The sequence below is a fragment of the Agelaius tricolor genome, unplaced genomic scaffold (genome assembly GCF_023055355.1).
Source record: "Agelaius tricolor isolate 1412-34295 unplaced genomic scaffold, bAgeTri1.0.p SCAF_1, whole genome shotgun sequence".
Lineage (NCBI taxonomy): Eukaryota > Metazoa > Chordata > Aves > Passeriformes > Icteridae > Agelaius > Agelaius tricolor.
Genome location: NW_027269261.1, coordinates 91,361,082 through 91,433,170, shown reverse-complemented (window position 1 = coordinate 91,433,170; position 72,089 = coordinate 91,361,082). Strand labels below are relative to the sequence as shown.

General features: G+C 41.6%; 2 long non-coding RNA genes across 6 annotated transcripts; one reads left to right on the top strand and one right to left on the bottom strand.

Annotated features, from left to right (window-relative positions):
* Window positions 1-35,710: 35,710 nt before the first annotated feature.
* LOC139597785 (uncharacterized) lies at window positions 35,711-51,284 on the top strand. Of its 5 annotated transcripts, XR_011681697.1 has the most exons (5): window positions 35,711-36,201; window positions 38,137-38,245; window positions 40,625-40,672; window positions 42,884-42,943; window positions 45,731-51,284. It is a non-coding gene; the product is annotated as an uncharacterized lncRNA (long non-coding RNA). The 5 variants fall into 5 exon arrangements; XR_011681694.1 differs by having other exon boundaries at window positions 42,884-51,284; XR_011681696.1 differs by having other exon boundaries at window positions 40,625-45,959; window positions 47,315-51,284.
* On the bottom strand, window positions 37,653-50,658 carry LOC139597798 (uncharacterized). Its single transcript, XR_011681698.1, has 2 exons — window positions 50,483-50,658; window positions 37,653-38,551 (listed from the first exon to the last, which is right to left on the bottom strand). It is a non-coding gene; the product is annotated as an uncharacterized lncRNA (long non-coding RNA).
* Window positions 51,285-72,089: the final 20,805 nt, after the last annotated feature.

The following is a 72,089-nucleotide window of genomic DNA, read 5'->3' as shown; positions in this document are numbered from 1 at the left end:
AATTTCTTGCTGTTGTCCTATTTTTGCAGTGCTGCTATTGCCTTGATTGTTGTGGCTGACCATAATTCTTCTGCTGCCTTGCACATCAGCTGCCCCTCACCAGTCAGAAATGTGGGAAGTCACAGACAGCTGCAGTGATGGGAACCCCTGCTCCAAACATGGGTCATTTGGAAAGCCAGAAGAGGGTGTGAGGATCTGTTTCAGGACTAGATGTGGCAGCAGCAATGTGAAAGGGGGATGCACAGGCCCTGTCATCCCTGGACTGCTCTGGGAGGGGTCTGTGCTGCCTTTGCCTTCTCCTCCTGCTCCAGTAAACCACCCCCTACAACACAAAAATTCACTTTGTACCTCTAACTGAAGAAAAAGGTATTGGGAGCTGTCAGGTTTGCAGGAATAGGGGGCATCTATGTCTGTTCTTTATAATTCAACAGTATTGCAGCAAGTACATGCCTCCCCAGGGCCTCCTTGCAAAGGAGACCCTCTAAGTCCAAAATGCTGACTGAACCCTCAGGCTGTCCTCGGCCATCATCTGGCTACCAAAGGTGATTATAAGGGTGACATCTTTCTTTATTTCGTATATACACACAGATCTGCCTTTCTCTTGTGTGTTTCTACTTGTTTTTATCTCCTTAGTCTGGCCTTGCAGTCCCTTTTAAAATGTCTATGAAAAAAGTCTGTGATTAGTTCAGTAACATTCTTCAGAGAATTTCAATCTAGCATGACAATTTTCTTAATATACATAGCCAACAGATATGTTCATTTATATACAGAGCCTGGATTCAGCAGCCTGAATACAGAGCCTGATCTTTATGTGGGAAACCTTTTCTGGCCATCACTTTTCAGTATCTCTAGTATCTGCAGTTGCTGTTTGTGTCACAGTTGACTTTTCAGAAATATTTCTGTGTGAAAATTTTGTCTGTATGCAAGGAGGATCAAGCCAGTTGTCTGAGCCATTTTCCTTCAAACTGTTGTGTTGGCATGACTGAAACCTTCTGATCCTGGGCCAAATTACTGCTGCCTGTGAGCAGATGCAGGAGGAGCTGGATCCACTTGGCAGGTGGAATGCAGAGCCACTGGACCCACAGGCTGCACTCTTTGGGCTCACAACAAGTGATTTTCAGATAGCACAGTATTGCATTTTCATTTGGGATTTCAAAGTTCTTCTTAGCTGTCACATTTGGGAACATAACCCCAAATGAGAGCAGGAATGATCCATTACTGAAAAAGTTGGCTTAAGCTGATATGCAGGCAATTCCACTGGCCTTGACCTTTTCTAAAATGCATGGCAAAACTTTTATTTCCCTCCCACCAGCTGTATCTGGCTGTTTTTGTTTATTTGCCTTTGTAGACTAGGAACTATCTGGGGCAATGTCTGCACTGTGTTTGGTCCTTGCCTGTCAAGACACACAAATTGTTGTGAGTCAAATGATGTCTTAATTTGCATTCACACTTTGCTGTGCTCTCAGCAGCTTTGCTGGGTGGAAATGGAAGTAGGATTTAACTCCAGAGACTACAGATCTCTGTGAATGTTTGAATATTCTGTAAGTTTGTCCAGTAATAAGTGCCTTGAGCAAACAAAGTTAGAAAAGAAATTAAAGACTGTAGTAATTTATAGAGGGTAGCACTGATCCAAGTAGACACTGAATGTTTGGCACTTAAACCCCTCTGTGGCTTTGGATGTTGTGTGGCCTACATCCATTTCCCCAAAGGAGATTGGGTCAAGTGTCAGTGTTTTTATGGGAAATTAATAACAAGTGGAGTTTTCTAAGGTCCTCAATGGAACAAGTTGGATGAGTCCTATCAAACTAGGATGAAGATGGGATGGTAATAAAGGCACTTTCATAAGAAAAATGCCTGCAAAATGTGAAACTCAATAGGAGCAACTCCAGAGAGATGAACTTACTGTAACTGCTCACAGAGAGTCTGGGTTGTGCCTTGCAGCAACCAGCACATCTCCTCTTCTGTTTGCTGCCTTCTGCACTTGACAGACAAGCAGCTGAGGAAAACATCTCTCATCCAAGTGCAGGGTCATTTGTCCCCCTGGTTCTGTGAAATTCAAATTCCTCTGACAGAAATCTCTTTGTGCTGTAAATGACAGGGAGCCCAGGTTACAGTGGCAGTTCAAGGGAGGAATATCTCACATACCATAAGGGGAAACACAGACATATTTCCATGCTGTGGGGTAGCTTCCTCTGTGCCTGGTCTTGCTCAGTTTACTTCCTTGCTTTATTCATAAAATGTGGGTTATTTCAGACACCTCTGATCTGGCCTGAATTCATGCCCATCCAGGCTGTAAAACTTCAGAAGCCTTGCCTATTCTTTTCCCTGTTTTGACACCTTGTTTAGTAAATATACTGTTTGTTCCCAGAAAATTTGTTTTTTCTTCTACATTGGTATGTAGGCATTTCCCTTATCAGTTTCATCTTTTTGCTTCAAATCTTAATTTACTGCAGGCTGAGATTCCTTAGATCATACAGATTTGCAGTGACCATTCTGGAGGTGTGGCAGCACTGGAGCAACAAATGGAGGTGAAGGATACCTGCAGCCTCCCTACGCTGCACTTTGGCAGCCCCCCTTGAAATGACACAGGGTGCAGACACTTCTGGTCAGCATCATTGCTGCCAGCACTTCTGGCCCTATGCAGAGCATGGAAGAGTTCCCACTGACAGCAGTGAGTGCTGTGTAAAGCCTTTTTTTGTGTGAACTTGTCTGACGTGGCATCCTGGGATGAAATCCCACAACATCCTCTCTACCTGCTACTGCTTGGCCAGTCACTTTCTACCTTTGTTGGCAAGTGGGGTGCACAGAGGAAGAGAGTTAACAAAGTGAAGTGTTTCCAGCCTCCTGGCAGCTCACATTTTCAGGAGAGAGGAATGTGGCTGCCTTTTAGTGCATCCCAGCCATTTGCAGTCTGTGCATCAGCCACTTGGAGTAGCTCTCATTGTGCTGTGATGGGGAGGAGGTGAGAAGCAGAGGAAAAATGTGGCTACTCAGTCCTGAAAGACAGGCTCAGCTAAACCAAGCAGTTTCAGAAGCCAGTCAGGTGGGAGGCACTCACAAGGCATGGAAGAGGGTATGCTGGCATCTGCCTGTGCCTGAGCAAAGGCGTGCTGAGGTGCCACAGGGGCTGCAGGAATATGCAGGTCTTCACCCTTGGGGGAAGAAGATCCTTCTGCACTGAACACAGGATGTTACAAATGGCTGGACTGCAGATGAACACTTGCCATGGATACAACAGTAGGAATAAATTCCAGCTGTCTTGTCTCTGATGGGACTTGAGACAGTGTGGGATACCCTGACCAGGGCACCCTGAAGCTGATGGGTGACAGGAATACTGCCCTTGAACCACCTTTCTGGCATGGAAAATAAGGAGTGATCTCCCTTCAGAAGGAAGGTAGTGGGAGCCTTGCAACATGCACGGAAAAATTTGATTGGTTTCATTGTTCCCAAAACAGGCATTCCTTTGAAAGTTTCCTGTACATTCACAACATGGCAAAGCTGCAAGTGAAGTAAGTGCTAAATCAAATTCATGACTTTTCTCACACAGCCATGAGAAAATGCACAGTTATACTGGAAAAAGCAACACCGTCAGCCCCTGTAGATGTGAAAGGCTGATTTACACCCCCTCTCACACTTACGTGGCCTCAGCAACAGCACTGGAGATGCATAAGCAGCATTTGGCCACTATTTGGGAGTTTCTTAGTTATGGATATAATTAGTAGTAATACTTTGACAATTTATCAAAAGAATTATGGTAAGAAAGACAAGAATAGGAGTCACGGTGTATTGAAAAAGAAAAACTTGTGCTACTGGCTTTTCTAATAAGTTAGTGGGAAAATTGTCTTTGTCTATGGAGACTTTGCATTTACCAGATATTTGATATTTGAGACTCCTACAGGTGGCTTTTAAAGAGGTGAATTAGACACGATAAGTTTCAGAGTAAATAATTTCTGTTATTTACTTGAAACACGATCTGGTATTTGCAGAATAGTTAATGATGTTGTGACTCTAGCACAGTGGCTTTAAAGAGTCTTCAACAATGTCCATCACTCAAATAGGTTAGGAAAGATAATCTAATCTATCCCAATGAAACAAATGCTTCAGCTGTGCTTTTCATCATCCATTCATAAACTCTCTCAGATTTGGAATATCTTTGCAAGAAATCTGCCAGGGTGAAGCTGAAAATAACCACTTCTAGAAATGGGAATTTGAAACCTTTCAACAGATCTAAGACAATCTTATTTTACTATCCATTGCAGGTGAACAAACACCCTATCAACGCCTCTTACCTGAAGTGTGAAATTCACAGTAATAAATCTCAGATTCTGTCCAACAGCAATGCAATATTTCCATGAGGCTGCTCTATCCATAGTAAATAGGTAACTATGGAGACTGATGAACATTTGGCTGTAATCAGGGAAGAAAGAGTTGGGAAATCAAAGTTTTCTTTTCTCATTTGCAGGCTTAGGGTATGCTTATATGTGCTGATTTTTAACAGCTGTCTGCATCAGTTGAAGTGTGCACCCAAGCCAGGTCTAAAATCTGCAAATCCCACCTCAGGGAATTTTCAGGGAAAGAAATTAAAGTCACTGTAATGCTAAAAACTCCACTAACCTGTTCCAGAGAGACACCTTAGAAGGAAGAAACTCTTCTTGAATACATATATATTTCATGCTCATTATTTTCCAGTCTATATGGGCTAGGAAAAATACATGGTTTGTGAGCTTAACACCTGCTGCAGCACTGCAGAGCAAAATGCAGAGGCTGAGGAGAACAGCACGAGGGGGGCTTTCATCACCTGCTGCTGCTGGGCCTCCTTGCTCAAAGGCCTGAGCTGGGGAGATTGTTGGGGACTATATTTACTTTTGTACTCCCGAGATGTTTCACATTCAGTGGGAGCTCTGGACATGTGCAGTATCCATAGAGCCCCACTGCTGTCAGTGGGGTAAATGTACAGAAATCAGCCTCACTGACATCATCTCTTTTGTGCTGCTGTCATTAGCTGAGAACAAAAGCTCAAACAGAGAGATCCTAGGCTGTTGAGTGTGATCACGGCAGCTAAACACTAAACAGGTGACTTTTGCAGCATCTAAAAAGTCACCTGCTGAGCCACAGGGAGGCACAGATTTCCAGCAGGCTGCTGTGAGTTGTGTGAAGTGGGAAGTATGGCATGATCACCCCATGGGCTCATGCTGGGGCTGCTGCAGTGATGTTGCTATAGAACACGAAGTAACACAACGGGGACACGCAGCTTTCTTAAGGTAAAAGGAGAACTCTTAATTCACTTAACTTTTAATTTAACTCCAACATTTATAGATTTCTAAAAGTGACAGTGGATTGTAGGGTGAAAGTGCCACTTCTCCAATGACACTGGACAAACTACCAGTCCATCAAATTTTTCTTCCATAAAAGAAGGCAAAACAATAAGTTATTTACATAAAGTGTGTGAGACAGTTTGTTACAAGAATGTAAACATCAGAAGGCTTAGAAAAACTTAAAAAATCAGGGCAACACAGTGAGGTCTCTGTGTACTTCTGGGAATAAATAACTAGCCATGCTGAGCCATGAGAATTAACCTGAAAGGGATTCAAAGGGAAAAGAGCTTGAAAATAATCCTGAAAGAGGGCAGAGATCAAGTGGTGGGATCCTACAAGCCAGTGGGATGCATGCATATGCCTAATTTTATATCTGCAGCTGACTATAACCTCTTCCTTCAGCTTTGACCCCTTGCACCTTCAGGTGAACACAAATATGAAAACAGCATGTGACTGATATGGACCACCTCAATCCAGGTAGGCATTTTTCCTGCAGAAATTGTGCCTCTGACACACTGTGTCTTATTTTACATCTCAGTGAGCTCCATACTTGCAGCAGGTTAGTGGAAGGTGTTTCACTGGAAATTACTCATTCTGTTAAGACTCAAGTGTTCTTAACAGATATTTTTCTGAAAGCTCTCCTCTCTAGACACACAAGTCTGAGCTGGTATTCCTGCTCTGGTTTTGCCCCTCCTTTGTAACTGATGGGGGGAAACTGGAGCATAGATGGATGACTCAGTGCTCTATGGAACACATTGACCTGGGACAAACCAATTTCCATCTCTCACTGCTGACATTTCAGTCAGCAGATGCAAGAATTTCATCTTGAAGTTGCAGGCATGAGGATTGACTCTGTCAGAAGACTCCCCCTTTGGACCTGTTCAGGTCCAAATGTAATTTCTAAGGCTGTGTTTAACCTGTCCGCAGCCTCAGGCTGTTTCTGTGTTCATTTACACAGTAGGAGAAGACAACAAGGTAAGTCACAAGGTAAATTCTATAGTTTTCTACCTGAAATTCTCCTCATTATCAGGATCTGTTCCTCAGCCAGAAAAATTGTTAACCAAGTCCTTTCTACTTGCATAATTCAACACTCAAATTCTCACTCCAGAGTTTTTGCAGCGGGTGCTTCTCATTAATAACACATATACAGCCTCAGCATCATTAGGATGGCATCTAGCTAGAGGTCATCCCAAATTCTTTCTTTCATGAAACAGTTCTCCTTGGTGGAAGCTCATTCTGCCTACCTGTGTACCTCTGGTATTAAATTTTTAATGGCTTCAACCATTCTTTCTTAAGTAATTCAGACACAAGGATTAGTCTTGGATCCTCACTTCCATAATTTCTTGTATATGTACTTCAATAGCTAAGTGTTATTTTTATATGTATACATACATGCACTAGCTACACATGCATATTAAAATTTCAGTATGTATATGCAAATATAAGATTCATCTAAATATTCACAAGTCCAATGATGAGATTCATCCCAGACACTGAAAGACTTAATGAATGTCATGTCAGTACTGCTGACTTGAAGTTGGCCAGTGTTATTCCAATTCACAGGAAAAGACCTAGGCAACTACAGACCTACTAGTCTAACTTCAGTTCCAGGAAAAAATATGGAGAAGATCATATTGGGTGCTACTGAAAGGCACTGAAAGAACAATGCAATGATCAGGCACAGTCAGCGTGGTTTGGGAAAAGCTTTCAAGGGAAAGCTGTTTTGCTGATTTGACAACTGCAATAAGGAAGCCCACCTAGCAGATGAAGGGAAGGCAGTGGGTGCAGTTTTTCTGGACTTTTAGTAAGGCTTTTGATAGTGTCCCTCACAGCATCCTTTTGGTGAAGTTGCCCAGCTGTGGGATGAGTGGATTCACAATGTGCTGGGTGGATTCTAGGGCTCAAACAATTGTAGTGAATGGGGCTTCATCTGACTGGTGACACTCAGTAGTGCTGTTCCTCAGCATTCAGCTCCAGGACTAGTCCTGTTCAATGTATTTATCAATGAGCTGGATGCAGGAGTTGAATGCACCATTGGCAATTTTATTGATGATACCAAACTGGGAGGTGTTACTTACTCTCTTGGGGGGAAAGAGCTCAAATCTTCATCAGGGATGCTCAAACTTGACATTAGGAAGCATTTCTTTACCAAGAGTGTGGTCAAACACTGCAACAGGTATCTTGTTGTGGTGGCTGATGCCCCAAGCCTGTCAGTGGTTTAAGATGAATTTGGATAATGCCCTTAAGAACGTGCTTTAACTTTTGGTCAGCCCTGAAGTGGCCAGGCAGTTGGATTAGAGAATGGATTTTTGCAGATTCCTTTTACTGACCTATTCTATTCTATTCCAATTTTAGAGGGGTTATAATGTTTGGAAAACCTCTGCCCTACAAAGCATGATAACAAACACACATAAGTTTGACCTGAGGCATGACTACAATTTGTTTTATTTACCTGCTTTTCCAGACAGCAAAGATTTTATGAACAGAGCATTTTGTCATGCAGCTACCTCTCCAGTGTCTGCTGGGGTGTGAAGCCTGGTGGAGAAAGTAGCTGTGCTTCCTCTGGAGGGACATCTGCTGGGTGACTGCTCTGATGTCTTTATTTCTCCATTGAGATTTGTATTGCTGAGGTTTATCCCTTATTTTTATAAATCACTGGTGTGTTTCTCTGCTCTCAAAATTGAGGTCTCCACACAAGCCAAGTGAAATACCATCAAGCCCATCACCACTTGTAGTGATGAGTGATTTGCTTGTAGAGGGTTTGAAGAGCAGCCTGGTTGCATGCTGCCCTGGCAGCCACTCCTGCAACACTAAAGGATACCCTGGGTTGCTGGAAACAGCTCACACCACCCCCCTTTCTGTGGCTAATTTATCTAATGGATCCAAGGTCAGGTCTGAAGTCTTAAGGACCATTAACTTCTTCACACTGTTTCCAGCTCCTCACCCTCTGATGTGTTTGCACATGCCAGCATTTATATCCAGACCCACCAGTTTCCTGAGGATGCAGCTGTGCCAGCTCTGTTCGCCTTTAATTTACTGCTATAGGGAAGACATTAAGATGTGAATAAGAGCATAAAATTCCTTCAAAAGGTTACTGGTCTGTCCAAAACAGCAGAGGCAAATTAAACTGATTTTCAAAAAGATTTCTTTAATCTGTGGTCCCCAGGTTGAGGAGAGTTCAAGCTAACCTCCTAGAAAAGGACTTTGCTGCACTGGGCTTAGTGGGGAACCATCTACATCAGTGAAAGAGCAAATTAAATAGGGTGCAGATGAAGGAATTTCATTTTGTAGCTACGCCCTCCTCAAACTTTTCCAGTGGATGGATAACTTTTCTCTCATAACTGTGGACTGTAATGAGGATCTCATTACAGACTCAATGCAGACATACTGTCTGCATTTGAGACTGCCTTTCTTATTTCTTAACATAATTTGTGTTTCTTCTGTCCTCTCTTTTTTTCCAGGCTGGCACTGCATTGATGGTTCTAAGAGATGCAGCACACTCTCTTCCTTTCCTCTTCTTTATTTTTCAGACTTTATTTTGATGCCTTGTCTCTTAATATTTCTCTTCCCAACTTACAAGTTGGAAAAACTTCTCTCACCTTTACACATTTTCTCTTCACAAACTGTTTAAATCAGGAAAAAATCCATGGGATCCCTTGTTGTTTGCTGTCATGTATGTCTGTTATAGCTGGAAAAAGGTAAATGTTATTAATTAGTCTTGTAAGTTCTTTGATAATTTTTTTTTAACTACCTGAATTTATGTCCTAGTAAACAACATAATCTTTTGGTTTTCTTCTAGTCTTTTACCTTAGACTTGTAAGTTGAATGCATCACACTCAAAATTCTATCTAGACTTCATTGCAGGGAAAAGTCATTGCAAAAAGTAATTTTTACAGACAGCTTGTTCCAAGAATGTGTTTCACACTCCTCTCTTGTGGGTAGTTAAAAAAAGCCACAGAAAAACTGTAGTATTGCTTTGTAGTGAAAACTTTGGGGCCCTCAGGTTAGTTAGTTTAGAGGTTAGTTTAGAGGAATTAAAGGCAGATATGTGAACTGATACCTCTCTGACCTGCAGTTTCAGGAGCTGCAGTATGAAATGTGGGGGATTTCAGTCTGCAGACCTGGGAGCACAAACAGCTGTGTGGGAAGAAGATTTCAAGCTCACCCCTCTGTGGTGCTATTGGAGGGCAGTGTATTTAGGGCCTCCAGATGGGGCAGTAGTTAGCTGGTGGCCATAATGACACAGCCAGGAGCAGCCCAAGCACCCAGTGCCTCATGGCTCAGCTCCTGCAGGAGAGGACACTCACGATGCTGCTCTGGGAAGGGGAGGAAACTGGCGAGTTAAGGCCAAAGGCAGCTTTTACAAAAACAAGCTATAACACAGACCCTTTCCCTGCCATGCCCCAGCTCCTGAGACATTTGCAAAATACCCAACCACCCCTGGTTGGGCTGCTAAGGAGCACAGGGCACATGGGGACAGGCAGCTGCCAGGCACCCCATGGGTGCTGCAAGAGCTTATTCCCCTCCTGGGTGGGCAACCATAACCTGGTGCAGGCACAGCTCTGTGGGGTCATTCTTGTGGAGCTCTGGAGCTTTGAGCTGAGTAAAAAGATGTTCCCAGGACTGCTGTAACTTGAATTATGTGGAAAAAGGAAACTTCTCTGGGATGTCATAATGATGAATTTGGCAAGTTCTGCATCATCTCTGCAGCCTGGACAAATAGCCTGTCAGTATCAAGTGCAAGAGCAGCTGGGGTGAGGGAGTGGGAGAAGTGCAATATTTCCCTTCAACACTGCATCAAGCTGAGGTCCCATGCACAGGCTCTGCTCTACCCAGTGCTGTGCTTAGTTAAAAGCTGCTCCAAAGATGCTGGGGAGGAGAGGATCTGCCAAGGACCTTTCACTCTGCACCAGCTCTCAGTGATCAGCTTGGGTAACTGCTACTCCTTGATCTCTGCCCCTGCTGAGCTCTCTCCAGCTCCCATGACCTCTCCTCTCTGCTACATACACCCTTTGCCTTGAGCTGTAGCCAGAGGAGACCTCAGTCCAATGACTAAATTTGAGAGGCAAATGCCCTTTTGCACATTTTGTGCTGGTGAAGGAGTTGTTTTCCCAGTGGAGATTTTAGTGTTTAGAGGAAAAACAAAAGCTCTCCTGGCAAACTGCCATGAAGAAGATTTCTGTGTCTCTCCAAGGCCATCTCCTGGCATGGCTCTGTCAGCTGAATGAACAATTTCTCTAATCCTCAGGCTGACATAATTCTGAGCGCAAAACCCCTTAAATGTTTATTCAAGGTGTCTTTGAGCCACCGTGCTCGGTCTGCGTATCACAAACTCTTATCTGCTACTCATGTGGCAAAAAGAGTTGGAAAAAACAGACTTGTGGAGGACATAACTCTGCAAATGAAGCCTGAGTTGGGGCCAACAAAGAACCAGGATCACAAGAAATAAGTTATTCTGTGGCCAACTCTGAGGCTGCTAAGATGTATGGATCAGAGGAGGCAGAAATGCAATGGCAGCAGTGAGAGGAACAAGGCCAAGGTGTCTGGGGATGTGTGCTTGTTTATGATTAGCCCATGGATTATGGAGTTTTGTGTCTAAAACCAGCAATTACCGACTGGCTCACCGCAGAGCAAAGAGCTTAAAAATGTTGCAAATTTGGGATTTTAAACTAGGGCATAACTTAGTTGGAAGATTTGCTAAGCTTTATATCATATCAGAGCAAGTTTTAACCCTTTGCAGCCATAGAATTAATTGAAAGAACATCCTTTATTTGTCTTCACCAAGGGCTTTCACATTTTCACAATTTTTTCATCAGTTTGCTAAATATCCTGTGCACACAAGGGCATTTTGATGTTTGTTTCCTCTTCTAGCCACTGACTTTTAAATGTGATACCTACACTTCTGATCTTCCCATATGCCTACAATTTTGTGTTCTGGATTCCCTCTCCCACATAATAGTGCTAAGCTGTTCCAAAGAGTTCCACAATTCAGTTAAATATTGCATTAAAAAGCACTTCCATTTGTTTGTTTAAAACCTACTGCCCAGTAATCATGTTAGATCTTCACAGTCCTTGTATTGTGTAGAAAATCAATTGTTTTTCCCTATTACTTTTCCCTATCATTGTAGCACTCGTTCTTGTCTGTGCAGAGTCCCCTGTCTAATCTCTTCTCTGCATGCTGGAGAATCTAAAACTATATTTTTCTGCTCTCGAAAGTTTTCCATATACCTTATCTCTGTAGTTTTCAAATTTATTGTATTTTTAAGCTGGGATGACTGACACTGCAAGCAATATTGGAGATGCATTTATATGCTTTTATAAGGTAGGGTAATCATGTTTCCCATTTCCTTCTCTCTCCCTGAGATGCAGAAAAGGCTGAACACTGCATCCTCAACACTCATCTACTGCTTCTACCTCCACTACCTAGACTGATAAAATATATTAAATCCAAATACACCAACATGCTGTACTCTGCTGCAGCAGTCATACTGCTGACCACGTCCCACTGTTTACTTTGTCTTTCTCTGAGCACTGAGTGACATTTCCAGACAACAAGTCACATTGATATCAAGAGCTCTTCTCTGGCTTATAAGGGGTAATTCAGAGGCTGTGGATGGGGATGGTGCAGTAAAGATAATTTGCTCCTTGAGCTTGACTATGCTTTTATTTGCACTCAATTTCACCTGCAAGCTCATTGCCCACTTATTTAGTGTTCTGGTGACAATTCCTGCAGACAGTTTTAGACTAGACTATCATGATTTATTTTGTATTATCTTCAGGCTGTGTAGCACATATTGCTACTCCTTTTCCATCAGCACTTTGAACTGTGTCACACCCATACAAAAATGGCTGGTGCAGGTATGTACAGCATGCATTGAATGGTCCCAGTATAGAATCTCATGCACCCTGCCAGAAACCTGGTTTTTAACTGTTAATCTCTGGCTTCTTGCAATTAATCATGTATTAGCCTGACTAAGAACTTCCCTTCTACTCCTGGCAGCCCAATTTCTTTTAGAATTGATGGTAGGAAATTTTGTGCTGAATCCCAACTGGACCACATTTCACAATGTGTGCCTGCCACTACTCACACACTTGAAATGTGAGTTTTGAAAATGTTCCCTGTAACCCCCTCCTGTGAGACAGGAAGGTTGAATGTGGGAGGAGCAGTTACCCTCTCCAGGATGGGCCTGGGAAATGAGGATGATTGAGGCAGCTGCCACCACATCAGAGCCTTTTGCGTTGTGGGCTGCAAGGCATTTGCACTGCAAGGCAGTGGCAGGTTGGCTCAAATGATGGGAAGGTTCAGCACAGCCAGACTAATGATGGGTGGTGAAAATTCAGATGGCTGAAGATAATTACTGAATTTTAGATAGGCTTTGAGAAATCAAATGAGTTCTATGGCTGTTCTACCATCCAGAAATCAATACATTAGTGGATGCACTGGAAGTAATGTTTGAGAGTCTAAAAATAGGCTGCATATACCACTCCTTTTGCTTCCCTGGGAGTGCCGAGAACATTCAGTACTTATTAAACAAGGCATTCAAAAAGGTTGGGGTTTACATATTCTTTTTTATTAATTCTTCTTTGAAAAATACCAGAGTAGCCATTTATAGCTGTTCTACTTGTGAGAAGTCATTTGACCAGACAAAATTAAAAGGAGGGGATATACCACTCACTGGGCCACAAAACTTACTGCTGTGGTGGAGTCTGGGGGTTCCTTTTCTGCACGAAACCTCATCCTCAGCTTGACTGCTTCTCAGAAGCTTTCCTTCCTGCAAACCTTTGAAGCAATGACTTGCAGGAGAGAAACAGGAGAAATCCTGTTTTCCAGGCAAAAGGCCAAAAGGACAATAATTACAGGGTGATATTTCTTTAAGTGACAAGAAAGTAAGTCGCAAGGACTTCTTTCTTAATTTTGTTACAGGGGACTGTAACACCTCCTGCACCAGCCAGACCAGAGATTTTGGTCACCCAAAAGCCTATTGTCATTACTGTGAATCAAAATGTCCTTGGGGGCATTTTTTCCCCAAAATTTGTCCAAGAAAATTCACCTGTGAAATCTGTTTCACAAAAGCATGTAAACAATATCAACTGCACCTACATGTTATCTAAAGCCTTGGGGCTTGTGTTTACTTGGTGTATTCCCACACCCAGTGTGGTGTCATGTGGAGAGAACCCAAGAACTCACATTAGATTTCCCACAGAGTTTAGCACAGACAAGAAGAGCAGAGAAATTTTTTCTTTCAAGCCCTGGAAAATGTATCTGAATTTAAGAGCAAGAGCTTGCAGTCTAAGTTTTGATGGATTTATATTTGTGGAAGTGACTGCTATTTTTACTCTGGAGACATTTTTCTGCACCTTGGACTTCACGCACACTCCTTGCTCCATGGCCTCTCTGGAGCTCTATGGAGCATTTTGGGCTAGAAGGAATGCACCATGTCTCCTCAAGGTGCTGCTGCTGGGGCTGTTAATGGAGCTGGCCTGGCTGTGTCATGTGTGCCACTGCAGGCCAGATGATGAAACCATAGAAAGTTCATGACCATAACTATTTCTTTACATATAAAGCCACTGCTCTACTTCAAAGTTTGACAGTGGATGTAAGGGAAATGTAATTCACCAAATAGGAGAAAGACTGATCAAAACCAAATTACCAACAAATTGTATTAGTTTTGGGAGCACCAAAGTGTGGCATTTTGTATCCTGAAATACTTCTATTTTTATATTCAAGGATAGCATAAAATGAATTTGATGAGAAGTCCTGTGTTCCCCACTGAGTGTCCTTGCCTACATGCTCATGACTCCCACAGCTCTTTTCCAAGAGATCCAGCCTCTTGTGCTGAAGGCATTTTCTTGGTAGGTGGAAATGGTTATTTGAACAACTGCTGTCTAAATCTGATCTCATTCCCAGGTAAGGTGCCAGGACATTTCTGTTATTCTCCTTTAACCATGTTCCATAAGAAGACTGAGCAGCCTTGTACTTACTCAAGTCAGACAACCAAAATAAAAGGAGGGATTTAAGACTCCTTTGAGAATGAAGCAATGAAATTTAAGTCTGTGCCTCTGAAGCTCTTCACCAGAGCTAGATATTAACAGATAATTTCTTTTATTTCAAAAGGAAAATGTTTTCAAATTTCCTACAGCCTCTACTTTCACAGTATTTAAAAATTAAATCAATAACTAAACAGAAAGAGAGGAAGAAAATATGAAAGGTCCTGTGTTTAGTAAAACTGTGCAGTTTTAAGTAGATTAGCAGCATTTCCCTTCAGAGCATCTATTTACTTTATTCTACATGAAATTCTGAACAACATAAAAATTCCCCTGATCTTGAGAAATCTTTTGGCATTTGCAAAGGACTTTCAGGCAAGCTGTTAAACAATGATATTTTCCTTTGGTAATTGGTATTAAAAAATTCTCTCCCTCTGCTTGTGTATCAGAGGCAGACAGAAAAGAAAATTTCTAGATCCAAAATTACAGGGAGCCTGGCAGTATAGATTAAAACCCTAGTGCTGACATAGCAGTGTCACATTTGGAACTGATGGCAACTTCAGTACCACAACTCTTCAAAGACTGAATCTTCTGAGTACAAGGTGAAAGGGATTGCTAAAACTGGAGGAAAACTTTCCATCCCTTCCTTACTTGCACTTACTCTACTGTGTCTAATAGCTGTGCTGGTACTCTCTTAGCAGCTACTAGTAAATATCATAGGTTAAAGATCAATTTATCTCTGATATGATGAATATTTACTTACTTTAACTTCCAATTTTTGGCATAAAAACTTCTCTTGGTGTCAAAAGTCACTTAATGTTGTGATGGCTCCCTTAAGGGCTGTTACTGCCTATCTTGTATAACCCAAATACATGTGCCTGATGGAAAGATTTGTAAGGTGTATCCATAAAATGAAGTGTTATTTATTTTCCGAAAGGTTTCGAGGCTGCAGAAAAAACCTATTTATGCTACAAATTACATCAGTGGTTTCTAAAGTAGTTGAGTCTGTGGACTGCTGCCAGCCCATAATGTCTCTCCCAGATGACCACACAAAGTCCTCACTGCTCACATTGAAAGCACCACTGATGTCATTCCCAGCTCTCTCTGTGAGCTACTCACTGCATCTATGGAAATCACTGGTGAAAACCAGGCCCATAACACTGGTGGTCATTAAGCTGTCCTGAAATCTTGAAAATCACAGATCCTGTCCCTCATTTGGCTCCCAGTCTCATAAGAAATCCAAGCAGTACAGATACTTAGAATGCAAAAGTTAAGAGCATCCCACTGCAGTTTGTCAGACTACAAGCATAGGAATTTCTTTTTTCCTTTTTGAGTTGTTGAAGTACACAGCTGACTCTGAATTATGCATGCCTACAGTAATTCTTGCATTGAATTAAATCACTAATCCTGGTGTTAGTGCTCCCTCTGAATTAATTTTTTAATTCATTTTTTCCCCTCCGTGTCTTTCTGTTTGGTTGATTATGGTCTTAAAATTGGGCTGAGCACACAACACAGGGAAAATCATTTTACCCATGTGTCATATTGCCTAATGCCATGCTATCAGTGTAAATCCTTAATACACAGAAACAGCTGAACACTTTCTCTTTGGCAATTCAGAATTACCAGATTATTTCAGCTACCCCAAATCCCAACAGCAAACATGCAGATACAGTCCCTGTTGCAGGAGACATCAGCTGCAGGGAGTAACAGCAGTAGGGTGACCACTCCAAACCCACATCATGCCTTGGGATGAGCTGTGTGCTACCTGAGCTGAAGTGAAGCAAACAGCATGGCCCTACTAAAGCACTGTACACATCCTTCACCCAGCTATTAACCCTGGTAGGATGCTGCAGCCCCCAGGAAAAGGGCAGGCTGGCCAATGTCAGCAGCTGCTAAGGTGTTGTTGTTCTATTTCTAGAGTCCCATACTGTTGTTATCAGATTTCCAAAGCCCATACCGCCTCAGTGCGTTCTTACAGCCGCAGATCTTCACAGCACAGACTGCTTCTTCTGCATCTTGTTCTCTCTCAGTTCAGGGCTCCTCCAAGGCTCTCCCTGACTGGCTAACCCACCCCCTTTTATCCCAGTTATCTTCATTGGTCACAGCTGCAGCCCAATTAAGGACATCACAGCTGCAGCCCATCAAGGACAACCAGGACCTCCCAGGGCAAAGCCTATGTACAGATATTCAAGTACAATACATTTCCTCTACTATATTTCCCCCTTTTCTTTTACTTACAGAACCAGGTTTTACATACAATACTTCAAGTACAATACATTTCCTCTTCTATACTAAGGCAGGAGGATGAGCCTGCCCATGGACAACATGCTGTATCTGCATCCCAAACTTGTCCTCAAGGAGACACACATAATTTCCTTCAAATCTGGGGTCTTCCTCAGTGCTGGTGCTTCATCCTTCATCTCCTGCTTGGCTCTCTTGTCCCACAGAGGTTGTGGTACCACTGTCACTGCTGTGACTGGCCCCATACCACGGTGTCCACAGAGGCCCCACAGGGCTGTACCCTGTCCCTGCCTGCAGCTGCGGGGAGGGAGGCTGGAGAAGCTGTCACTTGTACCACAATGCTGCCAGCCCCAAGGGCAGCACCCAGAGTGGGATCAGGGGTGCATGAGGCACAGGGACTGCAAGTACTGCCCTGCCAACACCTAGGAAAAGGAGGAGCAGACTCCCTCTTACATCTGTGTGTTTGCTGTCTGCACGTGATTCCCATCACTGCCACATTCAGGGGACTCTGGAGCAGGGTTGTGTGAATGTTAATTAAACTGATCCCAGCTTTTATGTGTCCAGCTGAAGAGGCAGGCTGGCAGTGCTCTAAATTTAGACTTGTTGGGAGCTGTTTGAGAAGACAAACACAAACAGAGCCGTACTGAAGTATCCTGTGGCAGCACCTCCAGTCACAAAATGGCATCAGTCTGTGGCAAATGGGCCGAATGAGCAGTGCAGGACAGCCCTGCTAATGGCAGCAGTGTGGTTTTATTTCAATAGTATCAACTGGTCAAGCCTTGATCAATTACACTCCCATGGTGGATTGTGTGGATTATGTTAAAAAACAGAAGATGCAGGAAATGGCACTATTTGAACTGGGTAAATGATGTAAAAGAAGACAAGTCACCCTAAATGAACAAACAAACAAACAAACAAACACTCATCAATTGAAAATTTTGACTCTTGCATGAGATTAAACTTTTACTGCTTTTCCTGCCTGGGGTTAGGGTTAGGGTTACGCCTAGGGTTAGCGTCTCCAAAACCACAGAGCCCAGAGCTCCAGGCACACTGCAGCTGCCAAAGGCATCCCCAGGGGAAGGCAAAACTGCCACAACCTGGCTGCCTCCACGACTTTTGCCTCCGGACCAGCCTTAGGCCAAGGCTGCTTTGACTGCCTAGGGTTAGGGTTAGGGTTACACTGAGATTTATTTTGACTTTTTCCCTGATCAGTTGTGTCAATAATTTAAAATATTACCTGGAAGGTGGGTGGGTGGTTATATCTTTTTTTTTCCTCAGAAAGGGTCTCTGATGACGTATGCCCACCATTGTGCTTCCATCAGTTTTGTGGAGCACCTCAGGCTGTGTGCCATGGTTGGTTTCTGCATACTGAATTTACTGCATGTGCTTCACATTCTCCCCCAGCTTCTACCCAGTCTGTGGTCCTTGGAGAGGCTGTCTGCAGAAGAGCAATGCAGAAATACAAGTTAATGAGACAAAGAAAGGGCAGTAGGAAGACTGAAAAAAAATGAAAGTTGTGACAGTCTTCAACTTGCAGAAAGCTTGTGCAAATTCCCTTGTATGCTTTATTAGAAAATTAGTAGCTTGGGCTTCCCAAAGAGAGTCAGCAAGTAAGTTTGATAAATGCAAAGTTGTCCTTGTAAATCTGGTATCTGGCACCAGTGATAATGGAGTTTCTATAGGATTTGAGTATCTAGACCCTTTTTCTCCTCTTTGGTACCCCTTTGGCACTGTTTTCAAAAGGACAGTATTTGCACCTAAGATTTTTCACCAGTACTTCTTTCAGACTGTACCAAAATTCTTACCTTTCTTGTTACTACATTTTCCCTTCTGTTCAAAAACAACCTATTATTTGAACAGGGAAGGTTATTTTTTAGTCTAACCTGATCTGTAGCACTATGTTAATCTGTTCAAATTGAGTTTTTCATATGTTTTCACATTTCAGAATTTCTACTAAAGCCTATAATTATTACAGATCTGAATATTCTGTCATTTAAACACTTTTATTTCCATTTTTGGCATAATTGGCTACTTGATTGAAAAATACTTCCTTTATGACACCATTTTCCTTTGATAGGGTCCTCTGACCCTCACCCAAGAAAAAGACATTTTCCCTTTCTTCATTACTGCAATTACATCAGAAAATGATAGCTCGCTGAATGATACAAATGTTAGTGAATATTGTTCTCTAGAAACCCATTTGTCCCTTTTCCACCCACAGGCAAAAGTTAGTTGTTTGCTTGAAGGGATTTGAATTTCACATCAGCAAGAGCTCTCAGTGCCAAATCGCCCTGATGTGCAGGACTCGCTAACGCGCTGTTGCTGAAGGATGAACTGCTGCCAGATCATGACATGGGGACATCCATGCAGGTCAGGACATGGGGACACCAATGCAGATCATGGCATAACCCTGCAGATCACAGAATGAGGACATCTGTGCCATGGGGATGTCTGTGCAGATCACAAAGTGCGGAGATCTGTGTCACCAAGTCCCTTTACACCAGCTGAGGATCGATCCACACCCATGTGCGCTGGGTGTGGCAGGTCAACAAAAGACCTGGGTTCTGTGAGCTGTATATTTACTGACTGGAAAGCCATTTAATTCCTCAGGAAATTATGTTTTTCTGTTTGCTTAAAACAATCTGCGGGAAATAGTAAAGGTGTGAAGTATAGGACAAAGGGTTGATAAACAGCTTATGTGGTTGACAGCTTTGTCTGCATGGTCCCTACAGGGCAGAACTCTTTTGTTGGAAAGAATCAAATCCTAACTGACTGGTTCAAAGATATTTCCCTGAAGTCAGTGAAGAAAGAAAGGAAAGCAAGCAATTTAAGGGGAAAAAATGGTCTGGAAACAAGGGTAAGCCCTTTCCTCAGAGCCTTCTCTCAAAACACATTTTGGAGTGAGTAGATAGGATTCATTGCACCGTGTCATCATAAAGAAAACATTAAACTGACCATAGGAATTGCACCCTGAAACTGCCTACTTCTTTTCAGTGATTATAAAAGGCAGTGTCCAGCTACCAGCACCAGCTCAAACCTCTTCAGTGCAGAATCTCATGTGAGATGGGGGAGCTCTCTCCTTCTCTCCTTGCTGTGAACACTTCCTGGTGATGGGCAGAGTGATGATTGTGCTATGTTTTCCCCCTTCTGTCAAGGATCTCAGTATCTTTAGGTCACCTGGAGCAGATTATGATGTAGCACCATTTTATTTTATAATGCTGGCTGGCTGGCACATACATTATTCATGGGAGCAGTAACATACAGTGCATGATTTAAAGGTGGTAATAGCTCATCTGTATATTCTAGGGAATAGCCCTGCTATTTAAAATACTCTGAAGCTCCTAAGCAAAATCTATTTTTTCTCTCAACTGGAAACAGATTTGGCTGATAAATGTATAATTGCTGTAGCATGCCAAGAGATGCTTTAGCTGACAGGAATATTCTGATAGTAGAGGCAGGAATTCAGCACTGTATCTTAAATATAGGGCACAAATTTCCATCTAATCTGAAGGCCAGAAATAAGAAGAGTAAGGTTTGGAATGGCTCATATTTTTTTTCTTATATGAAATTGAATCATGAAATTATAGAATAGTTTGGGTTGGAAAGGACCTTTAAAGGTCACCTAGTCCCAACCCCCCTTCAATTTGACATCTGGAACTGGAATAAGTTGCTCAGAACCCCTTGCTTGCACTCCTCATAGTACTAAAGGTGTTAAAAGCAGTATTACCACCCGCCTGAGTAAAGTAAGCAGGGATTTATGGCACCCACCAAGCTCTGGGAAATTTTGGTTGTGATAAGGTGCTTTCAAGTGGAAGTGGGGGTCATTTCTGGCAGGAGCACAACCACTGGAGACTACTGAGAATGTCAGAGGTTTTGGGAAAAACCTGACCTTCTGGAATGTGGCTATAGAAACTAGGACAGACTGTGAGCAAATTTATTTCTTTATGTCATGCTGGCTGTGGGTTGTGTCACCTGTGCTAACCAGACAGGTCAGCGGGGCACACAAGGACATTTGACCCTCCAGGAGATGGCAGAGCTACCCTTTAGCACACCACAACATAAAGCAAGGTCTTTCAGGCACTTTGAAGAAAAAAACTAAAGCATATGAATTCATAAAATCATACCCAAATTAACCCTACTTGTTTGAAACTGGAGGCAGCACTTCTTGCATGAGCCTGCTGCACTATTGCAGTCCCCAGCTGCAAAGCTCCTGGTTTTATCTCCACTCCTTCACCTGGGTGAGGAGCCAGTTTCCTCAAGCAGCTTTGTCCCACCTCAGGCTGCTCCTGTCCATCTCCTCCAGCTGCCCAGGGCAGCAATCTGCAGGAGGAAAAACAAGAACAAGAGGGGGAAGATTTGTACCTCCTCATCAGGCAGCAAGGAAAGAGGCCAGTGAGGACAGTGATCACTACCATGAAGGCATCAACCCAATCCAAACTGAGGAATGGCATCAGATCTTAGGACTGAAAAAAAAAAAAAATCACAAAGCCTTTTCAATAAATAGAGTATTTTTATTAAGCAATTGTTTGATACAGTGTAGACAATAATTGGCTAAATTAAGTCATATGGAGCAAGTGACCCTGTACTCACTTGCTAATTATAATTCTCTGCCGTCTGTTCTGGGAAATAAACTAATTTCCATTCTTGCAGGAGTCAGAGACAGGCGTACTTACAGCAGGAATTATCTAGCAGCAGCACAGAAGAGGCTGCCCACTATCAGCAGAGCTGCTGGCACATTCCCGGGAGCGCTGCCGGCCACCCGGGCGGAGCAGCAGGGATGCGGCGGGCACAGCCCCAGCTGCGGGAGCAGCCCCGCCGCCAGGGCAGAGCGACGGCTCTGACTGACATCTCCTGCCCCGAGTTACATCCCCAAACAGCAGCACTGTGATGTCTGGGGATGCTTTCTGAACCTCCCCTGCAGGGAATGAGTCCACGAGAGCTGCCGGTGGTGGCACACACGGAGCTGCAGTGCTGCTCTTTGCCTCACACTGGGAACGAAGCTGTGCTTTAGGACAGGTGCAGAGCTCTTCCCTAGGGGAGCTGAACCAAGGCTGGAAGGCAACTCCAAACTGAGAATTCCCTGTCTGAAGGCAGGGGTTTACAGATCCCTGCAGCAGCCCTGCCTGTGGCAAAACCAGGGGGAGGTTTGAAAAGGGAGAAGTTAGAGACCAGCACAGCATCCTGGAGATTAACAGGTCTTTTGTTTCTTGCTGAGGCATGAAGTGCATTGCAGGTGTGCAGGGAGTTCTGTCGGGGTTGCTGCTGTGAATCCCAAACTCCCTGGTAAAAGAAGGACCTGGGCTGTGTGTAGCTGAACTCTAGCTAAGAAGGGCCACCAAGTACTGCCAGAAATACATCATGAGTGCTGCTTTTACAGGATTTTTATTGACTGCCATATATCAGTCTTGCTGAAAATTTCTGTGCACTTTTCCATTTTTCTCACAAATCTACTTTCCCTCCCACCGCAGCTCATGAGGAATTAATGAAATAGTTTGCCTGTAGCTGCCAGCTGTGACTCAGTGTTCTACATTTACCTTCCAACTCTGCTGCTGACTGTCCCTTTATTAGGTCCTGTGTAACACACTGTTCTGGTTCTGGCTTGGATAGAGTAAATTTCCTTCTTAGTTGGTGCAGTGCTGTGTTTTGGATTCAGTAGGAGAATCATGTTGATAATACACTGGTGTTTCAGTTTTTGCTCAGTAGTGCTTACCCTGTCAGGGGCTTTTTGGTTTCCCATGCTCTGCCATTGAGCAGGTGCCCAAGAAGCTGTGAGGAAACATGGCCAGGGTGGGTGACTTGAACTGGCCAAAGCGTGTTCTGTGTCATAGAATGTCACATTCAGTGTATAAACCAGGGGGAATTGGCTGGGAAAGGCTGATTGCTGCTCAGGGATGAGCTGGGCATCAGGGTGTGGTGAGAAACCATTGTGCATCACTTGTTTTCCTGAGTTTTACCCCTCTCCCTCTCTGCTTGTCATTGCTATGAGTATTATTATCCTTATTACTATGATTGCCATTAGCTTGTCATTACAATATTTTATTTTGTTTCAATTATTAAATTGTTCTTATTTCTACCCATGAATTTTACTTTCTTTCTGATTCTCCTCACTGGGGTTGAGGGGTGACTGAGTGAGTGGCTGCATGGTTCTGAGTTGCTGTCTGAGATTAAATATCTGATTTGTCTAATTTCAGGAAAACACAACAGAAACATAACACCTTTGAAATTCATACGATTTGGCTAAATCTCCTTAAAATAGTGGCCTCCAGCTTAGTGAGGATGGGACAGAAGATACAACAGGTCTTCTGTGAGACTTCTCTCAGAAAAGCAGGCTAAAAATTATAATTTCTGGTTTTGCTGTTGGTCCTCATGTTTAAAAGATGCAGTTTCAATCTTTGATCCTAATTCTGATTCCAGCTGCAGCACTGGACAGTGGAACACTTCCACTGGTTTTATTGGATTGAGTCTAAATTTTCACACCAGTGGCTGAGATCATAAACTTTTCCTTTCTATTTACCAGTAACTATTTTCTCTATGTTACTGTGACCTTAAAACAAAATAAACATTTTAAGATACTTTGAATGGTGGTTTTACTGAAATTAAAGTGTAATTTTGGTTTGATTTTTGCTGCTTCCTGCAGACATGAGCAGAGGGAGTTATTTCAGTTATATAAAAATCTTTTACATTAGATGCCACCTTTGGGGTCAAGAGGACTTTCATGGGCACTTGCAATACAGCCAACAGCAATGTGACTTTAATGATAATGCAATTATGTTGCTATTTGTGAATGAAAATAGCAATCTTCTGTTTGCTGAGATCAAATGTCAGATCTCAGGAGGGGTATTTCACAGACCCTAAGCTTGTCAGCAGTCACCTAAAAAAGAAATTAATGCTGTAGACATCAAGACTTCTAAAAAAGTCCCTGAAACCCCACAACAAATAACACTGTATCCTTGGCAAGGTGATATTAACTTAATATCACTAATTTTTATTTTAAGATTCAAGTTAACTTTTTTACTAGAGAAATAAAAAGGCTCAGTGATCAGAGCATTATAGATTTGTTTGCAATGTAAGGTAAATAACAATAAATATCTTTTGTGTTTATTAAGTCTCTGAAAGCTTTATCATCATATTAGGTTTTGCCACGAAACTTTCATAAAAATAAACTATTTGAACACTTCCCACTAAATGCCTTAAAACAAATCCCTTGATGACTTAAAGCTAGACTTTGTACTCAAGGCAAATAAAAGGTGAATTTTTCATCTGTATTTACCAGCCCTTAACATTAAAATGTTAATACAGCCTACTGAAAAATAGTTCTAACCTTTAATAATTTGTTGAGATATATGAAACTATACCAAAATTATTGCAATTTTGAAAGCTGAATCTCTAAAAATTACTGATGGGTTTTGAACCTTCTCCTCCTTATTTTCAAGGCCTCCCCTATGCTCAAGAACAAAAGCTTGAAATTTGCTGCATTCAAGCATAACAATGCTGCACTTAACTGGAAGTCTGCCAGCCACTAGGTACGTTAAAGAAACTTAGAGACTTTTTAGACAAAAAGAAAAATATTTTGTGAATTCACAGTGAGCAACATTTCTTGCTAGATAAGCCATGCACTGCTTCTTGCCTCTCCAGTAAGGTCCTTTTGATGAGGCACAGGAATAGGAGTTTTGTTTGCATTAGGTGACAGATCCATGTCCCTGACCTTTCTGTGAAATCAGGATGATTTCTTGTTTATGGCCCACTAAAGACAACATTCATCTCCTTAGTCTCGCTGCTCCTCAGGACCTCATTGAAACAGCACATCTTTAAAATAAATGACAAAATAGGAAAAAGTACAAACACCATTTGATGTCTGGTTCAATCTGTATGTGAGATCACTGAGTGCCCTGCCAGGTAGGAACAGGAATGGGCTGATGATAGTGAAGAGATCTCACGTTCACCCAGGGATGCACACATAGCCTGTTCCTGGCAATCCTCCTCAAAATCCCCAGAGGCAGCTCTACCACCTGCCTGCCAGACCTCAGAAAGCCAATGGCCATGTGTTTGCTAGCAAAAAATGTGCTGTTCACAGAACCAAGGGCACCCAGATTGTGAGTCCTAATTACTGAGAAACCTTCAGGGCTGTGCCTTCATAGCAAATGATTCCACATGGCAGGAGTGGATCAAGGGAATTAAGCAGCTGGCAATGGCTCTGCACGTGTGGACTGCTGGTAGATTCAGCTCTTCCCCTGGGATTAGATTAGATTTTCCAGCCCCTCGGAGGAAATTGAGCCTCTTGCGTGTGGTTTGAAGCTGTCCATGGTGCTGATCACTGACGGCTCTGCGCCCTCGAGTCCCCCGGTGGCTGAAAGCGCCACTGGCAACCTCCAAACTGAGCTTCCAGGATGGTGCCTATGGAATAAATCTGCTGTGATCACACCAAAATTGCACCAATGTGCAGGAAACTGGGGTAATCCTGACAAAAAAAAAAAAAAAAAAAAAAACCCCAAAAAAAAAAACCAACAACAACAAAAAACCAAAGGCCTCAATGTAAAGACAGAAACAGATGAACTTTAAACATATATGATATCATCTAGACGTATATTTACTGGTATGATCTTAAGGTGTTCTGGCTAACTGGAAAACAAAACCTCATATCAAAGACCTAACATGTCTTTTTTGCATTGCTTTCCAGTAGGAAACAGGTTTATGTTTAACATTTTTATGACCTTGTGTAATTAATTAACATAATATGGCCTATTTGTCAAATTATATGAAAGTAAAAATTACTTGTGTTAGGCCCTCACAAGGTTTTTAGACTGAGAGGCAAACTTCAGCTAAAAGTATTACCAGGAAAAGAACTCATTTTTCATGTTGAAAATATGGACTGCATATTTTGCTGTCTAGCAAAAACAACTATTTGTACAGATTTCATTTTATGGCCTCATAGAATCAGTAACTCAGAATCTTTATTTGGGAAAAAAAAAAAAGGTAAGCTCCTTTCCCCTAGCACCACAAATTCTGACTCAGCAATATAAACTAGATTGAATGCAGCTATTTCTATTGATTTAACTCAATCTAGCCTAATTTTTGTGGATATTTCCTAGCTGAGCTAAAGCATTTCTATGAGCTATCATTTAGGCTGGTGTAAACCAAGTAGACACCAGTGAAGTTTACTACTCAGTCTGTCACAGTTAAATGAGAGCAAATTTCTTCAGCACAACTCAGGATGTAAAACTGTTGAAGAGGAAATAGAGGAGAAATCGTTAAAAAGGATAAAAGAGGAAGAGAGAAAAAGAATGACTGATCCTTAATGATGGCACTTGATTCTAGCATGGGATGCTAACCTTCTGATATCTCAACACTGGCCCTACCCTCTGGTTTATAGATGTTTCCCTACTGACAGGGGAGTGCAGCTGAAAATGAAACTATGCACATAGATGAATTAAAGAGTCATTCCCTTAAAAAATGAACAAAATCACAGTAATTATTCATTAATCTGTGAGAATTGTGTCCTGTAATTTCAGCCTAAGCTATCTCATAGAATTCCTGACACTTGAAATAAATGGAGCACCAAATAAGAATATGTACTTTTACAGAGTACTAGTTTAAAAAAAACTAAATGAGAAAGGACGTAGGTCCCTCTTTTGGATCTAAAATAGTCTAAATTTGGAGGCTTTCTGGTCCTCACTGTGAGACAGGAGGTGAGTTTGTTGTGTGACAGAGTTCACACGGGTTCAGAGGTGCCTGGTGGTGCAAAAAGTGGTAGAAAAGGTCACAATGCTTCTACATCAAATACCATCCAGTTTCCACTGTTGTGGGTACTGGAAAAATTTGGGTAGGCTGCCTTTCACTCATAAATGGATGTACTTATTCCACAGTGACCAGCTGCAAGCACCCTATGTAAGCAAACAAGGTTCTCAATGTTTGCCTCCTTCTCCTCTCATACTTCAGTTCCAGCTTTTCCTGCTCTATCCACCTACATTGCTTCTGGATCTCCTTATCTCAGAAAATCACCAGGACTTGATGATTCCCCTCACTCCATCAGTCTCCTGCATTTTCTGGCTGCTTTCTTCATGATACTTTGCAAGAGCCAGTTGGGGTATTGGGAACATGCAGGCTCCAGCACTGGAGTTGCATAGTCCTGGGAGAAGGGACTGCATAGCAGGGGAAAAACAATCTCCTTATTTTCATTAATGGTGAGAACACTGCCCTTTTTCTATCCTGATGACCAGTCCACCAACTCAAGGGCATAAACAATGCTCTACTGGGTCTTTTTGCCTAGGACCACATCTCCAGCAGCAGAAAACAGTGAATCCTTGGGGAATGATAACAGAGCAAGGTGGGGGTACTGGCAACTACCTCTAGGATTTTCTTGCATATGAATCTTAGGGATCTCAAAACTTAATCGTGTGTAGATGTTGTCACTTTTTTTTTTCCATGAACTTGTTTATATTTGTTACCTTTTCAGCTATGACAATTATATACTACATACCAGGTGAAAGAAACACTCCTTTTGTTAAAATCTGTTGAGCTCAATTAACAAATGTGTCTGTGTTCCTGTATTAGTAAAAAGAGTAAGCTATTCCTGTCCACTTTACCCATGCTGTTGTTGACTTGTCCAAATTCTGAATTCCTAGTCAGCCTGAGGCTGGGGAACTTCTGAGTTTAGTTGAGTCATAATGGCCATAAGAAGGAGAAAAGTAAAAATCTGTGAGCAAAGAGCTCTGGAGGGTTGTATTTGTTTCTCTTTCCTCCCACAATCCCTCTCTCTGCCAAAAGAGAGAGTCCTCCTCCTCCAAGTGTGACTGCCACTGCCCAGCCATAAAGGAAAAACAGAACTAGGCAGTTTAAGATACCTTTACTCTTGCTAAGTCTAAAATGTCAAAAGAAAAATGCTTTACTGTTGCTCTAAATTTGTTTCTGTAATGTATTTGAATAATTAGAAACCACAGTACCAAATTTAAAAAAAGAAATTTCCAAATGGTAATTACTCATCTCTGGTTGGTCAAAACAGTTATTTTTCCCAAGAAAACCTGAAGTTTTCAAATTATATTTTCATTCTTATATATAGGAATTCAATTTGAATTTTTGTGCAATTTTTTACTATCTTTTCACTTCATAATTTCAACATTTGATTAAAAGTTTCACAGCTTTTTCCTATTTTAATGTTTTTCTTCATCACATTGTGATGCAATGTTTGTGGTATTGTGAAACAAAATCTAACTTGAGAGACATTACAATTTGTATTTACATCTAGGATTAGGGACAAATTGTTACGGGCAATTATTGCTGCATTATTGATTCAAAAATTTTAATCCCCTTTTCAGAGCTGAAAGAAATTCCTACATTTGTCAATGTATAAAAGTGTGCAAGTTAAGAAATGCTTTCTAATAAGAATATCAGACAGTGGGTAGGCTTTGGTACAGTAATGAGTCTTGGTTTTCTCAAGCAATTACTTTTATCTTTTGATATGTCTTCCCTTCTTTTGTTTTCTGCTACTTTAAAGTTACTGCATATCTTGTTTCTTTGCATCAGGAGTAATCTTTGCCTTCTCTACTGATTTGCCAACTACTTTTGAAGTAAATTTTCTTTGTGCTAAATATTATTTAGTATTACTCTGTCTTTAGGCAGCCTTAATTAGAAGTGCAAATTTGTTTTGCAGTCTACATCAAATGCAGAACTTCAAGACTCAAAACAGTTATTCTCAAGTGTAAAGTTTGGGATTTCTTTAGAAGACTTTATCTATTTAAGACTTTAGAATACTTATATATTTACAGTACAATCCAACCAGGGAGCTTGAGCTGTCCTGCAATTCTATAAATACAAACATGCAATTGTCTCAGTGTGCACTAATGGACAAATTCTTCCTGACATTCTATTGAGTGTAAGGAACTCTGCAAGGCACTCACATCCATATGAAGGGTTATTTATGCTTTGCTTTGCTTTGCTGTGTGCTATTGATAGCACAACTGGGCAGGATTTGATCTTAATGATATAAGAAATCACTGTCCCTCTCAAGTCAAACACATTTCTAGGGGCAATATTTGCAGCAGCAGCACAGCTGGGCTGATTCCTCTCAGTGCTCACAGCTGGAGATACCTGCTGTGGGGCCCAGGACTCACCTAGGACTGACATATCTAGCTCAGTCTAGTATCTAGACCCCCACCCAGCTCAGTCTAGTATCTAAAACCCACTGTGGTCAAAGGTGAGAGAAAGAGAGATTCCCACATGCAAGGATCTGTCCATTTGTCTTCCACACCAGTTTTCAGTGAGGATAATTTCCAGGTTTGATCTGAGAACTGGTACCTGGCACTCAGAGGCAGAAGTGAGTAGACACAACTCTGCAGTGGTTTTTAATAAAACCACTGCTGCAGACAACACTGACATCATGTCCAAGTATTCATATTTAGCAATGGATCTCTTGGAGTCTGTGGTGCTGCCTCCTGCCCTTCTTTGCCTGAAAGACTGAAAACAGGGACTTGGAATAAACACAATCTACTTGTTTTAAGCATGTAAGAAAGACTTACATTCTTCTGAGATTTCAGGTAAAAATGCATCTTCCATACTGCTCCAGATACAGGGAAACGTTAACAAACCTACTTCATGAGTTTTAAGATAAAAACTGTGCCAAAAGCTGAGGAAAAGGTGGAAGAAACACACTTCAACTTTATTACCTAATGAAGTCACAAAAGGAAAAAACAAACCTTGATTTGTGGTGCTGGATTAATCTTGTCTGTCTTTGGGGCTGAAGATTGTTCAGGGTGCAGACCCTGGATTTAAGCCTCCCCACACAGGTGTCCAGAGGCTTGCTAGCAGCTAAGCTCATGCTGCAGTCAGCAGCTCAGCTGGGATCTCTTAAATGAATGGGATTGAAAGACTGCCACATATACTTGCCAAAAATAAACATTTATAGACAGAGTTTTCAAGCCTGTGACTTTTTTTTCTATATTTATACCATTATTTTCAGTATTTCTTTCCAATTCATTTGCAGTTAAAGAAGGCAGCTTGAGCATCATCTGAAAATATTTGGCAGAGAGAATTAGATAAAGGGCTCTTTATCTTAGATTTCATACATCTTGGTGGTAGGTGGATGGGTGATCTGTGATTCTTTGGTGTTACAAAAGAAACAACATAAAGTGTGAAAAGCGGAAAAATCAGCAGAAAAAGGAAACAATTTCTGAATCATTCTATTTTAACTGCACTTATTCAGTGCCTGTGATTTCTCTTTTCCTTTGACAATTAAGACATAAAGAGATCTCTATAATACATTCAATTTTGTTGCTAATTCCACAGAAGAAAGCTTTCTTCATGGGAGATGAGTTCTTTATTAGCAAAGACATGAAACAGTGTCTTAGCAGGAAGACATAGGTGGGCCATGAGCCCTATGCTACAGTATTTCCAATACAATATATATTATATTCAAATAACTAATATGATATTATAGTATATGATATTATAAATATAATTAATATAATTAATATAATATAATAAATATCTTTTGTGTTTACATTTTTATCATTATAACCCAACAATGACTGTGGTCAAGCATACATGTTTAATAAAAATTAGCAATAATTTTTGTAACCTGAGGCCTGAAATGACAGTCCAAATCAAGATACCTTTATTTGTTTTCCATGAGTCACAACATTTATGTGGGGTTTAATTTGTTCTTCTCTTTTTCAATTAAAAAGAGCTTCCATAAAGTAATCATTCACTAACATAGGCTGTAGGATGAAAGAAGAGGATATTCTGCCTGACTTACAATTTCCCTGTAGCAAGAAAAATAAAAAAGTTGTTTGCATTAGGAGTGACAGCAGATGAGATTCATTTAATCATGAGATAAATCTCTCAAACTAAATATAACCTCAAGACTCTCACTCTCTGAGGGAATGAAACACAGAAAGCCTTAGGGAATAAATGTAACTATTCTTTAAAATGGTCAACCTTTTAGCAAGAGACCTCAGGCATTTTTTTTGTGATTATCACACCAAATCTTTTGCTGAAATGCTCGGTTTGTTTCACCTCAAGGTCAGGTTTTAATTTCCCATGTTGTCTTGCAGCTGAAAGCAGCAGTAGGAGCAGCAGTGATGAGCACAGCTTGGAACACAGCCCCGTGGGGGTCAAACAGGGAATCCTACTGCCACCTTCTAATTAACAGAGCCAGCATGATAAATGGATGTCTCAGTCCAGCACCTCCCATTAACAGCAAAGGGGAGCAGGATTTGAATGGTCCCGTCCAGTTCCAACTTCCCATGCTGTGGGCTCACCTGCCTCAACACTGCTGGCATCAACAGCTGGCTGGAGGTGCTAAGGACCAATATTCCCATTACTCCTTCTCTGGACATTTGTATGGCACACTGGAGGGGGAAGGTGCCATTTGGGATATGAGACCCTTCACCACACAATGTAAAATGCATCGCTTTAAGTCCACCACTGTTTAAAGCCAAAACAAATGCTGTGGGTTGCAATTTCCTAATCAGCCTCTGAAAGACTGCAACAAGTATATTCATATGCTGAAATGGTTTTTTTCATAAGATTGGTTTTCAAAATCTTATTCAATCCCTTAACTTCTCTGTCTGTGGCTACTCAGTCATGATTCTGGTTCACCTGTCACACAGATGTCCTTGAGGCTATAACTGAGGAACAATTTTTTTGACCTAGAAAAAGCAAACCCAGACTTAAACAAGTTTGACCTTCTATTCAGTGAATGTGCCTAGTAAAATCTTCAGTAAACCCCTTACTGGAACAAAATCAGGACATTAGCCATGTTACTCAGAGGGGAAAAAGAAATTGAAAGACAAATATGCCAAACAATGTTATCTAAGGGTCATATTCACAAACATTTCTCCATTTATGTTCTGCCTGAATTGCAAAGATCTGCTCCCACTGGCTAAACAACTCACCTTCTGTTAGTGGAAAAGTCTCTGCAATTTTAAAATCAATATTTCAAATATCATATATATTCTTAAAAGAATCTCAGTTCTCTGACTTTAAATGCAAGTACAGAGAAAAAAACATGCTTTTAAAGAAAAACGAGGAGATTTGACTGCCATTGGGATGAAGCAGAAGAGACTCTGCAGTAAAGGTGGAGAGTGTTGTGTGACACATGGTCCCTGCCACTCCAGGCGTGCAGGCTGGCAGCTGTCCCAGCCTGACACCAAAGTAAATGTGGGAGGTGCCTGTGGCAGGTCTGTCCTCCCATGCAAACACACACAGACAACTTTTTTGTGCCTTTAGACTGCAAGCCCTGCTTTCCCAGGTAAGGGCTCTGTTTTGCTATGGGGATCAATGCAAGCAGCAAATTTCTGGCTGGCAGTGTGGCTGCAGGAGGCTGTGAGAGCACCTGTCTGTCCCTCTGCTGGGTAGCAGCAGGAATACAACCCCTTATCCTGTGTGATCTGCTCCTTCCCGGGGCCAACAGCATCCCTCCCCACTCCTACCGTGCCAAAGCCCCAGAGGAAAGCTGCTGTGGCTGCAGGTTGTGCTGATGTGGATTTTATTCATTTTAATATAGAAATTGAATAAACCCACTGCTGATAGAGGTCTCTGGGGTCTCCTACTAAATGACTCATATGGTCAGGCAGGCAACCATTTATCACTGCAGAAATACCATCATGGGGACCACCAGGCAAGATTACATCCAGGCACTGCTGTTTCTCTCCAAAATAGCTGCAGTTCAGTTTGGGGGTGAGGTGGCGTGCCCAGCATAATGACACTTCTGCTCAGATGTCCTTGACCCAGCCTCCACACCACATCTGCACAGGGGGCATTTCAAAAGAGATAACATTGCATTTGCAAAGCAGAACATGATCCCTTCCTATCTTGACTCATTTGATGACAGTCCTGCTATTGCTGGCACTGCTTTAAAAGCCCGTTGGTTTTCTCTGTGCAAAAGGGAAAAGAATTGAGAAAATAGTACAATTGTAGTGAAAATCTTTCCTGGCTTTTGGAGTATTTAAACACTAAATATTGCAATTACTTCAACTGAGTTTTATAATCACGATCAGTTTTAGTTAATTTGGCATAGCTTTCTAATTGCTCTTTTTCAACTTAATGTAATTTGGCAAATTCTGTTTCAAATGCATTTTAAATTTGATTTGGAATAAACAAGGTCAAAAGTCTCCTGATATTGCTAATGTTAAAAGAAGTAACTTTGAACTACATTTTATTTACAGAAATGATTACCTAGTGACCTTTTTTCAAGTTTATTTTCCCTTTTTCCTTTGGAATATTTAAACCAAAACATTTTTTAAAAAATCCTAATATTGACCTTCAGTTCCCAGATAAATGGTCTTGCAGTGCACACAAGACTTTTAAACGTGTCTGCAACAAGCTTGAAAGCATTATGAATTTTCATAAAATCTTGGAAAATATAAAAATAAATGTTTCACTTTGGAATCCCACAAAATGGAAGCATACAGATAATTTCATTAAGTATTTTATTTTTCAACAGTTATTTATTGCAAATATTCTCTTCTTTGGTATTTCATTAAGTGTTGAGGAAAAAAAAAAGTCTTTATCTAAAGTCAATTATTTTCTCTTGAAAAATGAACAGGAAAATAATTTAAAAAGAAAAATAACTCTTCTCTGCTTTCTCTGATGTCCTGCCCAAGGCACTGGAGAACTATTTTCTTTCTATCCCTGTCCAAAAGATTTAAATCTGAGAACTGAAAACTTTTGAGTCCTTTAAAAAGGCAGTGACTTTAAATCCACTTAGAGGAAAGGTTATAAGTTACATTAGGCTCTTGTCTCCAGCTACAGAGGAGGAGTTAGAAGACCCCTCTTTATGCAGGGCAGACAGACACCAACAGTCCAGCAGTGGTCTTGTCTGGAGGAAAATGAGGTATTTCTTCATGCCTCCTTCTTCTCCTGCCAGAGGGCTCAGGGGTGACATGCCATGAGGAGCCACCATTTCCTGCTGTTTTGGAGCCCATGGAGGAGGCAGGTCTCTACTTTGTTACTTATGTTAACCACACAACATTATTTTTCCATTGACTTAAGATCATTTTGCCCATGCGGAAAGTCCAAGTCATTAACTGTGTGAAAAATGTGGGCTGGAGCATGTGTTTTTTTCCTTCTACAGATTCTCCAATCTGATACAGTGCCAAATATATTAAATTGCTGTTGACTTATTTATTCCAGAAGAATTGTGAATAATTTTCCCTTAAGGTCAGACAAAACAAACAAATTAAAACAAACATAGACAAAAGCTTCAAATCCAGCCTGTCTTTATTGATGGAGTGGTATAAATTGTTAGTGTGCCTATTTTTGATGCCAGAGATTCAGTTTCTAGTTTTAATGTATTTAATCCAAAGCCCAAGGGCAGCTTCATGAAATAAAACAGGGCTATTTCTGCAGAAATGTAGAGAGGTGCCTGCATTACAGAAAAATGGGAACAAAATCAAGTTCCTATAAACTTTTGGCTTATGCTGTGGTACTCGCACCAGTCTTCCCAACTAATTAGCATACAGGAATAATTCCATTTCAGAGGTTTGTTAAATTCATGTTTCACTGACTTCATGCTGTATGAGCTGTGCCTGTGTACTTGCTTAGCAAAGTGTTATACCAATGAGATTGAAGACCAAATGAAGATTCAATACACCCTTTATTTGATTTAAACTTTACCTTGAGGGTTCTAATTCAAAGATTTGTTAAGATTTGACAAAAAGACCCCAAAGCAAGCCTGGGCAGCAAGACTAGGACCAGCCTTACTGTCTTGTACAGTTGAGAAGGAGACAACATTTATGCTTAAATATTGTTGCTTGAAAATTGTCATTGAATGGCAAGATGAGAAGAACAAGCAGAAACTGGAATGGAGGAAGGAACACATGCAAGGAAGAGACTAAATTTGTCAGGGCAGGTGACATGATGGGCTGCTGAAGCAGCTGCCAGAGCAGCAGGCCTGAGGTGAGGTACACCTGGTGTCCGGTTCGGCTGTCTGTCTCTGCCCGGACACGGGTAGGGTGGTTCTGGGGCGGCCCGTGCTTCAAAGGACGAGTCTGGACTCTTCAGTTTCTTGGTCTTCAGATTGTTTATTATTTCTTATCTACAGAATTTTCTGTCTGCCCAACAGAGGTCTGGCCTGCAAGGCAGCCAAGGGCGCTCTGACCACCCACGGGGCGGTCATGTCTTTTTATACTAAAAACTACGTATATCATATTTACCTTTATTTCCCAATACCTTTCACCCATATTAGCAAGTGCACCTTCACCATGAACCAATCCCCAAGTGCCAACATCACCACAGAAAATGGATGACAAGAAGAAGAAAGAAAAAGGACGAGACACACCCTGATCCCTCCATCTTGTCTCCATAACCCCCCTGTACCAAAAACCCTAAAATCTATATTTCACCTGTAATTATATGTTTTTTACACCCTTCAATCCCAAGTGACTCTCACGTCCTCAAACAGGTATCGCCTCCTTAGAAGGATCGAAATCAAGCCGCCAGACGCTCCTGGCAACATTCCAGGATTTCCGAGCCCCCCAAGGGTTCTCTCGGTAACTCTGGACATCCGGAGTGATGTGCTGAGTTCCCACAACCTGGCTCCATGAAGTCTGTGTGGCATGCAGTGCTGGGCCCTTCGACACTTATGGCAGTAGCTGCCACCTGAGGCTGTGGTCCTTTCTCTGTAACCAAGGGCCAAAGACACTCTCCCACATCAGTGCCCACAGCAGCAACATTTGAGGGAACAGCAGGAAGATTGGTCAGACCCCAGTGACCTATTAATCCCAACCCGTAGTACCCAAACTGGCCCTAAATGAATCCCACAGTGAGCTATTGCTACTGCTGGGGGACAGTGGAGCAGTGCTGCAGGCCTCTCTTGGTGTACCTGCTCCTGAGGGGTGGGCAGAGGGAGCTGTACCACGAACCAGCGCCCACACTTGCTGGTACACCACACAGGACTGCAGCCCTGGGAGGCCTGGAGGAAACTCATGGGACTACTTGCTAATCCTCTGCTCCATATCATGGGACTTGAAAGTAAAGCAAAACAGCCTACTCTACCCTTTCTCTAGATGATCTCTAACCAGACACAGCCCCACTCTGCTGTCAGTGTCCTTCTGTCTGTATGGCTTGTTCTGCAGCATAAAAGTCCCTGCAGATTTTGGCCCTGTGTCTCTGAACAAGGAGTTCATCAGCTGACAGCTGACGCAGATTTCTTCTACCGTAGGCAATTTTCCAGCCTCCACATTCTGGAGCACAGCTCTAAGGAAGAGACTGAAGTGAACAAACAGTCTGTTCTTCTCATGTGTTCCTTGGAAGACATGGGGTTTGAATCCCACCAATTAAGTCCAGTCTTGGCCTGTCAGTCTGATCAGCTGTAGGGTACCAGAGCACTGCTGGGACCACCCCACAGCAGGGAAGATACACAGCCAGGGAGCCATGGACCAGCATCCCTGTTTGTGGGGTACTTCTGGAGATGTGCCAGCAAAGTCATTAGTGTTATATCTGTCCTGTGCAATGAAAGAAATGACCCAATCTTGTGTATATTTGGCATACAGCGTGTCAAGGACACATTTTTGCCAAGGACATTGTCTAACTATAGCACTTGATGGAAGCTGCTGACAAAGCTGTGTGATCTGAAGGCTGTGTTTCTTTCCTCACGATTCATTGCAAGGAAAACCCCATCCATTTAAGGAGGTCAGCTGGAACTGGGTCAGGACATCTGGCTGGGGTAAGTTTTTTGTGTCTCAGTTTATGCTTTGCATCTCCATTCTGTCTGTAATTGTGGACACTGGGTACACAGGATGCTTTCATACATGACCAATAATGTGTAAGAAAAAGCCACAAATTGTATCACTGAAAGTAATTTTAAAGCCTGATTGTGAATCCAAGCAAAAGTGATATTTTAGAACTTTTTGAAGCAGTGGTTCAGCTTCTGTCATTGCTCTGCTACAGAGCTGTGCAGATGTTTATAGTAGTCACAAAAAAGGAAACGAGGGCAGGCTGCACGAGAACATTTTAGAAGCCATTAATAAGATTTTATGTTGTTATTCTGAAGGGCATTTTCTGCTGCTCTCAGCACAACATTGTGACTGGCCTTCCTGAGATGGAAAAAATGAAATATTCTTTTTTCATCCTAAATAACTGCAGCCAGTGTAAGAACAAATCCCAGGGAGGACAAGATGATTTGCAGCTTCTGTACACGTGAGGAAACTCTAATGTTAGACCTACAAAAGGGCCCAAATGTCACCAAGCTTCAAAATGTCACCTGGCTTTGAAATAGGAGCAGCCAGTCTTTTTGCAGCAGCCCAGAAGAGAGAGAAAAATCTGACCTTGAGCTTGCTGAGCCATGGCTCTAATCCCTGTGTGGCAGCTGAAGCAGGGAAAGGGGCTTCTAGGCTTCTACCAGTCATGGATTAGAAGGAAGTGGAAGCTACAGCCTTTGACAGTGGCAGCCCACTCTCAAGGACTTGGCCCCAGGCTCAGGCAAGGGAGCAGTCACATCACTTTCTGCAGTCCCTTCTGGGTACAGCATTCCCCAGAGTGGCACATTTCAAACTGAAAGAAATAGTTTCTGCTTAGGGGACAGGGAGAACAAAAATTTAATTCCTTTTAGGAGAGAAAAATAAGACACTTTGTTTCCCCAGGAATTCTTGTATTGATGCATTTACTTTAATCCCATTTTGTCAAATTGGGACAAAAGTACTACACAATGATGTATTTTAGGAGGGACACTTACTTGAAAGATATTTTAAAGAGCCACCATACGATCCTTTAATTTTGGACTTTATGATTAAGACATGGCATTGCCACACAGAAGTGTCTGATACTGAACTGGCTGGAAACAGTGCTTCAGGTCATCCTGCAAGAGGTGGTGTTTCCCTGTCAAGGGTGGTATATCCTGGGCTGTGGGAACTGGTCCTCTATGAGCCACTGGAGTGCCTGAGGTGGGATAACCCATTTGCAGCTCCAGTGTATATCTCCTAGGATTTACCACACTGCACCATCAGAGAATGGCTGTATCTGTCAGGGGACTTACAGCTCTTTTAAGAAAAAGAGCTCTGAAAGTGCAGCTCCTATGAGACTGCATCACAACAGAGAAATTCATTAAATAGTGTTACATAGAATTGTAGAATCACAACTTGATATGTTTCAGATCAGTCAGACAATGCAAATAATCTCTACATGATTGCAAATAAAACATTTTTATTCTGGAAAGAAAAGAATAATTTGAATAAAACAATTTTTGACCTTTTTTCATGTTTTCTTATTCTCTCTACTTTTCACAGAACTGTATGTCTGTATGTATGTAAGCAACTTTGCAGCAAGAATCTACCTTGTGCACATCGTGGATTTCTCTTCTTAATGCAGGCAACCCTGCTAGTTCCTGAACTTTGCCCATCTGCTTGAGCCTAAGGGGCAGCAATATTAAATTAATCATAGTCTGACATTTCTTTGATAACTGACATTTGCACAAACAAGACCTACATGCACATGTGCACATTAGGAAATTAAAGTGTAAAGTAAATAAGATTATCCTTGTGTGTTTCTCCTCAAAAACATATTGCAAGTCATTATCTCTCCCTCTAATGACTGAAATTCTGTGTGCAAAACGGAGTAATTCAATTTACATATCTGAATGCATGCCATTTTCTTGCTGTTGCAGGGCCTGTAGTGAATGCCTCGTGAGTTAAATCATGTCATTGTCAGGAGCCGCGGAGCTGCGGGCGGATAACTCCTCCTGACACATCGCGTGAGAGAACAGACGCGCACCGGTGAGTTCTGCTCCTGATGTGCCTCCAGAGCACTCCAGCGATTTTGGGGGAAGGCTTCTGCCACTGAGCAGCTCTCCTCTCCCTCCAAAGGCAAACCCTCCTCCCAGCACTTTGTATCTCTTTGCAGTCCCACACAAGCTGATAAGGTTTTTTCTTGTCTTTAATGGTGAGACCAAGATCAAGTCCACAAAAATTGGGTGAATTTCAACCGCTTGGCTAGAAGTTCGCAGGCTGTTGAGAAGTCCTGTCCTTCTATCCATTGACAGCAGGTGTAAGGCTGTTGGGTTGGCAGCTACCTCAAACCTGCTATGTTCAGACAGATAACATGAGTTGAATGAAGTAAACAGAGTGTGAGGGACAGACACTTTGCAGTTGGTGCAGGTGTGACTGAGGATATCCACATGGGATGCCACAGGGGAGGAGCCCAGGCTGACATGCTAATTAATTTAAATACCAGAATCCACACCATGTCCAGGAATGCACTGGGAGAGCAACCAGGCACTTGTCACTGTTTTTCTGCTCAGTGAGTTGATCATAAAGAGTTTATTCTTTTTCAACACATAATGATGCTGGGAAATAAAATTCCCCATATAATAATAATAATAATAGATAAATATTATCTATTATTATTATATGAGGAATAAAATGTGGGGCAAAAAGCATTAATTCAGGAAGCACTTAGTACACTGTGTTCTGACACAAACTCCAGCAGTCAAGAAAGAGGAACAGATATTTTCTTTTTTCAGCTCACACACACAGTTTTGAGATCAGAAAAGATTGTGTTGTCCAATGTCCATATCATTAGGCATCATAACAGGTGGGAATCGAGCACTTCAGAACTGAATTTTTCAGTCTGGCCTGTCAGTCCCCAAAGAATCCCTCACTGGAGGATTTTTCTATGGTTTCTTTCTGCACCAAGGAAAAAAGAATTTGTCTCTCTCTGCTGCAAGCTGCAATCCCTTCACTACCAACTGATAAATGGCCTGAGATTTTATTATGTTTTCTTCTTCTTTTGTTCCTATTATCTCTGCCACCTGTGATTTCTCTGCTCTTTGTAGAACCTTATTTCCTCCAAATTTAATTCCAACTGAGGAAAGTATACACTTATCTTTTCATCACATGAGGCCATTAATCTCTTCTGGAATGGTAGTTCTTGCTGAACCACAAGCACACACGCAGGCCAGGCAGGCAATATGTGGAGAGCACACCTGAAGAGAAAGACTCAGGGTTGTTGGTCAATGAGAAGCTGAACACATCCCTGCAATGTGTGCTTGCAGCCTGGAAAGGCAACCATTGTCTGGGCTGCATCAAAAGAACTGTGACCCCAACAGCAGGTTGGGGATGGAATTCTCCTCCTTTTTCTTCACTCACTCTTGCGACAGCCCTGAGTCCAGCTCTGGGGTCATGACAACATAAGAAGGACACCATCATGCTGGAGCAGATCCAGAGGAGGCCCGTGAAGATGGTCTCCACTAGAGCATCTCTCTTACAGGGACAGGCTGAGAGAGCTGGGGTTGCTCAGCCTGGAAAAGAGAAGGCTCTGGGGACACCTTTTAACAACTTCCAGTGCCCTGGGGTGTCCTGCAGGACTGCTGGAGAGGGACTTTTTACAAGGGCATGTAGTGATAGGACAATGGGTAATGGCTTTAAACTGAAAGTGGCAGATTTATATTAGATACTAGGGAGGAATTCCTTACTGTAACATTGGTGATGCACTGGAACAGATTGCCCAGAGAAGCTGTGGATGCCCCATCTTTAGAAGTGTTCAAGGCCAGCCTGTATGGTGCTTTGTCCAACCTGATCCAGTGGAAGGGATCCCTGCCCATGGTGGAGGAGTGGAAACTAAATGACCATTGTGGTCCCTTCCAACCCAAAACATTCCATGATTCTGTAAGACCTGCTGTGATTTGAGAGACTCACCAGAATTTCATGCTAGCATTCCTCTCTCTGTCATCAGAGGGAGCTGTAGATGCTGAGAAGGTGGTTCTGGATTGGTGCTTGTCATATATGACAGTATTCAGGGAAAGGGTTAACATCCAGGGACCATTGGGAGTGTAACAATTCAGCACAGGTGTCCATGAAGGGTTTTCAGGAGATCAGGAGATGTAGGGTACCACAGCAATCCTGTCCTAAGCCCCACAGCAACCAAGTGCTTATGTTTCAATGTCTATCCCATGTCTTTCAGGACACGCCATGTAGCAGAGTCTAAGACACCCCTTCTTTGTAGGGAAAGGTAAATAATGAGATACTTTGACTATCAGCATTTTACTTCTCCCATCACCTCTCTTGTCCCACCAGAGGAAGATCCCACCATGGGGCAGCACTGCAAATGTCAGGAAGCAGCTGAAGCACACCTGGATTTTAAGTTCCTTTTTTCAGGGGAACATACATCTGATCCTGTCAGAAAACTGGAGAACTCCTTAAAAGGTACCTGTCACCTCCGGACCAGTTTTTGAAAACTCATGTTCTTGGACCAAACAAAAATGTGTTAGAGTTTACAAATGTGATGCTGGGCTAAAATGACATTTTTTCCATTATAAAAGTTCTCTTCACTATTTAAATGAATGAAAGAAAAGGAAAATCTCATCGTGTTAAGCCTATACATTTAGTAGTGCTCTCATTTCTTTTCCCTGTTTTTTGAGGTGATGATTAATTTGTGAATTCTGAATATCCTTCTGGGCAAGAAAAATGAGAACTTTGCTGCAGTAGGTGTAAAAAAAAATCAAAAATGATCATAAAGAAAGCTGTGAGTGGATGGATGATGTTGTGAGTGACTGACAACTCTCTTCATGTTACATGATTACAGCCCTTGCAAATGGCCTTGCCAAAACTGTGAGATTCTCAGGTTTCCAGTAGCATGTTCAGACATGGTATCTCCACTAATGAGGGCAACAGAGCTGTCTCTGCTTAATGTTATAAGGAGGCAGATCAGCTGAGACACCTTAGCATTATTTGATATGCTTTTAGATACCCTTGCAATCATTCCTTGACAGCTCCTCACAGTGGGAACAGGATTAGCTTCTGCAGCCCTGCTCAGTAACATCAGATGCTCTGTTCTTTCTGGCATTTGAGATATGCAAACACCTGATGGTTTTACTGACCAGTGTCCATAAAATATTCATTATTATTAGATTTGTGGCTTACTTGTCACTTGGACTGGCATTTATTGAATTTTGTCTTTATTTTCACCATGAAATTCTAATTTACTGTTCTTAATCTGTAAGTCCAGATATACTGCTTCATATTTTTAAACAAACAAGCCTAGTATGGTGGAAAAGCTGTATTTTTCCCTCTTTTCTTATATTCACAAATATTGTATTGAGGCTTTACTCATAGCTAAATCTCCTGTCTTTCCTTCAGATAAAAACCATTGCGTTTCCTGGCTGTACAAAGTGAATAATATGCTCTTGCTTGAAAAGAAATTTGGATTCTCCACACCAGAAGTGGATTACTCCAAAAGCAGGAAAACTTTCAGCAGATGTTATGTTTCTTTTGAACAGAGAACAGGAAGAAAGTGAGCATTGACATCACAAGGTGCAACAAGCATTGCAGATTCAGAATTTTCCTCTAGCAAACTGAGATTGCCTTTGCTTCTGCCATGCTGGAAGCAGCTCTTAACTGTGGAAACTCTGACAGCTCTCTGCATGGTACAGGAGGTTAATGCAAAGCCAAGTACAAAACAAAATCATATTTTTATTCATCAGCCTAGTCTTACAAAAGTGATCCTAATGCTTACCTCTGGGAAAGAATAGGCCCATTACAAAATCAAGACAGAGAACTTCCCATAAACAGAAAGCCTTGATTCTCTCAGATCTTTTCATTTTACCACTTCTTTCCCTATTATGCTCATTAAACATTAAGGAAAAAAAATTAAGAATCTAATAAATAGGAGTCTCTCTTTTAGCTGGCCATCTGGTTCAGGTGGATAATTATCTTCTGACATCTGTTCAGTGATATGCACTATACAGCAGTACTTAGATTTGTGATCTTAAGCCATTTTCTACTGGACACAAATATATCTACAGCTGCAATAACATTCTAAGGGTCTGCAAGGTCACTTCTGGGAAGCACCCAGCACATTCAAATTCTAATACTGCTAAATGTTAACCAAATTTGTTTACTGGCAGTTAAACTTGTCAAAAGATGTGCACCCTCCACCCCTAGCCTTGAAAGACACAGTGAGGATGTTAAAGGGAAGGATTTCTGCCTTTATATCTGCCTTTATATTTGTATTTTCTGCAACACTATCATTGCCCTGCCAGGAGTCTGTAAGGCTCTCATTGTTTTTCCCAAGGAGGATGGCAAAAAAAATGTGCAAAAGCATGTTAGCATCTGCTCAATTTTCCCAGCCTAAAAGAATCAAACATGCATCAATTGTAAAATTGCAACCCTGACCCCCATATGGTCTCCTGTTAACTCACCAACTCCTGTCACTGCCAGGGGTTTGCTCCATTTGAAAAGGCTCTTTCTCTGTCATGAGTTCTGTGATTAAATGCTCTCTGCTGAAAATGCCAGGTTATTGAGTGGGAAAGTGTGAACAGGAGAGGTTCTTCCTATGACAAATAAAGCCATTTCCCAACATCTAGGAAAAGAAGTTTCAGGATGTTTTGCTTTAATAGTTTCTAATTTTTCTTCTAGTCCAAACCAGCTTTCAAAGTGCAGATAGTCCGTGCTAAGCAGAGATGAAGATGATCAAAGGTAGGAAGGAAAACTTAGACTCTGAATGTACTGATCTACAACTGATTTTAGATACCCATTTAATCCCATTTTACAGCAATGCTATAATGCAGCTACCTGAGCAATTTCTGCTCAGCAAATTTGCATAGAGTTTCTGAGGTGATATGGTCTCTGCCTTGGCCCTGTTCCCTGTGAGAATTTCCCATAAATCCTCTGTAGGACTGTGCTTGGTGACAAGCACAGACTTCCCTTTTGACCAGCCCTGTCAGCACACCTGGGATCACTTTTCCCTTGAAAGCACAGAAAATGTCACCACCTTTTCCTTAGGTGTTGGCCCAAAACTTGCTGCAGGGTTGACAGTGACAAAGTCTTGCTGTGTATGGAGCTCTAAGCCAAAATACAGCACTTCACAGCTTGTCTGATCAGACTTTAATCCAGGAGCAGCCAGCATAATATTGTGGATGCTTTATTATAAATCTCTCCCCCATCTCACATGAAAGCCAGTAATTGTATCCTGGGCACTTGGGAGCAGAGCATACTGCACAGAGGAGCCACAGGAAAATGCTGAGGATATGGATGCATCCCTGTCTCTCTCTCCCTGACTGTGGGTGACAGACACTGTACCACAGTGGCTGGAGCTGACAGGCATCTCTGGTTCATCCCTATCTCCAGCAGGGTCCATTAGACCTGGTTGCCCAGGACCATATCCAGGTGGATTTTGAATGTGTCCAAGGACAGAGACCACACAACCTCTCCAGACAACCTGTGCTGGTGCCTGGTCAACTTCACAGAAACACTATTTTTAATTTTGTTTCAGTTTTGTGCACATTGGCCCCAGTCACATTGCTGTGTACCACTGAAAGGATCCTGGCTCGCTCTTCTCACTTCCCCATCAGGTGTTTATACACATTGGAAAGATCCCCCTGAGTTAGACCCAGCCCATCTCTGCCCCATCCTATACAGGCTCTGATCAACCTTTTTTGATGCTTTGCCCTCTGCCAAATCCTCCAAGAGATGAGTGTTGCTGCTGGACTTGGGCACTTACAGAGGAATTACATCCACTCCATGTTTAACTATTTCATGTTGTACATAGCATCTCCTGAGGTCATATTCATGACCTGGATGAAAGATCAGTGGGGATTTTTAGTCACCCTTCTCTTACTATAATGCTCTAAGGCAACCCATCTTCATCACACTTAGCAGGGTCTTATAAATTAATAGGAAAAAGAAAGATTTGCATGTAAAACCCAATACTCCCTTTGTTGTGTTATTAGATACATCCTATTTTCAATTGTTCTGAAATAATGGTTTCAATTTTTTTTGAACTAAAATTGAAAAGAAAAATCAAGGTTTTTGTGAGGTTTGTGTAGAGATCAGATTGATGTTTCTAGAGACAAAAGCTAAAAGAACTGACTAAAAACAATACTATTTTTATTTTGGCTATGATGTGACTCATATATTGATAGAATCATAGAAAGGCTTGGGTTGGAAAGGATCTTAAAGATCATGTTGTTCCACACTGCCAGCCATGGGCAGAGATATATTTCACTAGACCAGGATGCTCAGAGCCCTCTCCAACTGTGCAATGAATACTCCCAGGGGTGGGGCATCCACAGCTTCTCTGAGCAGCCCACTGTCTCCTACTCAGTGTGCAACAGATATTAAAATAAGTTTCAGAATTTACTTTCTTCTCAACTTTCCTCACCTTCCAATGTACTAATTTTCTCACCAATATATTCCCCTTGAGGGAGAAGGAGGGAGAAGACAAACAGTTTTTAAGAAGATCTGTGCATAGTCATTAGGATCCAAGGTTCCTGTAAACCCACTAAAACTTAGGAACAACATTACATATAGCACCACAAAACATTGTTTATTGAAAGGAAATTCAAGGCTTTTGCAGAAGAGTTTTGGTACAACCCCTTCCGAGAACAGTCTATGAAACAGCTCTTCCTCCTTTTCTTCTTGACAATTTTGTAATGTGTATTTCATGGACAGAAACTCTGTTTGTCTTTAACAATCTCAAGGGATTTATATAAATCCAGCATCTCTTCCTTCTTTAAGGTTTATGGAAATCCAATTATTTTCCCCCACAGAATAAAATCTATCACACTAAGTCAGTGTAATACTTCACGTTGTGTACTGTGGCAGTTCATTTGTCAGAGCTGTGAAATATTGCATTTTAAGGACAGCAATCAAGCTCTCTGCATGTCATTTCTGTTGACATTCTGCCCAAGGTCCATTTAAGCTTAGAACTTGACTTAGCAGTCTAGCAATATTATAGTACAACACTTAGCACAAATTACTTATTTGAAAGCAGAAAAACTACATTAGTGCAACATGCAGGTGTCTCAATTATACTCCAGCATATGTACTTTAACTTTTAGTGCAGAACTTTTCTAATCCAGTTATCCTTGTAAATTTATTCATAACAGAATCTACAGTTAATTATTTGCTAAGGTAACTGTGGCCCATTTTTACCATGTTATCACATGTATCTATTGCATTTTCAAATCAAGCCCATGAGGATTTAATTTCAAATCAGGCTGTATACAATTAAAAAAAATCAATGCTTAGGTAGGTGTTATTTTGTGTTATATGCAATAAAACCAGTTCTTTTTTTTTTCTTTTTTTTTTCCTTCTTGTAAATCCCAGGGATTTTTGCACTGATTTCCTTATTGTAGATTGAGAAGGTGTAGGTCATTTTCAAATGGCTAAACATAAACATGTATATTTTCATCGCATTAACAACCTCCTGTCTGAGCCTGGTTAAATGAGGCATTTGCCAATCATGAGATGCTTCTCTTCTAGCCCACTTTAATTGGAGGCAACTGCTCCAGCTGGACTGGCTGTCTTACACAGAAGATGATGACATTGTTAGCAGGGTACAGGTTCTTCTAACCATCTGTCTCTAATGGCAAGATGCTGGACTATCTTCAGCATTTTCCTGTTGACTGGGATTTTCAAAGGTGATGAAGAAGATAAAATTTCTGTTCCTGTTTCTTTGGATCTGCTGATCAAACACACTTGGGCTTCTCAGGTAATTCTAGCTTTCTTGCAACTCTGCTTAATGACCTAACTATTCTCAATCTATGGAGACTGATTGGTACTACATTTCCATAGAGGCATGCAAAAAGAAAAACTGTGGAAGCCAATGTTGTTCTTCTGTCATTCATACAGCAATTGTATCTCTCAGCTCAGACCATTGGATACCGAACTCCTGCTTTCCATCTCCAGTGCGTGTGCAGCTCTGTTTGCCTGGGACCTTTGTGCAAACCTAACAACAGCCTCAGAGTGTCAGCTCTCACAGCTTCAAAATCTGTGAGAGCAAAAACTTTAATTCTGAACTGTAGGTCAGAAATCAAAATAATAGGAGATTAATCTAAAAATAGAATTTAAACTACTGGATAACACTGGGCAGTAATCTTCTACTGTCTTTCTTTTTTCTGCCCATTTTTCATACATTTCACAATTTGGACAGTCAATATGCGTTTCTTGCAAAGAAATTATAGCCCCAGCTTTTGTGATGCTGTTTGACTTCCCCATTTGTTGCTCTCTTCACACTCATGTTCCCAAGGACACCTCCTTGTCCCAGCTTCCAGCATTCCTGAAGATGTCCTCCACTCCTTTTCCATGCTGGCAATGAATTTCCTACTCTGCACATGATGGCTGGAGTGAGGTCTCTTCCCACAGCCTCAGAAAAGCATTCCACTGGGCTGCACATGTTTCTGCTATGTGTTGCACTGAAGACTTTAGCCATGCCAGTGCCACTGAGGGGACATTGGAAGTGACTGCAATAAATGCTCTGAGGCTGATGCTCCTTCTCCTGAGAGAAGTGCTCCCCTAACATCAGGCTGCCTTTTCAGCCATGCCTGAGCACTGGCAACCCTTTGCGAGAATTAATGTGAGTTCCTTGTGATCTCCTGTTCATAAATTTCATATCCCTTAGACACAACCCTCACAGTTATCTGTAACCAGAAGAACAGCTCAGCTTTCTTTCAAAGTAAAAGCTTACCACAGCCATGTTAAGAGCAGGAGATTCCCCATTTCTTTCAGCCTATTCCCCACCCACTTCAAAATGGCCCTTCTGCAGCCAGAGGGAGCTGCAGACGGGGTCTTCATTGCTCCTACAGAAGGCATCCTCCATCAGACCCACTTGCTGGGGGTGAGTGCCCTGGCAAAAAAGAAATACTGGGAAATGGGGGATTATTACCCCATAATACCATAATCACGAATCTTGGAAGAATGTACTATTTGCCAGTTTCTTTGGAAAAAGATAATTCACCCACTGGGATTTTTATTAGCACATTTAAAGCCTTGGATCCTTCTCTGGACATAGAGAGGTGGATGTGATTAATGTGTTTTCGGCTGTTGTGTGTTTCTTTCTCTTCTTAGGTGTCTCCAAGAACATTGGAATTAAGCATTAGAAATCGGTAAAATGCAAAACTTCAAAAGATGTATATACCTCCAGTTTCCCTGAAGACTCCAGATGAAGTAAGGAAGAGCTCAAGGGGGCAGCTGAGACTCAACCTCTAACATGAGATGCAGTATTAATGTTACATTGCTAATGGACTAATTCTGTGTATAGACTATCCAAGAATTTATATTCTGTCTTTTCTCCCAGAGAAACACTTTACAGTGAAAAAGACAATATATTAAATGAAATACAGGTATAGAAGTCTAAGTGATAGGTCTGTAAAACAGAGCTGTGTAGAAGCAGCAGCACTAGTATTGAAGACAGTAGCAGGGAGTGAGAAACATAGAGGGGGAAAGAGATCTGTGGAGTTGGGGTGAGGATGTGTATGGCATAAATAATGTGTGCATCAACAAAGGAGTGGCTTCACAAGGAAAGAGTGGGGAGCAATGGAGACTGAGGCTGACCAGGAGAGAACTGGTGGATGGGCAGTTTGGGTCAGAAGATGTGGGAGAGGGTGCCTCAAGGTGGGTAACAATGGGAAGCTGACAGGGACATGGGCGGATGACACAGGGAGGCATGCAGGATGAGCTGAGCAAAGGCAAGCAGCTTTCTGTGGGCTGGTGTTGACACAGAAGCTTCTCCCTAGGACAATGGTTATTTGGCACTTACTGACAGCCTTCTAGCAGAATTAGACTTGTTACCCTCTCCTTCCTTTATATGCTTTTTCTCCTAGTAGCTTTTCATGTGAGAGAATAAGATAACAACTAAAAAAACTTGTTATTAACACCAGTGCAGAACCCTGACTTCTGGCCCCCAGAGAATGTTTCATTCTTATAAATGAGACAATAGTCTATTTTTTTACATATGAAACACCAAAAGCGATGATATGGAAAAGTGTAAAACAAAAAAGAAAGGACAAAAGGAACAAGAACACAAAAGCATCTAGAAGACCCCAGAGAGGGAGCAGGTCACTTGGGAGGTTCAAGGGAAAATGTGATCTCTCCCTGAAGGCAGGTGAGGGTGCAGGGATGGACAGGAACAAAAATAGACCTCTAGTTCTGAATAGCCCAGGGTCTAATTTATCCAACAGTCTACACCTAAGTGGAGAAGCCAGAATTGTTTTGCACAGTGATTTTGAACATCTGTAGTAATTTGGAAAATATTGTACTCTTAGAAGAATAAATTTAATGTTGTTAAAATCTACTCAAATGACATTCACAAATGACATTCCTATAGAAATAAGTTTTCTAACAAAGTCCATTTTACAGGCAGTGGGCATTTGAAGTTCCTAGTGGCTAAAAAGTATTGGACTTCAGTCCACATGATTCTGAACCTTTGAGAACACTTTGAGAAACTGGAGACTGGGAGAGGGAGAACTGAAGACTTGTGTTCCTTGCAAAGCTGCATAACTGCTTTCCATTGCATTTTCAGAGATTCTGGTATCAATTCCTGCAGCTGGCAGATGTGTGAGATATCTGAGAGCTGAAAGCAGTGCATAAGCATCAGCTCAATCACAGCCATCACAAAGACTTAGTAGGGGCCATTGTGTCTCAGTAAAAGCTGAAAGCAAAAGAAGTTGGTATCACAGCAGAAATAAATGGTGAAAGGATAAAATGCTAAACTTACCTGTAGAAGCAGTTACTAAAATGTTGTGTGCTGGGTTTTTTATAAATCATTGCGCTATTTTCTTTCTAAACAAGAGAGACTTAAGGGCTTGATAATTTCTCAAAGGTATTGACGTTGCAGGTGTGAGCACAATTTCTATCTCTGTGTGTATGTTTTTAACAAAAGCAAATATCACTGTTTTTGAAAGGAATACATTGCAATCAGACCATAGCAGCATTTTTAAATCCTGTGCAATGAGCTGAAACAATGAACATGTGATTGTAAAAGTCAATCAATTTGTATCTTTATCCCACCTAGAACAATTTCTTCTGAAAGGCAAAAAAATAATAAAGTATTTTAAAACTGTATCAGTTTAGTGTAATGTGGAAAATGATGTTTTGGAGCAATTTATTAATTAAATTTTTTTTTGAGGCAGAGAATATTTGGTTTATGTACAGCACTAAACAACTGATTTCCATGTGACTATCCCAGAGTGTTCTTTCCAGTCTTGATTAATGTTTTCTGGGTATTCACCTTTGAAAGAGACATGAAAAAATCCTGAATTGTAACATTTGTATTTAACATTATGTCTGATCTCTGTGTATGTTAGATGTAATTTTTTTTTTTTTTTAAAGAGAAGGAACAAGGCTAATGGACACCTTTTTTTCAGAAACAGAGTTCACTGCTTGTCCTAGTCAGTCTTGTCAGAATCACGGGCTAATTGGGCTGGAAAGGACCTTCAAAAGCCACCTAGTCCACCCTCCCCTGCCATGGCAGATACCTAACTAAAACATGCTGTAAGGCAGAGTCTGCTGCCAGGGGAGGATCTCAGGTTTTTTGTTGGTTCAGTTTAGGTTTGAGTGGGAGGAATTGAGAATAGATGAGAATTTCTTACAAGTGGAAGATGATTTCCACTAAAATAACTTTTAAAATTCATTAGTCTAAGGAATTGGCAGAGAAAAAGCAGCAGAATTAGTTATGGAGTGAAAAAAGCAAACTAAGAAAGTAGGAAACTAGTGGGAAGAATTTCTAGACAAAGTCAACTGATTTAAATACAGAGATGTGCCAAAGACTGACAAATACTAAAGGAGATTATGTGAAAAGCAAAGAGGCAAGCTGGACCACTGCAAAGGAAAAAAATAAGATAATTAGACCAATAGAATTACCCTAGGAGTTGTTTTGGGAGTTGAAAATCAAACAGATATTCTGAAAAATATGGGAGAAAAGAGCAGTCTTTAAATCAGAGGATAAGGTTAAAAGTGAGGTGAAGACTACAGCAAAATTAGGGGAACCAAGAGAGAGATGTGCTAACTGTATTAAGAGCAAGCCTAGATCTACCACTTCAAAAGAGACAAAGCAAATTAATTTATGCAAGAATGCAGAGATATGGTGTGCTTTCTTGGCATAAAAAGAGTTAACTCCAATCATTGAATTACTAGCTTTCATTTGTGGTGGTGATAGAGGAATAGGAAAGAAAAGAAAGAGAGATGTATGCAAACCATCTGATGAAGAGGACTGCAAGAGTGAAACAACTGACTTACCTTTAAAAAGCAGAAAAAATTGAACCCACGATATCACATATCCATCAGTTCACCTTCGATCCACAGAAAGCATGGATCTGGAGGATAAGATGGAATAAAACCAGCCAGCACAGTCCTGTAAATAATGCATCCCACTGAACCAGCCTACTTCTTTGCTTTGGCAGAGTAGCCAGCCTTGTGACTTTAGAGGGTTGTTATGATTCATTCTGGTTTTAGTGAGGTTGTTATAACTGCAGTAGACAAATATCCTGCAGATGCAATCATTAAAAGTGGGTGTATGGCAATGTGATGAAGTCCTCTTCACAAGAATTCATCAAAGATTCTCTGTCACTCTGCAAGGGCATTGAAGTGTAGTTGTTCAGGGGTCAGAGTTATTAGCAGTTTCAAAATTGTGTTTAATAGCTGAGATGATGGAACAGAGCATGTGAATACCAGGTTTGAGAATGACACCAACCTGAGTGAAGAGAAACAGCAAGAAAGAACAGGAATGTAAAGTGGCTCCCAGTGAGATGAAACTCAATAAAGTCAAGTACAAAATGCTAAATTTAGGCAGAAGGCTCCCATGTATAATGGGACGTATCTGGCTGAGTGTCAGCACCGCAGGAAGGACCCACATGGAGTTATGGGATAAAATTATGAAAAAAAAAGAGAAATTTTATTCAGGAATATATTTTTAAAAATTAGCAAGATGGGATCACATTTATAACTGTAGAATTCTAAAGTGGAGGTCACTGACTTCTTGGAGTCATACATAGTACATGACATCTGAAGGGTGTTACTTAGTTGAATGATAGGGAAATGAGGAAGTGTGGTGGTTTGACAGGAAATGTGTTTTTTGGGATGCTGTGTTTTTGGCCAATGGATATTCAGACTTTAATATTGGCATTTAACCTGGCCATTGAGACATGGACACGCCTCTGAGAACACGGGGTTAAAAGCAGGGCTCTCCCCTGGGAGGGCCCTCTTGGGTTTCCGGCGGGAAAGAGTTCGGGTCTCTCCCCCGGCCCAGCTGCTGGCTGGGCAGGGGGAGGGGAAAGCCATGTGGCCGAGAGAGGTAGGCCTGAGCCCGGGGGTGGAAGGGTGGAAGAGAGAGAGAGAGAGAGAGAGAGACACCGGGAGCCATCGGGCAGCCCCCCCTGAGAGACAGAGAGAGAGAGAGAGAAAGAGCCACTGCCTGAGACTGTGACCTTGAAGCTTGATAAACATGGGCCTGTGCCGGCAGCACGGCTGGGACGGAGAAGAGGGGGGGGTTCAGCCGGCCGCTTGTAGGAGCTTTTAACCCCTTTTTGGAGAATGAGAACTTTACAGAACATTGACCTTTCCTAGAAGATAGAGTGGAAGATGAAAAAGGAAATGGGCCAGTGTGAGAGAGGTCTGGGCGAGTGAGAGATAGTAGAAGAGTAGAGAAGAATCCTAGTGGGAAGAGATGATGGAGTAGCTTTTGCTGGACTCTTTTTGTATAGCCATGGACAGAACCATGTTCCTTGTGATACAGAGACTGCATTCTAGGGGGAGGCAATGGCCTCAGAGCCAAGAGGGTTCAGTGTTGATGCCCCTCGGCCCCAGGGGGTGAAAAAATATGGGGGGGACAGGTGTCCCAAAGGAGAGATTGTGGGGACAGGTGTCCCAAAGGAGAGACTGTGCCTTTTTTGGATCGGGACAGAGCATCCTTAAAAGACAACCCTAGAAGCAGCTCTGGTCCGTGTTCAGTGGTGAGAGCACTGGACATGAAAAGGAAGAAGTCACGACGGCAGATGTACTCCGGGCGGTGCCACGAGTGACACAGAAACACACGAGGCTTCAGCTGTGTTTCCAGGGGAAGCCCATGGCACAAGAAGGACTCCTCTCCTCATGATGAACTGAAGATTGATTGTCTAAAAGGTGCTGCTGGACCGAGAGTTGGTGATTTGAGGATCAAATGTATTGTGTTGAAATTTGGTGGGGGGAGGAGGAAATGCATTTGTGAGGTTCTCATTTTCCCTGTGTGTGTGTTCCTTTTTATCTGTAGTTGTAGAGTAGTTAATAAAGTTCTGGTTCTTTTTTCCCTAAGTAGGAGCCTGCTTTGCTTATTCCTTGTCACATCTCACAGCAGAAACCAGGGAGAAGGTATCTTCATGGGGGCACTGGCATTGTGCCAGTGTCAAACCATGACAGGAAGTCAGAAGTGAGCTCCAAAAATGTGAAGTGGTTTATACAAGTAATTTATGTGGGAAAGAAAAATGTAATATTTTTTTCTGGAAAATGGTAATATGAGCAGACTGATCTTTGAGAAAACAGGATACAATGATTTATAAGCTACTGAAAAGGTAAAGCTATGCTCACTGTTCTCCTTTCCAGCACAACAGAAATCTGCTCACTGTTCAGAAAGATAATTTAGGATAAGTATTGGGAAAAACCTTCAAGCAGGATGGTGAGGAATTGGGCACAACCTGACTGGAAATGCTACAGAAAGTCCTGCTCTATAGTTTTTCTAAGAATGTGTTAGTTAAAATATGTGCCCAAGGCTGGCAAATGTAAATTCAATCCTGCCTCAAAGCAGAGGTACCCAGGAGTGTACCCAGGAGTCTTCTACTGACAGACTTTTCTATAGTTGCCCTCCCTTTCTGGTGCTTTCATCAGGTTCCCCTTCCAAACAATCTGCCATGTGTCTCTATTCCTACTATCTTTCTCAAGCTTCCCACTTCACTGCCTCCCATTGCTCCAGGAAACCAAGAAAGAAATTGGTGCCTGTCAATCAGAAAAAGGGGGAGGTGCACACTGGCACCCCAGGTCTTGGACATCTTTAGATGCGTGCAGTTATCCCCACCACCTCAGGCCTCCAAAGGGTGCAGGGTCCCTCCATGTAACAGTTGAATTGACACAAGTGCATGAATATTTATGTACATTCAATACCTCAGCTCATCTTTATTTTTTTTTTCTAAGACACTGGAAGGTGCACTAATGATGCAGGTGGCAGGGGAACTATAAACAACAGGTGTCAGTGGGAAGAGGAGGTGCCTTTGCCATTCAACCTCCCTGAGGCCGCACAAGCTCAGAGCCTCCTGCACCTGCAGGCAGGATGCTCTCTGACAGAACAAAAGGCAGTGGAGCTAGAAAGAATGGTGAAGCCTGAAACTTGTGCTGAAATTATGGCCCCAGTACAAAAGTTTCAAGTGCCAGGTAACTTGAAGCAACTTTTTCTGCAGTCAGTGAGTTGGGGTTTTTTTCTCAAAATAAATAAATAACTGCAAAAACATATATCCTTGGATGCTCTAAGGACTAGCTGAAAACACAGTTTAATGTAGTTTTTAATATCATTACTTTATTTTCTTCTGCTATTTATCTCACAGTAACAAAATTTAGGGGAAGACAGCCCATAAGTATTTTTTACAATTACCCTGTTAGTGTAGTATCTCAGATCTTTGCACTAGAATATCTGTGCATGTGCACATCCATCCCTTCAAGAAAATATTTGTCTTGTGCTGAAAAGAATAGTTCTAAAAAACAAATAGTTCTAAAGAAAGAATAATTCTAAAAACCAAAATGTTTTAATGCAGTGATACGGTTGTGCTGTGATTGTGTATGTCCTTTTGTGGTGTTTTTTTTTAAGAACAATTCAAACATCTATTGTCCCAGAAATAAAATCATGGCCTTAACCATTGCTATAAGCCTAACTCAGCCACTATACTCAGCATATCCACAGAAGACATATTTATGCTTTCCCTTGCACAGTGCTGAGCAGGATCTACCTCTGTTTGCCTTATGTTCAGTCATTTAGTCTTTCAAAAAAGTCTGCCTGTGCTAAACCACATGCTAAACCATCTTGTGTGTATTACATCATAACTATATTTCCCATCAGAAAACCCATAAAGTGCTTTCAAAACGTTGTCACTGGATGTAGTTGGCCTTAATGGGACAGGAAGGAAGCAGAGTAAAGGCAGTATGGCTGTGCACTGCAGTGCTATATTTCTTGGTTTTCCAATATTCTGAGTGTTGCTGAGCTCAGTATTCTGGAAGGACAAGAGTTATCTTACTGACTAACTCAGAAAGGATTTATGAAAAAAAATTGCCTCTTAAATGGCAGAAATTAAGTAGCATAGATCCAGAATGAATGCTTGGAGGGTGTGCACACTCTGTGATGCACTGCAGCACTTGGTGGCATGGCTGAGCCATTTTGCTTTGTTTGTCAGTAATGTGTGGGGCTCATCTGCAATTGGCTTTACATTATAGGTTTTACCTGCAGACAGATATGCTGATGTCAGATCAGCTGATGACGTGAGTGGGACAGTTGACACGCCTGAAGGATGGGACACCATCCAGAGAGATCTGGACAAGCTGGAGAAATGGGTCCATGTGAATCTCCTGAGGTTTAGTAAGAGTGTGTGAAACTTTGCACCTGGGCCAGGGAATCCCCAGTATCAACACGGGCTGGGGGGTGAGCAGAGTGAGAGCAGCCCTGCCCAGAAGGACTTGAGGGTGCTGGAGGATGAGAGGCTGGGTATGACCCAGCCATGGGCACTCACAGCCCAGAAAGCCAAATGTGTCCTGAGCTGCATCCAAAGCAGTAGGGCCAGCTGGGCAAGGAAGGGGATTCTGCCTCTCTACTCTGCCCTCACGAAACCTCACCTAAAGTCGTGCATCCAGCCCTGGGGTACCCAGCACAAGAAGGACATGCCTCTGTTGGACTGAGTCCAGAGGAGGCTACCAAGTTGATCAGAGGGATGGAGCCCCTCCCCTATGAAGGAGAGGTTCACATGGGAAGCAGATCTCAGAAAATACCTGTTCTGTTGACGACTGAAAATATTCTGTCTTCCCCAGAGTTCAGAGGAATGTTAGCCAAGCAACTGGTAGCACCCATGAAATGCAGGACTCCCACCCAACATTTTGGCAGAAGTCTTAAGGATCACAGATGTGTTCTCCAGAGAGAGAGGAGTTCTGGATTAATTGAATTCCCCTTCTCTGAACCTCTGTTTCTAGAGTGCTCATTTTATATGGACATTTGTGCTGTCAATTTTAACACACTGAAACATTTGTAGAGCTAGTTTTAAGCTCAGGTACATAAGCTGCCCTGCCAGAAACAGTGCACTTGATGTGAGATGGGATAGTATTTGACAGCAGAAAGGCTGAATTCCCAAAATCCTCAGCCAAGGCTCCTGTAGCATCATTAGGCATGTGCACCTTTTGCAAGGAGGGTGCCTGCAGGCATTATTGGTTTGTGTTGGTGTCTGCAGCTCTGACAAAAATTGGAGCCGAATATCCAGTTTTCCAGTGGATTTTGTACAATTGTGCAATGCTCAGCACAGTGAACAGCTTTTTCAAAAGCTGGTACTAAGAGCTCTCTCAGGGTCCCAGCTTTAGCCATGAGGAGTGCACAGTGAACAGCTCAGCACAGTGAACAGCTTTTTCAAAAGCTGGTACTAAGAGCTCTCTCAGGGTCCCAGCTTTAGCCATGAGGAGTGCACAGTGAACAGCTCAGCACAGTGAACAGCTTTTTCAAAAGCTGGTACTAAGAGCTCTCTCAGGGTCCCAGCTTTAGCCATGAGGAGTGCACAGTGAACAGCTCAGCACAGTGAACAGCTTTTTCAAAAGCTGGTACTAAGAGCTCTCTCAGGGTCCCAGCTTTAGCCATGAGGAGTGCACAGTGAACAGCTCAGCACAGTGAACAGCTTTTTCAAAAGCTGGTACTAAGAGCTCTCTCAGGGTCCCAGCTTTAGCCATGAGGAGTGCTCATGCAAAAATGGATGTTACAGCGATCTCCAAAATCCCATTTCCTTCCACTTCTATAAATGGAAGCTTCTTTCCCTTGTAACAATACCTAAAAAAAACCCCAAACATGAGCATTTAGAAATAGTATGCACAAAAGAAAAAGTTTAAGTGGTGTAGAAAACACCAAAGCTCTCAAGCTTTACTTCAGAGTTACAAAACTACAGGGTCTTCTCAACCCCTGCCTTCTATCAAAGCTAGGCTTCACCTGGTTTAGCAGGAGGAAACTGCAACAAAATTTATCCTGTGAATTACAAGTGGAGAATGCTTGTATTGGAAGCCTAAAACACATGAACCAAACACAACAAAAAGATTAAAAAAATGAACAATTAAATCACTGCAGAAAATGTTCTTATCTCAGCAACAACAAATTTGCACCAAATTCATGGAACCTGTTCAGAAGGCTCTATATTTTTGCCTTTTTTTTTGGGAGAGGTGATAAAAATTATCTTTTTTTAAATTCTAGTATTGGAAAAGAAAGCAAAAATAAGAATCAAAGATGATTAACCACTGGACTTTCATAATGTTACAGTCTGCGTAAACACATAACTGTTGCAGTCCTGTCCACTCCAACCATCTCTGAACTTCCAGTGGACACTCTGGCCTTCCAGCCCCTCATGCCCACTCCCCCTCTGTGCCTCCTTACTGTGGTTCAGGCTTTCGGTCTCTGCATTTATCAGTCCTCCCAGACATTAGCTACATGAAGAGACACTTTTCTCTTCTAGGCTGCAGTCCCACCCCTTTCCTTCTTGCCCTGCTCTCCTTTTTGTACTACTTTTCCTACCCAGCTGATTCCTGTCTTTTTCAACCCAATAAATCTTCATCCAGTTTCAGCATTTCCTTAACAAAAGGGAGTTCCCACTCTTTCCTCCACCTGCATTTCTACAACCTCCCAGATTTCCCTTGTTGATATTTTCCATCAACTTCTCTAGTACAGGTGATCCTACACTTCTTGGCCCTTCCATCCATGACAGGGTCTGATGCTGACCTTTGACACTTATTTCCATTTTGTTCTACATGTGTGCTTGGGATGTCTCAACTCATAACTAAATAGAGTCTTTAGTGTTGCAATGTTCTTCAATGCTTTAAGCAATTGTCAAGTGCACAAAATTTTGTGAGGAAAACAACAAAATGAATAGGTTTTTTCTTTTTCTGTGAGAAGAGAACAAACAATTTAAGCTGCCCTTTCTCTCTGAATGTCCAACAATATTCAACTTCATGGCTAGTGAGAGCAACTTTCCAAGCATAATTCCTGTCAGGATATTTTGGCTTGTGCTCACCCCTCATGGAAGAGCTTGGTGGAATTCCACCCACTGCAGAGGGAGCTTGAAGCACTGACACACCAGAGCGTGGGAGGTTCCCAGGAGTAACGTGCCATTTGCTGGGATGCAAGTGCACCACATGCTACCGAAAATTGTTTTCTCCATTTCATTAGTCTTGCTCTTTCACTTGGTGCTTTTAAAGACATTTGAATGTGTGCATTTTCCAGGATGAAAATATATTGCTAATAGACCAACTATTTGCATAATAATACCAGCAATAACAGCAGTATTTGTGTAGAAATCAGAAATGTTCCTGTAGCTTTGAGCACATTGAACAGTTGGTTGCCTTACCTGTTGCTGACCAGCTGTGTGACATCTTGAAAGGAGGAGAATGTGTGTAGGCTTTCCTGCTGGGGTCCCTCACTGTGCCTACTACTGTGTGTGGCAATCCTTAGAGAAAAAAGGGGCTGCAGAGAGGCCATTAGGCATTGAGGGTGGAAGGTTTGATTACAGCCACAAAAGAAGTACTGGATCATGGGGGTAAATTCCACCTCCCCACAGAGAGGTGGAAGTTACCACACCCAACCCTGCTATTGGCAAGTGAGCTGATTAGGCAAGGTTGATTGCCTTGGCTCCTCTATAGTCAATAGAGAGGAAAATATCTCCAGAATGGGTTTTGTTTCATCCTGAGGTGGGTGGATAGGAAAGGAGGAATGACTCATCTTCTGGGTTTGCACCTCTGTCTTTATTCACTATGGAGGAAGCTTAGTGATGAGTTATCACAAGGTCCAACCTTGTGAATTGCATGAGACAAGTCACACTCAGACTACCTGTGGCAAGCCAGGTCTGTACTGGAGGAGCTGGGGCCCTGCAACAACTGTATTCAGAAAATTCAGAAAATTTGGTATGCAGCCATATTTGAAGACAAAGATCCTGACTCCTGTGTTCAGCATCCCTATCTGGGGTTCGAGCCAGAAGGAGATGCTGGAGGTGAGCTTCTTCAAAAGAATTATCTCCTAAACCACACTTCTGGGTTAGTGGAGAGAAATCTGGCAGTCTACTAGCTACTAGGCAGTCTGTAGCTCGTTTTTTCTTAAAACTCTGTTCTCTTAGTGTTTATTTGTAAGGATAACTGGCTAATGGCTATTCAGCATGAAAGACATGGAGAAGAAAAAGGAAAATAAATAAATCAAACACACAAATATACAGAAACCTGAAAAGGCTGATTGATGGGCCACTTAATGAACCACACAAGTACCACCTTGAAGAGTCAGATGTTCAGACTGTAGTATATGGTAGAGATAATTCATACTATTAATGTATAAAATATTGTAAGATCCAAACTATGTCTTTTGACCACCCTGGTGGGAGCAGTGTCTTATTCATATACATCTAGTTCCCGGACTACATTGAGATAACATTGGGTTCTTTAACGTAAGAGTAGAAGCTTCCAGGGTGATAATAGCTGGCTTCCCCGGGTCCCGGGATGACTCAAGAGTGATTATCACCTCAATTACATCTACCACGATGATGGACGGGCGCCACCCTGATGCATGTGAATGCTGACCTCCCCAAAGTTCTCTGACAACATCTCGACACCTGGACTGGATCTTTGTCTACCTCTGCACATGTAAAGCCTCGGTTATGCATGTGAAGAGACACAAAGAACATTCGGTCATCTCTGCCTCAGGCAGAATAAACTGCATAAGAACTCACTGCGTGAAGCAGGATTTGTGAACAGGGGGAGACTCTGACATTCGGAGGTCAGATCCGTGTGTTCACCCAGTGCTGATCCCAGGCTCAACGCTGACCCTTGGCTGTGGTGGTTTTGATGAATGAACTTCGGTCTCATGGACAAATTAATAAATCTTTGCTAAATTTTCTTATAAGTTTGGCTCTCGATTTGATCATTTATAACAAGACTCAACTTTGAAAAGGTAAGAAGAAAGCAAACAAGATTACAAAGTGTCATGTGGGTGTCCACGTTTAGAGCAAATTTGGGAGAGAATCTCTCACAGGAGCTCTGGTAGGAAAGCAGATCCAATCGGCCCCTCCCCCCAGCTGGTCCGGGAGAAAATACCTCCTTGGAGAAAGGTGGAAAGAAACTGTTTATTAAACAATAAAACCTAAACAATATCAAACAATAAAATCCCTTGCCAGTCCAAAAGAGATGACAAACTGAGAAAGTCCCTGCCCGGGTTGTGGCTCAGCTCACTCAGTCTCTGATCAGTCCCTCCGGTGCTGGAAATGTCGCAGGCCAGGCCCGGCCCAGTGGGCCACAGGTGCAGCTGCCGGTGCTCCCCTGGGTGTTCAGTCCAGAGCAGGTTTCAAGAGGCCCAAGGAAAAGGGAAAAAAACAAAAGTCCAGGGAACTTCTTTGCCTCAGCTAGCTAAAACTAACTAAAAGCAAAAGAGAGCTCTGTCCCGCTGTCTGTCCATCCACAGACAACAACAGTCCCGGAGCAGGAATGTGGAGGAGTGAGTGCAGTGTCTGAAAAAAAACCTGCCGCTTCTTCTCTCCCCCCTTTCACTCTCTGGAACACTCTTAAAGGTGCAAAACTTATTATTCAACATAAACAGAATGAGACAACTGGGGATAAAAGCATCATATAGTCAACCCAGGACAGTGGGGAAGAGTGATCTTATAATAATTTGAGGGGAGATGTTGTGTTTTTTTGATGTGTGACTGTTTCAAACTTATTACATAAGATTTAGGGGAAGAAACAAAAGGACGCATCAAGGTGAACATGGAAGGGACAAATGTGGGGAGAAAAGGTTTATGGGGATAACCAGATGAAATCTATGTGTTACTAGGTGCTGGACAGTATGCTCACCTGGACAGGCTTTGTGCCTGAGCACTGTAGTCTCCCCCATTTCCTTATCAAACTTTGTCCATAGCTGTCTGCCATGAGTGTGCCCTCTTCCCTGTGTGCAATCTGTCAGCAAGCTTCAAGCCTATGAGTACAACAGGTCTGTGGCTGGGTGCCGGAGCAACCACAAGTCTGGGGTTGAAGATTTCACCCATTTTTTAAGGAATATGCTGGACACATACTCCCTTGAAACCTGGGATACTTTGGAGAAGGACTAGAAAGAATATCTCCTGCACACAGGACTGAAATCTCTACAGAAAAAATAATTGCCGCAGATGAGTCCTCCCTTGAGTTGTTCCAGTTTGCCCGTGGTGGATCTGTAAGCAGTAACAAGTCTTGATATGAATGACTCCAAGGCATAAAACTCAAGTTTTTAATTTCAATTTTAAAAGTTAGGCAAAGCTTTCACATAAAAGGAGATTTATTTTTTTTTTATTAATCAGATATTCAGTTATGCTGTTTTGATTTTCTCTGTAGTCAGCAGGACTCTGCTCAATTAGTACTACAGACAACCTAATCTATGGCAATAATAAAACACCAGAGGAGATTACTATTAGTTTTTGAATAATGCAAGGAACAAATAGTCGCTGCTTAATTTTCCATTTGGTTCCACAAGAGTTACCACAGGCCTTAAGAAACTGACAGAAATATTCACCAGAGTCAAGTGAAGTTCATGACTTTTGGGACCTTTTTGTATTTTTCCTCCCAGTGTATTTCTCTCATTTACCAGACCAACTCTGGACTACAGTTAATATTATTGATGTCATCTTATAATATGTTCTGTATCTGTATTTTTCTGCATTCATTTTTTCCTCAGCCATAGCAGAGGCACTTTCAATTGTCCATCTTCTCAGATAAAGGACTGTTTTGTCTGTAAAAGCCATTTTTTCTCTCTGATTTCAAGTGAGCGAGTTACTACCTCCTCACCTGGGAGGTGTTTTTTGAAACATTGTTTCCAAGGTGATTTCTCCAGCCTTAATCTATCCAAGAGCCTCTGATTATAAAGGATTCTTTCCCATAAAATTTCAGATCCAATGCCTTGTTCCCATTTATTTATTTTATCCTTGTCCAACATGTTTATCCTATAGTTTCAATAGCATTTTGAAGGAAGGGATAAAAACACCTAAGTGAGAAACATAGAGCACACCACTTTCTCTCAACATGTATTTTGTGTAAATAATGATTCTTGGCTTTATAGTCTTGTCTTGATATAAGGCAACTGAATAAAAAACACACTAAATTGTTGTTTTAAATAACAGTGCCTTAATACCAGGAGCTTGGATTTGAAAAAGGGCAAAGAAAGAACATTAAAATATATCTCCCAGAGAACAGAGCTCCAACCACATCTATTCTCTTCTTTTTTTCTCGAGTCAATAACTCTTATTTATCTCTTTCATGACTAGATTGAGCAAGGAAATAAATTATATTCCTCTAATGTCTCTAGTAGATTTATTTTAAGAAATGTATTGGATTGGGGTCTATAATAAATATTTGAGTTGAAATCACATAGCAGAACCTATAGTTCAGGTTGGAAGGGACATTTGGGGATCATTTAGTCCAACTACTCAAAGCAGAGCTCATTTTCTCACTTCAAAGTTTACATCAGACTGTTTGGAACCTTTGCCTAAGTTTTAAATTTCTGAGGATGGAGATCCCGCAGCCTTCTGGGCAGCCCAGACTTGTATTTCACTGACTTCACATGGGACATATTTTTCTTAATTTGTTTGCAATTTCCTTTGCTTCAGCCTGAGACCATTGCCTCCTGCCTTTCTGTTGTGCATTCTGAGAAAAGCCTGGTTCTGTTTTCTTCAAAACCTCCGTGACAGAAGTTGATGACAGCAGTTGGCTGCCCCTAAGCTTTCTCTTTTCAAGGTTAAACACACATAGTTCCCCCCAACACTGAAATAATTTTTCAGTGCCTGCAACTCCTGGAGGTGGTGCAAAGGGCTGGTGGTGCAAAAAGAAAAAAACACTTCTGCTGTAATAGTGCTGGTTATCTTACAATCCTAAATGCAATGGATTGTTCCCTTAGCTTTGTATCTTGCTAATGGTTTGCAAACAATTTCAGAAAATACCAAGTCACATGTTGGTTAGAAAAATAAAAAGTTACTATCATAACTAAAACAGTGCTGTCTATCTCTGTTCTTCATATGAGTTATCCTTTTTATTTCAGCCTTCCATTTTGATTTTATAAGTTATGTAAATTATACCCAGGAGAACAGTTGTAATTTCTGCAATGCCCCAAAGTCTGTAGTTGGAGGAATTCTTAATTTACAGCTGAGGAACACCAGGTTCCCAGCACAGCTCTTTGCAGATATACATCTCTTGTAATACATTTTGTTACTAATAAAGAACAATATCTCTCATCTACTTGCCATTCTATAAAGACATTAGCTGCCATACAAAAACAATAATAGATAGGGAACAATTAAAAAGCTTTATCCCCAAATAAAAAACTCCTGCTGCAGATCTGTCATTTAATTTTGAATAGTGACTGTGCAGAGCTGAGCTAGACCATGTTTGTGGGTAGCAGTAATTTCTTCTATTAGATCATCTAGTACATTCATAATCTGCAATATTGTTTTTAAACCTGGTTCATGGAAGTTGGTATCTCACACAGACTGGCACATAGTGTCCAGCACATCTGTCACTTTAAATGAGACAAAATGCTCCACATTCAAAAGAGAGCCTGTCATTTTCCTGAACTCACCTCATCACGTAGGAGGGCAAAGGCAGCACAGAATAGTTGAGGTTGTAAGGGATGTCTCTGAATATTGTAGAGTCCAACATCAAGGCCAGTGCAGGGTCAGCTAGAGGACTGTATCCTGTCAGAGTCTGAATAACTCCAGGGATGGACATTCCAAAACTTCTCTGGGCAACCTGTGCCAGTGTTCGGCAACAGGTAATAATTTTTTTCTTAATATTAAGATGAAATTTAATGGATTTAAATTTGCTCCTGCTACCTCTCCTCCTGCCAGTGAGCACTACCAAGAAACCTCTCTTCATTCCTTCTCAGGCTGAACAATTCCATCTCCACAGCCATGAAAGGTCCTCCAGTCCCCTGGGCACTGTTTTTGCTTTTTCCTGGATTCAGGCTGGTATGTTCCTGTCTCCCAGGTGCTGGGGAACCCTGGCCTGGATCCAGTATTTCAGATGTGCCTCAGCAGAGCTGAGAAGAAAGGAAGGATCACCTCCCTCAATCTGCTGATAAAGTTCTACCTGCTGCTCCCCAGGGTACTGATGATCATTTTCAGCATGAGGGTGCATTTCTGGCTCATAGTCAGCTAGAACCCCCAGGTTCTTTTCTGTAGAGCTGATTTCTGGTCAGACAGCCCTCTGACTGCACTGTTTCATGGGGTTATTTTCCACAAGGTAAAGGACATTGCATTTCCCTTTGCTGAGTTTCATGAGACTCCTGTCAGTCATTTCTCCAGCCTGTTGAGGTCCCCGTGGATGGCAACGCAACCCTCTGGTGTATCAGCAATGTCTCCCAGTAGTTTTATTTCCTTTGCTCTCCCTGTGTTATCCTTGGTTGTCTTTATAACCTCCCACTCCTGACTGATTTCAAACTTTAACTGTAACCCAGAAGTTTAACTGGTCTGACTATTATCAAAAAAGTTACATTCTGCCCGAATATTTTTAACCAGGCTGTGCTCCATCACATGCTCTGCCTCTGTTTGGTTGAGCTTTTACCCCTGCACCTCCCAGTGCATCTCATAGGGGATTACATTTTTGATTTTACCTAGACCATTTGAGAGAAATTCTTTTCCCTAATTAAGGAACCAGGAGAAAGCTACCAAGCACTCTCTAATGAAGTTATTCAGTATCTTCAGTCTAAAGCAGTACTGCAAATTTTTCCTCTCTGAAATACCCACAGCTAGTGATTTGTGGGTAATGAATCAATCTTGGATTCATCATGAACAGAATAAGGTCACAGTTCTAATACTGTGCTTTTAAATAGTTTCAGGCAAGATTTCCTCCTTGAGTGCTTTTCTGTTTATCAGCTTGCTTTGACTCTCTTACCTTACCTCCAGCATATGCCAAGGTGCAAACACTTAACATCACAAACAACTACCAAGTGGCAGCACTTAATGTTGAGTTTATAAATCAGTCCAGAAACTTATTTCTACAAAAGCAATTTTTCTTCATTAACTGAGCTGTTGACATTGAGCAACCACCACACTGTCTACTTAGTTGCTCTAATTAGTTCCTTGGAAGCATTTACCTTTCTCTACTGACTAGATGGGAAACCTAGGATCTGAACAATTAGTAACTTGAATCATACATTTAATTAGACACAAAAGTTGCTTTGAGTGATGGTGAGAACACTTTGTCTATTCAGACCCTCCAGCTTTAATAGAAAGTAAAGATCTATGACATTCTGTCACTGCATTATTTCACAGGCACAGAGCAAAAACAACTGAACAAAACATGCTAGTAATACAAAAAAGCAGTGTAACTCCGACTAATTATCTGCTTAAGCACTGAATTTTACATAATTCCCACATAACCCACCGTCTGTAGAAGCAGCACTTTTGTTCCAATATTTCGATGTGTATGAATCTGTAAGAGATGTGTAAGTTATTACTAGGTTACTACTTCTATCTTCACATCTCTGCATCTCTTAGATGTAGGAATGGTAATGCAGTTCTCTTCTGAGAAGAAAACAGGGAAATATATACAAAGATGCTAATTTTTAATTGAATAAAGATGGAACCCTAATATTTTGGAAGTACAAAAAGTGGAATCCAGTTATCAGATGTTTCTTTTGAAATAGCCACAGATGAGTTGTTTTCTAAATTAATGGGATAGCAAAGCCATAACTGTGGTAAGTGAATTTTACTCACAATTCCACACCACATCTTTTGATATTTCTCGTTCTTCTAAATTTTTTAACAGCTGAACTTTCTTGAATAATTCTTCCTAGGACTTGTCTATGTGCAAGCTGAACAGAACATAGGGCTACTACATGCATCAAATAGAGGTTCACTGGCAAAAATAGTTCTACTGGCAGGACATATTTTGTCCCTTTTTCCTAAATAAAAAACATGGGTCGTTTTTGGTTTTTGGGGATTTTTTTGATGAAGAAAAAGCTTTAAGTTCATCACATGTAATTTTACCTTTCTGCTGGTACTTCAAGAAAATCTCAGCTAAGGAGGTTTTCTTCTCTACATTTCCATTACTGTTTGTCAGGCAACACCAACCCTGTGGTTGATGGATATCAGATTATGTTCCAAATTTTTCTGCACAAGAAATTATGGATTTTAGCCTCTAAACTCCGTGGAGTGTCTTCACTCTCCTTTCTTTGGGTAATAGCAAAGTGTGGAGCTCAGTATTTTGGACAGGGAGCAAAAGAAATCATGGTTTCATGTGAAAAACCTATAAAAAAAACTTGCCAGTTTTCTCCAGCTTCCAGTTCTTCATTGAAAGCAGACCCAGTCTTTAACATCTCTTGCTGAAATGGTGTCAGCTGAATTTCCAGGGAGACCTTGGGGGATTTTTTTAATTTCTTTTTAGAGAATAGTAATAAATAAACTTGAGAATATTGCTTTAGTCAGCTTTTCTATTTACTTTCCCCAAACACATTTCTTAAAAAGATGATAACAGATTTGTCCTTTCATATGTTGTCATTCCTGCAGGAGTTAAAGTCTGCAAGAACATTTACCTGAATTTGTGTACACAGCAATTATTTCAAATTGTAAAGTTAAGACAGATTTGTTAGACGGAGGCCAAAAATGGTATTAAAATGAAAAGAACAAGCTAATGAATCTCTGTGGGCTCTTTATTGACAGTTTTATGCTTTCTGGCAAGAACCATGGAGAGAAAAATAATACCTTGCACTGCAGTAATATTTTCTGTCTTAGCACCAAGAGAAAGTTTTACAAATTTTGAACAGCAGAAAGGCTCAAATCTTCTGGCTTTGGGTAACCCAAAAGGACACAAATTTTCTTTTATAGAGCTAGGGGTTTGTCTCTGTTGGGAGCACTAACATCAGGTCTCAGAGCTCTTCTAGTTGCAAGAGATCATAGTGGTATGTCTGTAGCACATGGCTTACCATGCTGGCTGTGAGCTGTTCTTCCCACCAGACCAGGAGAGGCATTTGGATGGCCCTGGGGCTGCTCTTCCTGCTGTTTATTGCTTCCAGGAAGGAAATTATAAAGTTACTGCAGAATGTGCATGGCCACTGACAGCTAAATCAAGGACAAATGCAAACTGAGAGCACATCCAGCAGCTTCTATTGGGTGGGCAAGGGCTGGTCATTCCACTGTCTCCGAAACCATAGAGGATGGCAGAGCTGCCACAGATCTGCTCCCTGGTTTTGGGAACAGATATTCATACCTAGCTTGATTTGCTTTCTGGAAACAAAAAGAAATCTTGTTGGATTTCTGCAATGGGTATTTGAAGCAGATACTCCCTTCCTTTTGCTTGGGTCAGTTCATGGGGTATTTTCTCTTTGGTGCCTGCCATTTCCATCCACTTCGCAAGGCTAAAACATGCCATGGTCCCTTGAGAAACCAGATGGAAAGCCATCTACTAGAAAGGAGCATAAAAGACATATCAAATAAAGTACTCAGGACAGTTCACAGTAGGGGAGAGATATATCCAGAATAACAATGACTCAGAGAGGGATTTTATAGGCAGCAGGGAAATGCTGCATCAAGGGAAGAAAATGTTTACAATTATAAATTATTAATAAGCATGCCAATTTTCTACCTCATAATTTTGATCAACTCCTCTAAAGCCAGCTTCCATTCTAATGTGTTCTCTGCAGTACCTAGCAAAGCCAGGTTTGTTCCACTGCAGCCAAAGTAATAGAAAGTTTCTTCATATCCCCTTAGTAGCTTTTATTTTTGTCTCAAGAGAAATAAGAGACCTGGTGTCCAGAGCCTGCTGCTTGGTTGCTATTTACCACACAGGTGTCACTCCTGAAAGCTCAACAGGTTTTCCTTTCCTTGAGTTCTCTGCCAGCACTCAAAGCTCGGTGTCCCTGGTGGCAGAGGAAAAGACAGGGCATGGGTCCATGCTCAGCAGCTGCTGGAGCTCCCCAAAAACAACAAATGTCATTTTCGGTCACCTGAGGAACCCCTAAGGGTCCTCAGTTTTATGAGGCTGGAGAAACCACCCAGCAGCTGAGGAGCCTCAGCACCTCTGCTCCTTGAGGAAGATCCAAAGCTTTAGGGATCCCAGAGAGGACCTGCTTGGGCCAGAGTCAAAAATTCCTTGTTGAAGTCCTCTTCAGCCTCTTTTGCTGGAAGACAAACAAGTACCAAGAACTGTGAGGAAGTGCAGCTGGATGTGCTACCTGTGCCCTGAAAGGTGTGAGGCTGCATCAGTTCCTTATCTGTTTGAAACTGTATGGATTAGCTGGCAGGAGCTACCCCATACAGTGGAATTCCTACCCTATTTGAGTGGGATCCCAGACATCTGTGTGCAGTGCAAGTGTGGGTGTCCTCTGCTACATTCATTTCATCCTCCAAAGATAAGTTGACAGACAGAAAAATAGATACATGCAGTCCCAGTTTATATAATGTATAGGGAATGTTAAATAGCCATTCTGATAAACTCAAGTTCTTTCCTGATTAAAGAGCACCAAATTTATATTTCACTCTACATATAAAATTGCAAGGAATTCATTACCTAATCTGTAATCTAATCTCTTCCAGAACATCCCATAAAATTTTTCCAGTCAATTTCCAGCCAGTAACAAATTTACTAATGCCTTCATTTTCACAGAAATACTAGGAGAGATCATGTATTTTCAGTATGTATTCATGGAAGACAAATTTTACATCAAACAATTGAATTTATAAGTTTACCGGAAAAACAAAAATTGTTTTTTTGAAAAGTAAAGTTTCATGCAGATGATTGATTTGCATTCAAGTGTACTTCAATAAACATAAAGAAGTTAATAGTGCAGATGATAAACATCACTGTCTATTCCAAAAATGCTCTAAATAAATATAGTTCATAATTCTCTGTGATTGAATTAATGACTTGCAATAAAAGGACTGATGAATTCATATGACATCTTGGAGAACATAGCAGAATGATCAGGCTTGGGCCTGACCCTTCATCCATCATCTGTGAGCTCCCTGTAATGTTTTGTGATGGGATATGCACCACCTGGTTCTCACCACACTTGCTACTGGGTTGTGAGAAGGTAATTCAGCTGAAGTTTCATTCATATATTTGCAAAAGAAGTGTAATAGCTCCAGATTGTCCTCTTGCTTATTTGTCCCAAAAGGACAAACAGAGGACCAAGGAACAAGCACTCACTTGTTGAGTGGCATAACACAGACAAATAGCCCCAATACTTACGCCACTAATGAAAACCCAAGGCTAAGAGCTGGGTGAATTTGATACAAATTAGACCTGTGTTGGGGTAGTGAGCATAGGTCTCCAGAGCTTCTGTGGGTTTGATTTTCTTCCCTCTTGCATCCTTTCTGTCTGGTGCTTGGATGAAGCAATGCTGGTCCCTGATATGTTTGTATCAATCATGCTGGACTGTTATAAACAAAAATCTGGCAATTTTTTTGGGGAAAAAAAGAGTTGCAAAACCAGTCAGACTAGTTGCTGCTAAACTGAAGTTCTACCTGTTTGTTATTGTAATGACCCGTCATTTTCGCTAATTCCTCCTTTTGTATTGGTAAAACCTGCCTGGGGCTAAGTTGTACTTCTCCCTGGACAGTGAGGGGAGGGGACTTGGGAGGGGGGCATCAGAGAGAATGCAAAATAATGTCAGGACCAGCATGCCATGGGAACCTCATCAAACTTACCAAAAAACCCCCAAAACAACGAGCCAATACAGAATTAAGAGATTAAAGTAATATCTAGATGTGAAGAACAGAGTGCTGAGCCTGCAGAGATGCTGAGAACCTTTGTTGTCCCTCACCCTGAGCAGAGACCTCATCTGAAACCAAGACGGTGAGCCGGGAGCCACTCAAAAGTCGTGAAATCGGGATCATGCTCAAGGCTCCCATAAGGATGGCACCGCCAGCTCTGTCCCCAGTAGACAAAGCTGTGCAATGCTCGTTCTCCTCCTCGTCTGAAGCACCCTGAAAGTAAACAATGGAGACTGCACACCTGTTGAGCTTCCCAAACTTGAGTTGATCACTCTTAATAAAGGCATTAAAAGGAGAAAAAGTCTTCTGCTCGTTTATTTCACGGACAATGTTATATATTATCAAATAAGCAGCCAAATTTGTAATAAAAATTTAACAATGATTTATTAGATTGATAACAATAAATAGAATCTCAAAAAAGCACCACATCCAAGACAGCGTCAGCCCCGGGTGCGGGCGCTGGGTGAACCGAGATCTGACTGACAAAGTGCCAGTGGTTCACCCCGAATGCTTCAAGCAGCCAGCTTATATACAGTTTATTCTGCCTGAGGCAGGGATGACCAAACGTATCTTTGTGTAGCAGAGTGACCCCGGTTCTTGGGTAAGGTAGATGTAATCTTCCCAGGTGCAGGTCCCGTCCCGTAAGTGATTTAGACATTCCAAGGAAACTAGCAATCATGGCCCAGGAAGGTTTCTTTCATACGTTAACAGACTTGATATTATCTCAAAGTTGTCTGGGAACTAATTGAAAAAACATAAGACTCTGCTCCCAGCCAGGGTGGTCACAGACATATCTTAGATTCTACAATATTTTATACACATATATAGCATGAATTATCTCTACCATATACTACAGACAACAACTGCTCTTGGAGAGGAATGAAACCCAGATGCTATTTTTCTGGCTTCCCCCACGTAATAGGGTCCAAGTCCTGGGATTTCATTACAAATTTTATCTTTCTTAAACACAGTATTTTTCCAAAACTCTGTTATGAGAGTTAAAAAACAAAAACCAAACAAAACCCCAAACAAACAAAAAACCAAACAAAACCCAAACCAGACAAACAAACAAAGACAAACAAGCAAAAACAAACAAAAAAAAAAAAGGAAAAACCCCCCAAACAAAAAACCCACCTGGTTCCAAACCTTACAAGTGGTTCAAAAGACACTGATGATAGTTACTGAAATACCACGTAAACCTGCCTCAATTTCAACGAGCAAGACTAGGACAAATGAGGATAACAGGTTCTGCAGTCCCTCCTTTCCTTGAAAATCTGCCCTCCTGGGAACGCCCAGTTCAATTCACGGCACATTGACTCAGGAATTCCTTCTCTGAATTCAAAGGCTTTTCATGCTGTTCACTGCATTGTGAGTTTCTCAGCTGAATCTTTTAATCTCGCCCACAAAGATGTTTAAAATGGAGTGAGATTTCTAATACAGCAGAGGTTATTTCTGTGTCCTTGGCTAAGCAGCAAAACATCATCCCCTGCTGCTGTGCCATGCCACTCTGCAAGCTGACTGAGAGTCCCTGCCACAGGAGGAGGTGCACTTCACTAGCTTTGTCTGTTTACAATACACAGTATTTTGCCCAGAGGTTTAGGAAAATGTATTGTATAAAATTTTTATGAATCCCATTCCTTATGTCTTGGGGCTTGCTGCATGTTGATAATGATCTCTGCTTATGGCCCGGTGTCGACATGAAAATGCATCAGGAGCTGGCACTGTAAGCCTCTAAAGGAAATCTGGACCTGAATATAAACACCATGCCTTGTTTTGTCTACAAATAATTTATTGGTTTTTAGTGAGCACATTCCAGGCAATTAGAAAATGTGCTTTTTTACTGCCTGTTGTGAAAATGAAGTGAGAAATAGGGAGCTGGAATGTAGGCAACAGGTACTTATGGATTTTTATCATGCTGAAATACACTGTACATGTGACTCTTAGTCATGTACTTTGATTATCCTGAATTTTCTCCTTGTCCATCCTCTCTTCTCTACTTTCACATCTTCTTCCTGCAAGATCTCTTTGGATGTAAGGTGTAGGTCCTTCAGTTCTATCTCCCTCAGTAACACATCAAGTAGTTTAAGAATATTAAAACCTGCAAACCTCAGTGTTCTGGTTTTGGTTGGGATAAAATTAATTTTTTTCCCTTGTATCTCGTGTAGTGGATGAGAATAAAGTTGATATCATACTGTTTTAGTTGTTGCTGAGCAATGCTGACTCTAAATCAAGGATATTTTCAGCTTCTCATAATCCTAGAGACGAGGCTGAGGAGGTGGGAACACAAAGGTGAGAAGGGACACAGCCAGGACAGCTGACTCAAACTGGCCAAAGGGCTATTCCATGCCATATAACATCATGATGATCAATAGAATTAGTGGGAGCTGGCTGAGGAGTACCAGTCCACTGCCTGGGGACTGACTGGGCATAAGTCAGCAGGTGGGGAGTAATTGCATTGTTCATTATCTGTTTTGTGTATTCTTTAATTATAATTTTTATTATTTTTCCCCACCTGTTTTTTGTCCTATTAAACTGCCTGTATCTCACTGGTAAAAATAAGTGGGAGAAACAGATTCTGTCCTTCACAGTCACCCTGACCATTAAAATTTGTAAAGAGGAAATATCTGAAAATAAGAATGTAGACTCCCCAACACAGGTTATAGTCTCATCTCCTTAAAATAATTAATGAATGTTTCATCAGACTTTTATTTCAGATATTTGTAGACCTTCAATAAAAGCAAGTAGATATATAATTGAGCTGCCTGTAACAACATTAATCTTCCATTAATTTGATTTCTCCATGGATATTATATTTTTACAATACATTACAGTGTGCCACGGGTAATTAGTCTTCCTTCACTTTAGAAGTTCTGATCTTTCAGGTGCAATTC